The sequence below is a fragment of the Coregonus lavaretus genome (assembly GCF_964263955.1).
Source record: "Coregonus lavaretus genome assembly, chromosome: 34".
Taxonomy (NCBI): domain Eukaryota; kingdom Metazoa; phylum Chordata; class Actinopteri; order Salmoniformes; family Salmonidae; genus Coregonus; species Coregonus lavaretus.
In genome coordinates this window covers 35,472,941-35,545,029 of record NC_140021.1, presented here as the reverse complement: position 1 = coordinate 35,545,029, position 72,089 = coordinate 35,472,941, and the positions used below count along the sequence as shown (strand labels likewise).

At 41.9% G+C, this 72,089-nt stretch overlaps 2 protein-coding genes and 2 pseudogenes across 4 annotated transcripts in view; all 4 read left to right on the top strand.

Annotated features, from left to right (window-relative positions):
• LOC311108988 (DNA endonuclease RBBP8-like) overlaps positions 1-13,756 on the top strand; it is a 16,689-nt gene extending 2,933 nt beyond the window's left edge. The window contains exons 2-17 of the mRNA XM_084151768.1: positions 4,880-5,067; positions 5,176-5,218; positions 5,511-5,606; positions 5,729-5,841; positions 6,397-6,469; positions 6,670-6,827; positions 8,806-8,901; positions 9,025-9,527; positions 10,074-10,200; positions 11,398-11,486; positions 11,586-11,679; positions 11,899-12,075; positions 12,276-12,333; positions 12,428-12,518; positions 12,719-12,860; positions 13,511-13,756. Coding sequence (XP_084007894.1) covers positions 4,947-5,067; positions 5,176-5,218; positions 5,511-5,606; positions 5,729-5,841; positions 6,397-6,469; positions 6,670-6,827; positions 8,806-8,901; positions 9,025-9,527; positions 10,074-10,200; positions 11,398-11,486; positions 11,586-11,679; positions 11,899-12,075; positions 12,276-12,333; positions 12,428-12,518; positions 12,719-12,860; positions 13,511-13,626 — 2,097 coding nt within the window. The 5' untranslated portion in view covers positions 4,880-4,946 and the 3' untranslated portion in view covers positions 13,627-13,756. The remainder of the gene's footprint in view (positions 1-4,879; positions 5,068-5,175; positions 5,219-5,510; positions 5,607-5,728; positions 5,842-6,396; positions 6,470-6,669; positions 6,828-8,805; positions 8,902-9,024; positions 9,528-10,073; positions 10,201-11,397; positions 11,487-11,585; positions 11,680-11,898; positions 12,076-12,275; positions 12,334-12,427; positions 12,519-12,718; positions 12,861-13,510) is intronic.
• A 15,824-nt stretch (positions 13,757-29,580) lies between these two features.
• LOC311109090 (proenkephalin-A-like) lies at positions 29,581-35,752 on the top strand (annotated as a pseudogene). Its single transcript has 2 exons — positions 29,581-29,713; positions 35,269-35,752. The product of its transcript is annotated as a proenkephalin-A-like (transcript).
• A 5,644-nt stretch (positions 35,753-41,396) lies between these two features.
• On the top strand, positions 41,397-48,356 carry LOC311108929 (epidermal retinol dehydrogenase 2-like; annotated as a pseudogene). The gene is made up of 5 exons: positions 41,397-41,683; positions 46,186-46,318; positions 46,648-46,718; positions 46,803-46,989; positions 48,237-48,356. The product of its transcript is annotated as an epidermal retinol dehydrogenase 2-like (transcript).
• Positions 48,357-63,195: 14,839 nt separating this feature from the next.
• Positions 63,196-70,981, top strand: LOC311109124 (zinc finger protein PLAG1-like). The gene is made up of 3 exons (XM_084151935.1): positions 63,196-63,262; positions 67,718-68,080; positions 68,592-70,981. The coding sequence occupies exons 2-3, from the start codon at positions 67,830-67,832 to the stop codon at positions 69,802-69,804; spliced, it is 1,464 nt and encodes a 487-aa protein (XP_084008061.1). The 5' UTR covers positions 63,196-63,262; positions 67,718-67,829; the 3' UTR covers positions 69,805-70,981.
• The last annotated feature ends 1,108 nt before the right edge of the window (positions 70,982-72,089 follow it).

Below are 72,089 nucleotides of genomic sequence, written 5' to 3'. Positions count from 1 at the left end.
AGTCCTGCTCCTTGAACGCAGCAGCTCTACCCTTTAGCTCAGTGCGGATGTTGCCTGTAATCCATGGCTTCTGGTTGGGGTATGTACGTATGGTCACTGTGGGGACAACATCATGAATGCATTTATTGATGAAGCCAGTGACTGATTTGGTGTGCTCCTCAATGCCATCGGAAGAATCCCGGAACATATTCCAGTCTGTGCTAGCAAAACAGTCCTGTAGCATAGTATCTGCGTCATCTGACCACTTCCGTATTGAGCGAGTCACTGGTACTTCCTGCTTTAGTTTTTGCTTATAAGCAGGAATCAGGTTGATAGAGTTATGGTCAGATTTGCCAAATGGAGGGCGAGGGAGAGCATTGTATGCGTCTCTGTGTGGAGTAAAGGTGGTCTAGAGATTTTTTTTTCTCTGGTTGCACATGTAACATGCTGGTAGAAATTAGGTAAAACAGATTTAAGTTTCCCTGCATTAAAGTCCCCGGCCACTAGGAGCGCCGCCTCTGGATGAGCATTTTCTTGTTTGCTTATGTCCTTATACAGCTCGCTGAGTGCGGTCTTAGTGCCAGCATCAGTTTGTGGTGGTAAATAGACAGCTACGAAAAATATAGATCAAAACTCTCTTGGTAAATAGTGTTGTCTACAGCTTATCATGAGATACTCTACCTCAGGCGAGCAAAACCTTGAGACTTCATTGATATTTGATTTGGTGCACCAGCTGTTATTGTCAAATAGACACAGACCGCCACCCCTTGTCTTACCGGAGGCAGCTGTTCTATCTTGCCAATGTACGGAAAACCCAACCAGCTGTATGTTATCCATGTCGTCGTTCAGCCACGACTCGGTGAAACATAAGATATTACAGTTTTTGATGTCTCGTTGGTAGGATAGTCTTGACCATAGATCATAGTTTGTTTTCCAGTGATTGTACGTTGGCCAATAGAACTGATGGTAATGGCGATTTACTCACTCGCCTACGAATCCTAACAAGGCACCCCGACCTTCTCCCTCTGTATCTCAGAGCAGTATATCCTTCGCGTCGGACTCATTAAAGAAAACATCTTCGTCCAGTTCGAAGTGGGTAATCGCTGTTCTGATGTCCAGAAGCTCTTTTCGGTCATAAGAGACGGTAGCAGCAACTTTATGTACAAAATAAGTTACAAACAATGCGGAAAAACTAACAAAATAGCACAGTTGGTTAGGAGCCCGTAAAACGGCAGCCATCCCCTCCGGCGCCATTGTATTCCATTATTAAAGTGACCAGTGATTCCATGTCTATGTATATGGGGCAGCAGCCTCTAAGGTGAAGGGTTGAGTAATCGGGTGGTATCCGGCTAGTGATGGCTATTTAACAGTCTGATGGCCTTAAGATAGAAGCTGTTTTTCAGTCTCTTGGTCCCAGCTTTGATGCACCTGTACTGACCTCGCCTTCTGGATGGTAGCGGGGAGAACAGGCCGTGGCTCGGGTAGTTGATGTCCTTTTTGGCCTTCCTGTGACATCGGGTGCTGTAGGTGTCCGGGAGGGCAGGCAGTGCGCCCCCGGTGATGCGTTGGGCAGACCGCACCACCCTCTGGAGAGCCCTGCGTTTGCCGTACCAGGCGGTGATACAGCCCAACAGGATGCTCTCAATTGTGCATCTGTAAAAGTTTGTGAGGGTCTTAAGGGCCAAGCTGAATTTCTTCAGCCTCCTGAGGGTGGGCCATTTCAGATTGTCAGTGATCTGCAGACAACCGAAGAAATTGGTGATATTGATATATTGTTGTCAATTGTTGAGAAAGATATTATTTTCACATTATTACAATTTCCCTGTGACACAAATCTCATTTAAATTGAGTATTTCTAAAAGAATGGCATAATTTTCATCTGAATTCTGAATTTACCCCACTGCATTGGAGTTTATCATCATTCATTGGGCCTGGATAGTTGTGAGTTGCGACAATTAACTATTAGCCTATACTAAACCCTCTAGATATCAGGCCAAGTGTAATTATTTAGGATATCCTTAGCCTTGTACAAAAGGATGCTTTACATTCAGCTGTTTTGGAGAAAACCATAAAGACCTGACTGTTATACAGTAAGGGAAAAAAGTATTTGATCCCCTGCTGTTTTTGTACGTTTGCCCACTGACAAAGACATGATCAGTCTATAATTTTAATGGTAGGTTTATTTGAACAGTGAGAGACAGAATAACAACAACAAAATCCTGAAAAACGCATGTCAAAATTTTTATACATTGATTTATACAGGTAACGAGCTGAGATTAGGAGCACACTCTTAAAGGGAGTGCTCCTAATCTCAGTTTGTTACCTGTATAAAAGACACCTGTCCACAGAAGCAATCAATCAATCAGATTCCAAACTCTCCACCATGGCCAAGACCAAAGAGCTCTCCAAGGATGGGACAAGATTGTAGACCTACACAAGGCTGGAATGGGCTACAAGACTATCGCCAAGCAGCTTGGTGAGAAGGTGACAACAGTTGGTGCGATTATTCGCAAATGGAAGAAACACAAAATAACTGTCAATCTCCCTCTGCCTGGGGCTCCATGCAAGATCTCCCCTTGTGGAGTTGCAATGATCATGAGAATGGTGAGGAATCAGCCCAGAACTACACGGGAGGATCTTGTCAATGATCTCAAGGCAGCTGGGACCATAGTCACCAAGAAAACAATTGGTAACACACTATGCCGTGAAGGACTGAAATCCTGCATCGCCCACAAGGTCCCCCTGCTCAAGAAAGCACATATACATGCCTGTCTGAAGTTTGCCAATGAACATCTGAATGATTCAGAGGAGAACTGGGTGAAAGTGCTGTGGTCAGATGAGACCATAATGGAGCTCTTTGGCATCAACTCAACTCGCCTTGTTTGGAGGAGGAGGAATGCTGCCTATGACCCCAAGAACACCATTCCCACCGTCAAACATGGAGGTGTAAACATTATGCTTTGGGGGCGTTTTTCTGCTAAGGGGACAGGACAACTTCACTGCATCAAAGGGACGATGGACAGGGCCATTACCGTCAAGTCTTGGGTGAGAACCTCCTTCCCTCAGCCAGGGCATTGAAAATGGGTCGTGGATGGGTATTCCAGCATGATAATGACCCAAAACACACGGCCAAGGCAACAAAGGAGTGGCTCAAGAAGAAGCACATTAAGGTCCTGGAGTGGCCTAGCCAGTCTCCAGACCTTAATCCCATAGAAAATCTGTGGAGGGAGCTGAAGGTTCGAGTTGCCAAACGTCAGCCTCAACCTTAATGACTTGGAGAAGATCTGCAAAGAGGAGTGGGACAAAATCCCTCCTGAGATGTGTGCAAACCTGGTGGCCAACTACAAGAAACGTCTGACCTCTGATTGCCAACAAGGGTTTTGCCACTAAGTACTGTCAACATACAAAATCAGCAGGGGATCAAATACTTTTTTCCCTCACTGTATGTGCCTCGGCTCCTGGGTATGGCATGGGAGTGGAGTTAAAGATCTTAATAGCTGCAGGCTACAACATTTGCCTTGTCCCTGCAAAGGCAGGTAGGAGTGTGTCTGCGTGCGAAAGTGTTTGTGCGTGTGTATGGGTGTGTACGTGTGTGTGTGCTCCTATCAGTCTGACTGTGTGTGTGTAGGCTACAGGTATAGGGATAGTGTTGCTATTCCTCTGAGCCAGCTGCTACACATCCCCCGCTCGCTCCCTTCTGTTTTCTGGCAAGACCAGTTTATATTTGATCTGGAAAACCAGCTCTTCCAGTTGTCCATGCCAACAAATTGTGGTCTGATCCCAGCCAGGTCCCTGGGAATGCTCAAAACCTGCCTGGCCAGTTTCCATGAAAGGCATATTGGTTTGTCATTGGTGATGGTTCAGTTTGTGTAGCGTTGAGCACTGGAGCAGCATACTACTAGTATAGCCCAATGTGGAAGCAGCAGTTCTCTGGTTTCCTCCTCTCTATGAAGTTTGGATCTGTTGGGTGGCTTTTCTATGCATTGAGGACAATGACTGACAGTTCGATCTAATGGGGTGAGTGAACAAGGCTCTTTCATTCAGTTTGATACAGGAGGAAATTGCGCATGGTGAATGTCAATGACCATTTTACTTGTCAGTCATTCATTTTTGCTAAATCCTCAGCTAGCCTATCCCAGACAGTTGAAATGTAGCCTAAGTCACCAATAGCATAATGCTGTAAAAAAAAAAAAAAAAAAAAAACTAATTAATGAACTGTGAGTAATTATATGAAGTAGGTTAGGATTACAGAGTGAAATTGGCTAGTTTGTCATGTCTGTGCTCAATAATGGGTGAAAATGGATTATTTGGCTTTAGTGATTGGATGACTTAATGATTATTAACCAATGGTGATTGAGCCAATCTGACTGTACCAGTATGGGAAGAGAGAGGAAAGAGTAGTGAAGGCAAGCTTCAACTAGTGTATGTGCTGGCTAGCTACCTTGCTACCTTGCCTTCAAACCCTGATTTACATTTTTGTTTAGGCCTAGGCTATATTTGACTGCCCGCTGGGAAAAAAAACGTGCCTTTTAGGATTGGAAATGGTGAAAATGGGACTATACGAGCGTGCCCTGGAATGCAGTCACTTCTTAGTGCGTACATAAGTAAAATACTGGATTTATTACCGGTACCATATTTTACTGGTATTGTAGTGGCCTTTCAGTGCATTCTTTTCCCAGAGAATGCTAAATGAGAACTTGTTCTCAACTGGCTTACCTGGTTAAATAAAAGGTGAAATAAAATAAAATAAAAAAACTGGCAACATGTTTGCACTAGCAGCAGTAAAGATGCACTCTGCAACAGTTTCCTCTAGGGGCGCATCTTTGAGTAAAGGAGGTTCCTCTCTTGACACATCGTACTCTGTTTCCTCTGTCTCTTTTGCGCTCTCTTCCTCTGTCAGATTTTCAGGTTTGGTGCTGAATGGAGTTGTATTGGCTGAGTGAAGCTACCAACCAGTAAGTGAGTGGATGATGAGCAGTCCTGTGTTAAGCGGGAGCAGCCCGGGCTCCAGCGGGGCTTCGGAATCCACTGACCTCTTCAGGGACCTCTGGGGTCGACTCAAAGACTGTCACGATAGTGCACTGCAAGGTAGGCCTACTGTCTACATGGTAGGAAATCTCCACCGAAACAACCAAGACTAGGTGCCAGTATTAAAATAAATCATTCAACAATCCCCTTTTTTGATCCTGTGTTTAGGTTTGCAAACCAAAGTGAACAAGCTGAAGAAGGAGCGATATTTGTGAGTACAGTCATTTGAATTGACCGTTGTGTTGATGATCAATGAACAGAATCTGAAACTGAATCTATTCTGACATTCAACATGTCATTCCAAAGTGTGATTATTGTTTTGTGACCCCACTTAAGTTGAGACTGTTTCTCATTGATTCCCCGTCAGTGTCTCAGGTTTCAAATGTCACTGAGCAAGTCGGTCTCAGAAAGGCCTCTTTCACACTCATTATTCAGTAGGACAGCATAGGGTTTACCAGGGTTCTGTGATAAGTCCAAAAATATATAAGTCCCTCACCCTGTAGAGATGCCCAGAGACTGGAGGAGTTCTACAGCAGACACCAGCAGCTGAGGGAGCAGCACAAAACCCTTCAGGACACCGTCACAATTCTGGAGGACAGGTACCGCATCTGTCCTTTCTGTCTCTCTCCATCTGTCTCTGTGTTGAACACAGGAAAAGTGCTGAAGGTGTCGGGAAATCCATCAACTCATGAGTCCCCTTTCTGTCTATCTCTCTGTGCAGGCTGCGGGCAGGCCTGTGTGATCGCTGTTCCGTCACAGAGGAGCACATGAGGAAGAAGCAGGTGGAGTTTGAGAAAGGCCGTCAGCAGAACATGCGCCTCATCGCAGAGCTTAGTGAGTTCTACATCATTCCCTCTCTCTTACACATACCCTACATTCTGTATCTGAGATTCATTCACCTCCATACTGGTCTCTCTTTTACAAAGTACATACAGCTCCTACGCTTTTGGCTACAGTAGGACATGATTATGGCTAAGGTTGGGGGCCATCAGTGCCAGGAAGTTCACAAGGGAACTCTCTCCCTACCACCCCATCTCTCTTTATCTCTGTAACAGGTTCGCTTGTAGCTCTACACATCACACAATATAGCCTTTCTCTTTTTAGCCAGGTCTGTGGGTAGTGGGGTTGGGAGGAGAGTCTCTTTTTACATTGATGGAAATGGCAAACCTGAATGATCTGTTTGTTTCCTATGTTATCGCCCAAACGTTATATTCCTCCGCGCTCACAATAGGGATGCAGTTCTTTCTCTATACCACTAGTGCTCTGCAAAGACCTATCGTTGCTGTAGTAGGACTTAATGATTTAGTTGTTCAGTTAAAATGTCAAGAAAGTGTTCTTTTTCCCCCATTATTTACTCTACTCACCGCTGTGGTTTGTTGTGACTTCCAGTGACTGAAAGGAACACCCTGCAGGATAAGAACAGAAAGCTGAGTCTAGAGCTGGACAGGCTGAAGGGATCTCTGTGAGTTAAAACCATCCCCATCCGCCTCACATAGGCACATTGCAGTACTTTTGTAACCAGGATTGTTGAATCTAAACCAATATTCCTCTTGCACAGCAGGAAAGCATGGTTGAATAAGGGGGTTCTCACTTTGATCTTAATATGGTATATTACACCACAATGCCCATTATAATTCTGTGTTATTTCTGTTTGGTTTCCAGCTCAGCGTCTCCGGAGCCAGAGGAGGGGGTGATCCCAGACTCTCCGCTGCAGCATATCTCCCTGCCTGTTGTGAGCAAGATGAGGAGGAGGAAGGAGACCAACCATGTCCGCTACGCCGAGAAGCCCCTATCCCAATCCCAGAGCTCAGCACTCAACGGTCTGCTTCATACAAATAAATGTACACAGATACAGCACTCAAAGGTCACCCTCGGTATCAAACACACATGCAGGTGTGCGCATACTCAGTCACACACACACTCAATCTTAGGGCTCCCTTTTAACATACCTAACGCAATGGTAAATCTTAGCGCTGATGGTAGCGTTATAGGTTCGGGGGTGTCAGAAATATTTGTGCTATTTTCACAACCGGAATTATGGACGCAGTAGCTGGCTGTGGCGCGAAAGGGCTGGGTTTTGATGAATAAACAAGTTGTGTGTGTTGAGACTTGGCCCCTCACTGGCCAATCAGAACGTGTTCTATGGCTAAATATATGGTTGCTTCTTCTTAAAGTTGTGTATTTACAGTCTTTTATGTATTGCGTTGTCATCAACTCCAATTTGAATGTTAGTCCGTTATAGCCTAGTTCGTTAAATAGCCTGCCCCATATTTGCTAAATATGTTGAACATGTTTGCAGTCCATTGTTCTAATTGCATTGCTTCAATATGGAAATACATTTGTTAGACATAGGCTATAGCATTTGCACTGATATAGGAGCTAGGCCTACTGTAAACTGCAATCTGGACATGCCAAACGTACTCAATAAGCAAGATTAAATTCACTAGGCTATTGAAGGCCTAAAGTGTATCATTCTAATAAAAACGAAACAACTTGTTTTTAAAATGTCTAAATACAGTTACAGGCACCGTAATTGCTCCCCGTGGGCGTACAATACAGACAAGGCAACTTAGACAATGGAGGGTTTTACACACATCCAAACTTTTCACAGGAGCTGGATAAAGATCCAATATAGAGGTGGAATTTCCACTTACCTTTATACTGCTCACAAATGTAATGTTTTATAAACATCATGGAACCATCTTACAGATCATCATATTTGCACTTCTCCAGAAATAGAAGACGAAATTGCATTGCATTCGAGCCATGTACATTCTCACCGTAAACCCATGGACGGTGAATCTTTTTAATAAGTAGAATTTTATTAAAAACCAATCTGTTTTTTAAATCCTATTTCTAAATAGGATCGGTCAGAAGCATGATATCATAATCCTCTTCTCTCATTCCATGGCACTGTGTGCACACGTAGGCCTAAATGTCTTTACACATAACATTCGCAAGTTTATACAAAATACTAGGCCCCTGTCAATTGTGTCATTGCCTATTTGCAAGGCAGATTCTAAAGAAAATCTGTATAGGAGGATTGAATAGTTTGGAGGAGCGTGTCTTTGGAAATTGGACAACGGGCGCTCTTTGAAAATGGGGATGGATAGCCTACTTGAACAAGCGAAATGCAGGTATGTGAATAATGAAAAAGCATGAGGGAAAACCCCTCAAATTTGTCACCGCACTCTCAGTACACCATTTAAAACCCCTTTATTCATAGGCTACTTTTGGCTAATGGGTAAAAGGACGCACCAATGCGATGCATCTAAACCAGCCTTGATTAAGGGGATGGTAGGCTATGCTTGGTTTTTAAAGCAGTCGTTTTTTTAAATGTTTCTAAATATGAGATTCACCAGCAAAAAAGGCACATCTCACCTTCCAAGGGCACTGTGCATCATGGCTGGATACACTGTGCTTCCGCTCTCAAAATCCATGCCATTATCAACTGCGTTACCGTTAAGACCTGCTTTTTGTGGGTCTTACATTTTCCCATTAGTGTGTGGGTCGTGTATTTTCCCATTAGCGCTGCATGAAACGGTCACTTTTGCGCTTGTTTTTAAGGACACACCTCAAATATTGCCACCCCTCCCACCTCAGCACAAGCGAGCTGATGTTTGACAGGTAATTGCCGAACCTGGCAGTAGGCCTGGAAAAATGTGTCCGTTTTTACATGACGAAATTGCGTTTGACACTTGCCCCTCCTTAGCACCTGCCAAAAATAGAGCCCTTAGTTTCTTACAATATCAGCTTCATAGACTTCATTGAAGTTCTATTTTTTTTTTGTAATGGTAGAACCAAGGAAAGGATTGCCCTCCCAAACCTCGGAGAGCCAAGGAAGAGGCATACTGGTGCCTGAAACGTGTTACATGGACGCCACCCAGACCCAACGTAAGGCCTACATTAACTGCCTGATGACATGCAATTGTAATTATGTTGTTGCCTCTAAAATGTCTTTGAGTGTCTTGAAAAGCGCTGTGAAAAATCACAGTATTCTTTTTCTTGTTGATTTAGAGGACAACAGCCAGGGTCATGAAGGTGCTGTGGTAGCAGAGACTTGTTGCCTGGATCTCCCTGATGATCCAGTGCCTAACCCCCAGAGACAGGGCCGCTTCGGCACCACCACCACAGAAAACGTCTCCCCATCCCACCTCCCTGGCCTGAAGCTCAGCCCTGCTGACGGCCTGCAGCGCCACCTGGAGGGGATAGCCCACATCACACCTCTTAGAGCCACCTCCACCCCATGTGGCCTCTCTCACCTGGTCATGAGAGGAGAGCTGGAAAGAGGGAAGAGGAGGAGGAAAAACAGCGAGGAGGAAGATGAGGTGATTGACAAGCCTCTGGACCTGTCCGACTCCCCACAGAAGGCTCTGGTGCCTCCGTTCAATGCCCAGAGAGGTGGCAGCGTCCCTGGGGCAGAGAAGCAGGACAGAGGCCAGCAGCACCACATCCTATTCAAGCAACCCTCCACCCCACCAAGCGATGAACGATCCAAAAATGTGCCACTTAGTGACCAGGTAGTCTTGCTTATTCCCGTATTTTTCTTAACACATTATACAAGAGGTTGTACAGGTAAATGCATCATATTCAAGCCTTGTTATAGATGGGTTAATCTCTGAAACCCAGAACTAAAGTTTTGCGTAATTGGGGGAAGATGTATGAGAAAATATACTAATGAGACTAGCAAGTCTCCACCCCGTAAAGGGAAACTCTCACCCAAAGCCCCCCACCCCCCACCCCTTCGAAAAACGTTCCACTCGAAGTCATTGCTTGAAAGTCCCGCCCCCACTTTGAGCACCACCTTCACCCAATCCTAATGTGTCCAAATAACCAGTGACGGAAAACAAAAGCACCAGAACTACTGTTCCTCGTTCATCTTCGCATCCCACAGTCTTTTGAGAGATGTTAAATACCATTTATGTTACGTGGTCTGTCCATGAGAGATTATAGATATGTAGATCAAGAGCTCTTTTTTTCTTTGAAACGTTCACTCATCTTATGCATCAACATACTGCTGTACCTGAATAGCCAAAGCCACCCCTGCTTTGCTATTTGTCCTTTAGACCCACAATGTCCACGAGCCAATCAGAAAGCGGAGCCGGGAGCGGCCTGAGGATCTGGAGAAGACCTCTGTCCTGCAGGCCAACCCCTGTGCTCGGGTGAAGAGGAGCCCTCCGCGGGACATCAACGGTACTGCATCCACAACACTGCCCTCAGATGCCCCTGAAACACCACTGTGGAGCGATTTCATTGCCAACAGATATTGTATTTAAATTATTTTAAAATTCTAATGAATTAATTGAATTCAGAAATGTAACTTGTATTTAATGATTTGAAACTGAATTGAATAAATATTTCATTCAGTTTAAAAATTCAATTTCAATTTAATTGAATATTCAAATTAAATATTTATATATTCTGTTTCAATGTGGTAGATATTGCATTCATTGTCTGTGTATCAAGTTTACAAACTATAATTTCAAATGTATCAAAGTTTCATATATTCAACTTCTCGGATGCATTCAGATTCAGTTTTCAAATTCAGTTCTCTAAATTCCGATTCAAAACCAGAGACAGCATCCTGGTACTTTGCCAGCAGCTTCTGAACCCAATGTGGCATGTTACATGTATTTTCTTCCTATGAAGGTGGAGGAATGGCTTATAGCCAAAACGGTTCAAACGCTAGAGCCAAATTCATAGGAAGAAAATACATTTAACATGCCACATTGGCTTCATAAACCGCCAGAAGCTACTGTTTACTACAGAGAGCGTTTGATTCTATCTGTTCTCCTCCACCTTTCCTGGCTGGCAAAGTACCAGGATGCTGTCTCTGGTTTTGAATCGGAATTTAGAGAACTGAATTTGAAAACTGAATCTGAATGCATCTGAGAAGTTGAATATATGAAACTTTGATCAATTAAAAATGATATTTTGTCAACTTGATACACGGAGAATGAATGCAATATCTACCATATTGAAACTGAATATATACATATTGAATTTGAATATTGAATTGACATTTTATTTTAAAACTGAATGTAATATTAATTCTATTCAGTTTCAAATCATGAAATACAAGTTCAATTTATGAGTTCAATGATTCTATTTGTGCATTACAAATACAACAAATATTAAATTCAAATGCAATATCCTAATGCAAATTCAAAATTATGGAATTCGAATACAATTTCTGTTGGCACTGAAATCACTCCATACTCCACTGGGAAAAGGTATTGTGTTGTAAATGTACATAATTATCATTGATTGATACAAAGATTATACTTTTATTTCATGAACGGCACATTTCGATTGACTGGCCCTAAGCAGAATCTAAGCAAGCAATTTGAATATAAATGTCATAATGTTTAATTTCCTACCCTTTTTTAGCCAAGCTAATGCCAGCAGAGCAGACGTGTAGCCTGGACCCAGGGGCAGCCCTCTCCCAGTATGATGTAGACACCCCTATTCTAGGAAAGGTAGGACATTCGCCAAATTCATTTGCTACTTTCCTATACCCTCTAGCTGTTTCTGATGTGTATACTTGCAGTTCTTCACGTGTGTGTGTGTGTGTGTAGCCCCACGATGAAGGAGTGACGGTGGATATGGACTGCACCTTTGTCAGCCACAGCCTGCTCCTCCGAGGAGCGCCAAGAACCAGCTCTGATACCGGTACAGCTTACTACTGTTTCACACTACATTTTGATACATTCCCAACCATAGTATTTTATTTCAAATATGGCAAAGAGGAGATAGCCATGCAATGAAATCCTTACTTTTACCTTTCAAGTTGCATTAGATCTGTGATGAGAGGAAAGACGGATAAAAGTATTTGAGCAGGACCCATATAAACGAACCAACCATGTAACCAGCCTTGAACCCTTCTTTTAGGGATTGGCCAGAGGGCCAACGACAGCTTGGCTGAGATATTTGACAAAACAGGCTATGGGGAGTACGAGTCATGTCCTCAGTATGATGGCTCATATCTGCATCAAGAGGAGCCCCATCGTCAGGAGGAGGGGGAGGAAGAGTTTGGTGAAGTGGAGGAGGAAGAAGAGCATGAGGATAGTAAGGATTTTACACTGTATTTTCTCTATTTATTATCTTGGCTACTTGCTTCCTTTATTTTACCAAGCAAATTGGTTGAGAATGACCACAATGACCTGGTCAAGGAGTACAATACTTGAGATGAATTTGTAATTTGAGCATTCATTGTTAAGTATTAATATCAACTTTTTAGTGTCCTCTTTATTTCTCTCCTCAAAAAGCACACATGCCTCAACCTGGAATGCCCAATGGAGAACATACAGAAGAACTTAAAGACAGGTGATATCATAATCATCAGACTAGCAGAGAACAATGTTTGTCATGCTAGGAAAAGTTTCTAAAAGGTTTCTTTCCCTCTCGTTGTGTCCTGTAGTAAAAAATTATCGTTTGCACACGTGGAGGTGGTCCGCAAGAAGGCTGAGAGGAGGAAACTCAAGGGGCACACATGTAAAGAGTGTGAAATCGTGAGTTGACTTGACATGGGGCTGATGTGCCGGTCCATGGTTGTGTTCATTAGGCACCAAAAGGAAGAAAACTGACAAACAGGGACCTGAACTTAAACGCTCATTTTTATTTTCAGTTTCAAAAGAAATTAACACGTTTTGCACTACTGAACACGACCCATGATTTGTGTCATTGAGCTAACATATCTAATCTCACTCAGTACTACGCAGACCTTCCAAAGGAAGAGAGGGTGAAGAAGTTGTCGGCCTGTTCTCGGCACCGATTCCGTTATATTCCTCCATCAACCCCAGAAAACTTTTGGGAAGTCGGCTTCCCTTCAACACAAACCTGTGTGGACAGAGGTATGCTACCCTATTCAATTTGATCCATTCAACAGGCCACATGGTCATCAAAGCCATAGTAGCTGATACTGTAGTCATGTATTAATTCAGCATTTCCCAAAATAGGGGTTGCGATTCCACGTGGGGTAGCCTGATTTGAAAATGGGGTGGCGAGAGAAACTGAAAACATTTGAACAATTTTGTTATTTCTACACAGAAGATAATACACGATTACATGATCTTCCCTGATGTTTCCTGAACTTCCCAATATCTCTCTGATGCATTTCAGTCACGTCAAACCATACCTCCTTTAGTTTGAAATACTGTCAAAAATAGACAGACTGAATTGTAATATACTGACATAGCCCCAAGTAAAAAAGTAAACACTGGCTGTTGATTTTTACTCTTTTTTCACATAGAGTAGTGCAACTTTTTCTGAAATCAAAGTGGGGTTGTGGGCCACAGAAGTTTGGGAACCCATGTATTAATTAATTGTGACTAATCATGTCTAATCACTGAATTTACATATTATTTTTTATCCGAGAAGTGCATTGCTTTTGTACCAGACTTCAATAAGGGGCGTTTTCCCCCTTGCTTCTATTCAGATGTACTAGACGTCCAACTTCACTTAATGAGTTTAACAACATTGTGCTTCTTGTTTGTCCTACTAGGTTATATAAAAGAAGATAATGATCCAGAGCAGCGCTTAAGGAGGAGAAGGCCTTACAATTCCATATTCTCCCCCAAAGGCAAGGAGCAGAAGACCATAACCAGTAGGGGGAAATAAATGCCCAATCAAACGTACTGTAAAACTGTATTTAATTTTCACGGCAACATTGAAACACTACCCCAGTATAGTAATCCTAGTGCCTCAAAGGAATATGTGTGCCTTTTTAGTGCTTGTTGTGTGATATATATATATATATATATATATATATATATCCACCCAGACACATTCTTATAATTTTATAAACAAAATTGAATAGACTCTGTCAGGTCTACAGAGTAATCCAATGTCCTCATGGAGTGAATACAGAATATGCTGCAAAAAACCTCTGCTCAGTTGAAACTAGTATGCACTGTTGACCACTAGTGTCGGTTTATTTTCATTTGGTGTATTTGTAGATAATTCTATAATTTTTTGAAGCATAAATTGTAATAAATAAATGTATGATACAATGAAATAGGTGTGTTACTCAACTTACAGTTAAATTGTAGGAAAAATATAAATGTAAGTTTAAAATATATTTTCATGGAAATATCTCATTTTTATTTTGGTTTACAGCAAGTTGTAGAAAAGTCACAGTAAAAGAAAAATAAGCTCAATTGAATAATAATCTCACTGTGGGAAATGGAATGCAAGTAAACAGTTGCATAATTGCACAAGACCAACAAGTAGGAAGACATTGAGACAACTGCATTGAACTAGTAGACAGCTATTCATATTGCTACGGAAAACAATTTGATCGATTTGTTAAATGATTGGTGGGTTTTATGAAAAAAGTGGGGAAGAAACAGTCCTAAGTACTTACCAGTAGGGTGCGCAGCAAAGGCTAGCAGCAACACACTAGTTTGAGGATTAATTACAATTAGTTGACATTAATTAAATCAGTTGAATGACAAAACTGATTGAAGAGTGCACTACACATACAATGATTGACAACCTTGATAAAGTTGAGCAAAATTGACTGTATAAAATAAATCATACTGCGCTATATTGTCTGCAAGAAAAATGGGGTAATATTATTTTATGCTAATACAATTGCTCAGAGAAAGAGATTTTGTTTAACAAATTCTCAAAGGGTCAAAATTATTGACACTCCTTTTTTCAATACCTCACCTTACGAGGATAACAGCACTGAGTTTTATGAGTTGGAGAACACATTGGGAGGGATCTTAGACCGTTAGTCCATACAGCATCCTTCCAGATTCTTGATCTCCTTCATCTGCTCTAATGGACTGCCACTCTGCCTGCAAACACGCTGGATGATTCAGAATCCATTGAAGAGCTTGAACGATTCATTGACGAGAGATACTTACGAGCTCAAAGAAACATGTCGCTGGTTTCGGAGAATTCAAGCACTGTTAAGGACAACAAACCCAATCAACAAAACAAACCAAAGCCAAGTTGACCAAGCCGTATCAACGATGGCATCAAACCATACCCAAGCAAGAGGGCGCGCGTGGAGAGTGGGGAGAGGTTTACGGATATGGATATTGACTTGTTGAAATCCATCAATGAAAGGCTAGCCAAACTTGATATCTTGGATATACTACGAGAGGACATCAATGCATTATGTGCCAGTCTGGAATTCAGCCAATGTCAGATTGACGATCTAAGGAAAGACGGTGCTGAAAGGTCCTGTAGACTATTGGTGGCAAGGTGGAGGTGGTGCAAAGGGAGAACCAACAACTTAAAGAAACCTTGCTTGATGTACAGTGTCGATCAATGCGGGACAATCTAATCTTTTCAGGGATACCGGAGAATGACAACAGCAGAAGCTATGAGGACACTGTCCGAGACTTTATGTCAACTCAACTGAAACTGCCCACAGCCTCTGGGAATAGGTCACGGGCTGTTAGTGCATGTTTTGAACATTTTAAGCAAAAGGAAATGGCAGGGGTAGAGAACTCAGACACACTGATTTTGGAATGAATGATCACTTCCCCACCGAGATCAATGAAAGGAGCAAAAAAGCTGTATCCCATCATGAAAGAAAAGCGTTGCCTGAATCAACAAGCCTCCTTGGTGATGGATAAACTTTACATCAACGGGCAAATGTATCGGGACTCTAGAGTAACTCCCTGACTATTTGAATCCAATGTTCAAATCTGAGTTTGTATGTTGTAGTGTATTATGACAACTTCAACTATAACGAATACATGCTCTATTGATCTTCACTTGACAAGGAAAGGGCTGCATATAGCTCAGGTTAATAGCCTTCCTAACAAAATACATGAGGTTTTTAACTTGGTCAACATAAATTATATTAATATTTTAGCTTTGACCGAAACGCATTTGGATGCATCTGTAAATGATGGGCAAATTAACATTCATGGATATAGTCTACTTAGAAGGAATAGGAATGGTGGGGGTGTAGCACTGTACATTCAGAATCCTATACCTTTTAAGAGGAGGGATGACCTTAATGTACAGTGGGGGAAAAAATTATTTAGTCAGCCACCAATTGTGCAAGTTCTCCCACTTAAAAAGATGAGAGAGGCCTGTAATTTTCATCATAGGTACACGTCAACTATGACAGACAAATTGAGGAAAAAAAAATCCAGAAAATCACGTTGTAGGTTTTTTAATGAATTGATTTGCAAATTATGGTGGAAAATAAGTATTTGGTCACCTACAAACAAGCAAGATTTCTGGCTCTCACAGACCTTCTTTAAGAGGCTCCTCTGTCCTCTACTCATTACCTGTATTAATGGCACCTGTTTGAACTTGTTATCAGTATAAAAGACACCTGTCCACAACCTCAAACAGTCACACTCCAAACTCCACTATGGCCAAGACCAAAGAGCTGTCAAAGGACACCAGAAACAAAATTGTAGACCTGCACCAGGCTGGGAAGACTGAATCTGCAATAGGTAAGCAGCTTGGTTTGAAGAAATCAACTGTGGGAGCAATTATTAGGAAATGGAAGACATACAAGACCACTGATAATCTCCCTCGACCTGGGGCTCCAAGCAAGATCTCACCCCGTGGGGTCAAAACGATCACAAGAACGGTGAGCAAAAATCCCAGAACCACACGGGGGGACCTAGTGAATGACCTGCAGAGAGCTGGGACCAAAGTAACAAAGCCTACCATCAGTAACACACTACGCCGCCAGGGACTCAAATCCTGCAGTGCCAGACGTGTCCCCCTGCTTAAGCCAGTACATGTCCAGGCCCGTCTGAAGTTTGCTAGAGTGCATTTGGATGATCCAGAAGAGGATTGGGAGAATATCATATGGTCAGATGAAACCAAAATATAACTTTTTGGTAAAAACTAAACTCGTCGTGTTTGGAGGACAAAGAATGCTGAGTTGCATCCAAAGAACACCATACCTACTGTGAAGCATGGGGTGGAAACATCATGCTTTGGGGCTGTTTTTCTGCAAAGGGACCAGGACGACTGATCCGTGTAAAGGAAAGAATGAATGGGGCCATGTATCGTGAGATTTTGAGTGAAAACCTCCTTCCATCAGCAAGGGCATTGAAGATGAAACGTGGCTGGGTCTTTCAGCATGACAATGATCCCAAACACACCGCCCGGGCAACGAAGGAGTGGCTTCGTAAGAAGCATTTCAAGGTCCTGGAGTGGCCTAGCCAGTCTCCAGATCTCAACCCCATAGAAAATCTTTGGAGGGAGTTGAAAGTCCGTGTTGCCCAGCGACAGCCCCAAAACATCACTGCTCTAGAGGAGATCTGCATGGAGGAATGGGCCAAAATACCAGCAACAGTGTGTGAAAACCTTGTGAAGACTTACAGAAAACGTTTGACCTGTGTCATTGCCAACAAAGGGTATATAACAAAGTATTGAGAAACTTTTTTTCTCATTTTGTCTGTCATAGTTGACGTGTACCTATGATGAAAATTACAGGCCTCTCTCATCTTTTTAATTTGGAGAACTTGCACAATTGGTGGCTGACTAAATACTTTTTTTCCCCACTGTATGTCAAATAGAGGCACTATAGGCTCAAGTACATGTGCCTCACCAGGCACCCATATATTGGTAGGATGTGTGTATAGGATCATAATAATTCAAATATAACTAAATTAATGAGATATGTTGAGAGCTGTGGTTTGAAAAAAATTGTTAATGATACTACTAGATCATCAACTAAGTTAGCTCACCGTTCGGACAGTTGCATTGATCTGATCTTCTGTAATATTCCATTTCAATGCTTAAAAACCAGATCAATGCTTGTGGGCCATAATATTGTGACCATAACCATGAACACCAAGGTTCCAAAGAAACCCCCAAGGATTTTGGTCAAGAGAAAATGTAAAACATTTCATCATGAGCTATTTAAAAATGATTTTGCTGCTGTACCCTGGGAGCTGATTTATCTAGAGGATGATTTAAATCACGCTACAGAGGTAATGGACCATCATGCCACAGTAAGAAAGAGTACAGATGGGGCTCATCCATCTCCATGGATTGATGATGAACTGGGTGAGGCATTTTCTCAAAGAATAAGGCAAAAGTCTTAGAAGCCAAATCTAAACTAGAAATTGATTAACATAATTATTGAACACTAAGCAATTATGCAGTTAAATGAAATCGTCAGAATCTTTTTTTTAATAAAAAAGCTTTTATTGATTATAAAAATGATTCAAAAAAGGTATGGAATACAGTTAAGGGCTTACTTGGTACATCTATCTCATCATGTCCATCTAGTGTGGAGGTTGATGGGAGAACTATAACAAAACCAGCTGATATTGCCAATCATTTAGCTGATTTTTTTTTTTTACAAATAAAATTAATTTACTGAGCGATAATGTAAACACCCATTCTTCCAAACAAGCTATTGTCCAATGGATTGATGATCATATTATGAGCAAAAAAATCTGCTCTTTTAGTCTACAAATGGTGTCAGTAGAGGAGGTGTTAAACCTATTGAAGTCATTACCCAATGGTAAATTTACAGGTTATGATCTTAAGGATAATGCTTTACTTCATTATGCTGCTCCCCAGACTCCACTGAAATACATATTTAATTGGTCACTGGAAAAGGGGACATTTCCAAAGGTATGGAAGCATGCTAAACTGTGTCCAATCCCGAAAGACAGCAAAGAACCCATGACTCCTGCCAATAGTCGACCAATTAGTCTACTCCCTTCACTCAGTAAGATATTGGAGGGTATTGTAAGTAGACAAATATGGGAGTACATGGAAAATAATGATCTGATCACAGCCAATCAGCATGCTTACCGCAAAAAAACATTCCACTACCACTGCATTGGTTGAAATGACTGACCAGTGGCTCAATGCTATGATTAATGGCAGGTTTGTGGGTGTACTATTTTTAGATTTTAGTGCATCATTTGATTTAGTGGATCATGAAATAATTTTGACAAAAGTATTGCATTATGGGTTTACGGAGGCAGCATTGAATTGGGTACAGTCATATCTAACTGACAGGAAACGGTCCACCTATATCAATGGGTCATTTTCTTCCCCTCATGCTTTAAACTGTGGAATACTGCAGGACAGCTGCCTTGGGCCACTTCTTTACTTAATATATACCAACGACCTTCCTTATGCCTTATCTGAAACTCAAGCTACTATATTTGCAGATGATACTACAATTTATACAGCAAGACAATCGGTTCAACAGGTACAGCAAGCTCTACAAGTAGATCTGGGAAATATCAGGGAGTGGGTTTGCTGGAACAAACTTGTTTTTAAACATCAAGAAACCCAAGGTTATGTTGGTCTGTTCCACCAGGAAAAGTATGGGGGGAGTACAAATTGAAGAAGTGGCAGAAACCAAACTACTAGGGGTGCAGCTAGACAACTGCTTATCATGGTCGTCTCGAATAACTCAACTATGTAAAAAAAAAAAATATGCATGCATGCATGATCAGAAGGATAGCTAAATATTTACCCGGAAGGATTCTTAAGCAAACAACCCAAGCATTAATTGGGAGTCAGGTGAACTACTGTTCTGTGGTCTGGGGAAATGCATCAGCAAGTGAAATTAGTAGGATGCAGATTGCACAGAACAAAGCAGCAAGGATTGTTTTAAGGTGGAGATATGGTTATTCTGTTGTAGTCATGCACAATGCTCTTGGTTGGTCATCAATCAACAAGATAATTGAAAAAAACATGCACCACTTAAAACGGCCAAACTCCATTCACAACAGTATTCAGTTGGTAAGAGACAGACATTGAATAAATACTAGGAATAGATTGTCCACCATCTATGTGAAATAGGCAAAATAATATTTCCATTCAGAGCAAACCAGAAACCTTTCAATATATAAATTCAAACAATACTTTAGAACATAATAAATAATAAATTGGAAGGTTGTGCAGGACTATGGTAGATAAAGGAATCAATCTATCATTTCAGACTGTTAGAGTATTTATCTGGTCAATATGTCAGTGTATTATGTCTGTTTGTAACAGCGTGTTACAGTTGAAGTCGGAAGTTTACATACACCTTAGCCAAATACATTTAAACTCAGTGTTTCACAATTCCTGACATTTAATCCTAGTACAATTTCCCTGTCTTAGGTCAGTTAGGATCACCACTTTATTTTAAGAATGTGAAATGTCAGTATAATAGTAGAGAGAATTATTTATTTCAGCTTTTATTTTTTTCATCACATTCCCAGTGGGTCAGAAGTTTACATAAACTCAATTAGTATTTGGTAACATTGCCTTTAAATTGTTTAACTTGGGTCAAACGTTTCGGGTAGCCTTCCACAAGCTTCCCACAATAAGTTGGGTGAATTTTGGCCCACTCCTCCTGACAGAGCTGGTGTAACTGAGTCAGGTTTGTAGGCCTCCTTGCTCTCACACGCTTTTTCAGTTCTGCCCACAACTTTTCTATAGGATTGAGGTCAGGGCTTTGTGATGGCCACTCCAATACCTTGACTTTGTTGTCCTTAAACCATTTTGCCACAACTTTGGAAGTATGCTTGGGGTCATTGTCCATTTGGAAGACCCATTTGCGATCAAGCTTTAACTTCCTGACCCTTGAGATGTTGCTTCTATATATCCACATAATTTTCCTTCCTCATGATGCCATCTATTTTGTGAAGTGCACCAGTCCCTCCTGCAGCTAAGCACCCCCACAGCATGATGCTGCCACCCCCGTGCTTCACAGTTGGGATGGTGTTCTTCGGCTTGCAAGCAACCCCCTTTTTCCTTCAAACATAACGATGGTCATTATGGCCAAACAGTTCTATTTTTGTTTCATCAGACCAGAGGACATTTCTCCAAAAAGTACGATCTTTGTCCCCATGTACAGTTGCAAACCGTACTCTGGCTTTTTTATGGCGGTTTTGGAGCAGTGGCTTCTTCCTTGCTGAGCGGCCTTTCAGGTTATGTTGATATATCCAGGCTCTGTCGTAGCCGGCCGCGACCGGGAGACCCATGGGGCGGCGCGCAATTGGCCCACTGTCGTCCAGGGTAGGGGAGGGAGTTGCCGGCAGGGATGTAGCTCAGTTGGTAGAGCATGGTGTTTGCAACGCCAGGGTTGTGGGTTCGATTCCCACGGGGGGCCAGTATGAAAAATAAAAAAATTATGTATGCACTCACTAACTATAAGTCGCTCTGGATAAGAGCGTCTGCTAAATGACTAAAATGTAAAATGTAAATGTAATATAGGACTCGTTTTACTGTGGATATAGATACTTTTGTACCTGTTTCCAAAGTATCTTCATCTCTAGGAGACAGAACGCGTCTCCTTCCTGAGCGGTATGATGGCTGCGTGGTCCCATGGTGTTTATACTTGCGTACTATTGTTTGTACAGATGAATGTGGTACCTTCAGGCGTTTGGAAATTGCTCCCAAGGATGAGCCAGACTTGTGGAGGTCTACTATTTCTTTTCTGAGGTATTGGCTGATTTCTTTTGATTTTCCCATGATGTCAAGCAAAGAGGCACTGAGTTTGAAGGTAGGCCTTGAAATACATCCACAGGTACACCTCCAATTGACTCAAATTATGTCAATTAGCCTATCAGAAGCTTCTAAAGCCATGACATCATTTTCTGGAATTTTCCAAGCTGTTTAAAGGCACAGTCAACTTAGTGTATGTAAACTTCTGACCCACTGGAATTGTGATACAGTGAATTATAAGTCAAATAATCTGTCTGTAAACAATTGTTGGAAAAATGACTTGTGTCATGCACAAAGTAGATGTCCTAAACGACTTGGCAAAATTATAGTTTGTTAACAAGAAATTAGTGGAGTGATTGAAATACAAGTTTTAATGACTCCAACCTAAGTGTATGTAAACTTCCGACTTCAACTGTATATGTGAAAATGTGATCGTATTATAAATTGTATTTTAAGGTTTAAGGACTCTTGGAAGATGAGTGCAAATGAGGACTAAAAGAGATCCTAATAAAATAAAATAAAAATATCTCAGCCAATCATGGCTAGCGGGAAGGTTCCTGTATTTTTCCGTGGCTAAACCAACTTGGCTCGTTATTTAACAATTGTATTTGTATTTACAGACGGCATATAAGTTTGTTATTAAGGCACATGAAAGTTCACATGTTCCAAAAGGCATTTCTGCCCAAAAACAGAAGAAAGAACAAACGTTCAAATGCCTTTCCTGTGAAGTAGTGACGTGCGACATACGCCTAGTTTCTTGAAACGGGTCACATATACCCTAACATTACCATATCTGGGAGAACCTCCAAGTCAAAGCACAACATAACTGCCAGGCTCTCCTCCCTTAAGCCACTTCTGTTACGGCTCAGTTTTCGAGCATCACACACACACCAGGAACTTTCTTCTTCAGTTGCTCAACCTCTACACTTAAAGACACTGTTATCACCCCCTTGAGAGGACTAAAGCATGTTACTTCTCGCGCCCCTAGTCTAACCAAGCGCAATGCTCGATCACACAGGAAGGTAGATGTACATCTTATCATAATAAATCCACCCCTCGCTACTTTGACAGACTACACCTTCCTAGCCTACTCTCTACCCACCCCGACACCTCATCCAGGTCCGCCAAAACCCCATGGTCGACATTTCCAATCAACAACGAATCCTTGTGGACGGGTTTGCAGGTTTTCAATTATTCTTCCTTCCCACCATTCTCAGGCAAAGCAGCCGCTGCACCCTCTGCTATTTATCCACTCTTCGACGACTCACCCTTACTCTCTTCTGCTTTCCAAATCTCCATTTCACTCCCTCCATGATCATTACTATGAGAAGTAGAAGAATCAAGGTAGTCGAGCTCAGTCGTTTTTTTTTTTTATATTCGCGAAAAGCAGGGAGCTATGTAAACCAGAGATGTCTGTAAGTCGCTCTGGATAAGAGCGTCTGCTAAATGACTAAAATGTAAATGTAAATGTCGGTTTTCTTTCTGGAGATCTACCACTGATTTTTTCCACCATCTTTCTTTCTTTGACTTCGCATTTTCGTCGCAATCATTCTTCTTATTCTACTTTTTGATGACGGCTGTTCATGTTGAATACCTGAAGAGAATTCCGGGTGTGGTTGGTGCCCGGTGTCTGACCTGCTGGTTAAATGGAGAAAATAAGAAAGTCTGTTGTTTTTTGATAAAGAGCACCTACCTACGCATGTGAAGCTTGGTTTTGTAAGATTCGCTGTAAGAGCTTTCGTCCCCAAACAACTGCAGTGTAAAAAAAATAACGGATTTGGCCATGTTTCAAGTGTGTGCAGACAGACGGAGTGTACTGAAGAACGGTGTGTAGAAGGGCGACGGTGTTGCTGTTGTGGTGGGGATCATGATCCCAAGTTCCTGGAGTGCCCTGTAAGGGTGAAGGAGATTTGAGGTGGCAAGAGTTAGAGCAGTCAATCGAATCTCCTATGCAGAGGCGATTACAATAGTTGAGAAAACAAGTGAAGATATGGTAGTGGATGCACCACAGCCTGTAGTAAATGTTTGCTGCCAGTCAAAAGATACCCTGTGTGTTAAAAAGGTGGATTTTGTGGCGTTCATTACCACCGTTATAAACTGTACAGCTCAATGTCTAAAAAGTAAAAGAAACATTATTGTGGCTGCGGCAGAAAAGTTTTGGGCACTTCAGGAGTTTACATCGGAAGACTTGCAAGGTTCACTAGGTCCCCCCGTGTGGTTCTGGGATTTTTGCTCACCGTTCTTGTGATCATTTTGACCCCACGGGGTGAGATCTTGCGTGGAGCCCCAGATCGAGGGAGATTATCAGTGGTCTTGTATGTCTTCCATTTCCTAATAATTGCTCCCACAGTTGATTTCTTCAAACCAAGCTGCTTACCTATTGCAGATTCAGTCTTCCCACCCTGGTGCAGGTCTACAATTTTGTTTCTGGTGTCCTTTGACAGCTCTTTGGTCTTGGCCATAGTGGAGTTTGGAGTGTGACTGTTTGAGGTTGTGGACAGGTGTCTTTTATACTGATAACAAGTTCAAACAGGTGCCATTAATACAGGTAATGAGTGGAGGACAGAGGGGTCTCTTAAAGAAGAAGTTACAGGTCTGTGAGAGCCAGAAATCTTGCTTGTTTGTAGGTGACCAAATACTTATTTTCCACCATAATTTGCAAATAAATTCATTAAAAATCCTACAATGTGATTTTCTGGATATTTTTTTCTCAATTTGTCTGTCATAGTTGACGTGTACCTATGATGAAAATTACAGGCCTCTCTCATCTTTTTAAGTGGGAGAACTTGCACAATTGGTGGCTGACTAAATACTTTTTTTCCCCACTGTAGATTGCAAAATAGTTGGGAAGAGATTTTTGACGTACCGATCCCATGGCATAGTGTTTATGAACTGATACGCAAAACGACACCGGATTCAAAACTTTGAATCTTTCAATTTAAATTATTATATAAAATTCTTGCTACCAATAGAATGTTATTTATATGGGGGATACAATCTTCCCAGCTCTGCAGATTTTGCTGCGAAGAGACAGAATCATTAGATCATTTGTTTTGGTACTGTCCATTTGTAGCTTGTTTTTGGACACAGGTCCAGGAATGGCTAAAGGATTGCAATATTTACCTAAGTTTAGTAGCACTGTAATTCATGAATCATATGCTGTCTTCCCTGCTCCTCTGTTCTTACCTCTTTCCCTTTATTACCACTCTCCCCACCTCCTCTTTCTTCCTGTTTTTCTAATGCACACCAGATGTGCATTGAAGTACAGATTGAATTTATAGTTATATTACAATTATAATATTTATAATGCATGTATTATGTATTTATAACACTTGGATAATGAACTTCTTTCAATAAAGCGTTTCACATGTTCTACTGGTTGAAATTAAGTCTCTCATTTAATGAAATACTACACCTATCCTGTGTCCTCAGATCAGTGCCAATGAAGGAAATTAGATATTGAGATGAACCGGTTTTAGAGTATTTACATGATGCATAGGAAGTGTAGTGTACTGTTTTTTAAATTCTGTTTCTGTATATATGAATTACAAATCAGCCTTAAACTAGTTGCATAGTTACAATGTATAACCATTGATGTCCCAGGACCAGGATTGGTAAACACTGTTGAAGTGTATAATTGTAATACATACAGCATCATTCAAAGACTGGTGTTTGACACTCCTGGTATTGGATATGACTGAAAAAGAAAGTCTCACAGACATTTATACCTGAACCACACCTTTATTTGCCAAGGTAGAGTACATGATCAGTGAATATATTCCATGTACAGGCTACAATGTGGAGATCTCATGCTTGGTAATAACTACATGTATATACGACTTGCATCCTTGGCACAAAGTTATATTATATTCTACTCAATCCATAGGCTTCATTAATGCCATTCAGATTGTTTTGAAGTCAATACAACCGGCTATGATAGCTGAGGTTCATAGCTAGGTTCTGAACTAATATTTATACCCAACGTTTTAGGGTCCATACACAGATTGGCTACATAGCTAGATACACATCCATAGGTCATTTTTACACGTGCTCTTTACAACTGTCCAGTGTGCATTTACAGGTGATGTTAATACTCTAACCCAGAGACTCTGTCTAGAGTCTTGACCCAGAGACTGGTTGGGCCGATCCCCGGGGACAGCGGCCGATGACCAGAAGGGGGGGCCAACCCCCCCCCCGCCGCTGACCAAGGCCACTACATCCAGCCAGCTCTCTTCTCCAGGGATATGGGGGGAGAGGGCCATAAAGGGCTGAGGCTAACCCAGGGAGGGGGGCCCGACCCCCGGAGAAGGGTGCCTACCCCCACCCACGGCCCCCAGGGGGCACCAGTACATCCAGCCAGCTCCCTGCACCAGGAAGAGGGAGGCAGAGAGCCAGAGAGGGCTGGGGCCAACTCAGGGAGGGGGGCTGACCTCCGCCCGCGGCCAGCAGGGGACACCACTACATCCAGCCAGCTTCCTGCCCCAGGGAATGGGGGGAGAGGGCCGGAGAGTGACGGGGCCGACCCAGTAAGGGTGGCTAACTCCCGGAAAGGGGGTTCGACCCCCGCCTGTGGCCACCAAGGGGCACCACTAGATCCACCCAGCTCCCTGCACCAGGGAGATGGCCGGAGAGGGGTAGGGCCAACTCAGGGAAGGGGGCCGACCCTCGGAGAGGGTGCCCGATCTCTGCAAGGGGACACCACTCCATCCAGCCTGCTCCCTGCCCCAGCTATAAGCCTCAGCATGCCCTCCACACAACAGAGGTTTGTGGATGGTTTTTGCGACTGCATTGAAGAAACTTTCAAAGTTCTTTAAATGTTCCATATTGACCGACCTTCATGCTTTAAAGTCATGATGGACTGTTGTTTCTCTTTGCTTATTTAAGCTGTTCATGCCATAATATGGACTTGGTCTTTTACCAAATAGGGTTATCTTCTGCATATCCCCCCACCTTGTCACAACACAACTGATTGGCTCAAACGCATTAAGAAGGAAATACATTCCACAAATTAACTTTTAAGAAGGCACACCTGTTAATTGAAATGCATTCCAGGTGACTACCTCATGAAGCTGGTTGAGAGAATGCCAAGAGTGTGCAAAGCTGTCATCAAGGCAAAGGGTGGCTATTTGAAAAATCTCAAATATATTTTGATTTGTTTAACACTTTTTTGGTTACTACATGATTCCATATGTGTTATTTCATAGTCTTCACTATTATTCTACAATATAAAAAAAATGTAAAAAATAAAGAAAAACCCTTGAATGAGTAGGTGTGTCCAAACTTTTGACTGGTAGTGTATGTCTACATAAGGGTGCTAATATTTTTTTTAAATCACAAAAGCTCTGACGAAGGCCTTGAGGCCGATACGTAAAGCTTATTAAAGAGCAGTGATACTAGCAAGAGCAGTGTGCAGGTTTCTTCTTCTAGCAAGAGCAGTGTGCGGGTTTCTTATTTTTTCTCATCTTATTCAACTGTTACCATGCAGCTGCAAAAAAGATAGCTCAGATGTGCGATTGCCTTTTGAATTTTGAACATATGATTATGTTGAAATTAGATTGATGTAACAGCCTGTTAGTCAGGTTAAGTTATTGTATTTGAGTTGCAGTTTTACCCTAATCTCAATGTTTAGAACGCTGGTTGAAATTAGATGAAAACCAAATGTGTTTTCAACGTAGATTCCACATATTAGGTTGACAAATGACATTGAAACAACTTTGCTTCAACCAGTGTGTGCTCAGTGGGATGGAGCTGGTTGGCGGCCATATTGGAAAATGTATACCCTATGATTTAATCAGTAACAGCTAGGCATCATTGTTTAGACTTTCCCTAGCTTCATGTGAAATTTGGTGGACTCCTTATGAAGGCATTTTGTGAAAATGGGTTACCTGTATGACTATGACTGTACCTCTTTGCTGGACGTAGTGCATTCCTCTGGGATTTCATATAGGGTGCAATGTACATGGAATTTCTTAATGTTAACACAAGTTATAGAATCATATTGCATATCATTTTAATCAATAGACATCTGTGAATGCTTTTACATTTTCTAAGTGTTTTAATGTATTTGTAATATAAATTCAGACAGCATTTTATACATATTTCTCCAATTATTCTGGTAATATTTTGCATCTCTGGGACATCATTTAGGATTTTCTTCACTGTAACACACATTTTCAGCCGTTATTGGTCTTATTACATAATTAGTTTTATTCATTTATGGCTTTAAAAAATATTTTCAGTTCCTCCACATTTATATTAATGGCAGCCAACTTTAAAATAGGCTGCTGTGACTGATTTTACACAAAAGCTATGATGACTCTTTGAAATTGTGGGTCTCCTTGTTCTGTGGGAAATTTGGTGTAGTTATCTAGGGTACCATGTGATAATAGAGCACATCTCAATAATTCCCATTCTGTCTCAATATACCCCAAAATGCATAAAGGTATGACCCCCGAGGTGGGCCCACAGAAATTTCATTAACATTACAATTATTTCATACCTTAATTATGTCATCTCAAGTTAATAACATATCAATTGCCTTATTTTGCAAAGATTGTTCCCTTACAAAATTAAATATAATATCCTCAAACCTGTTGGCCCATATAACCAATGCCATTGATAACCACATTTAGATTAGTCACATGCACAGGCTCTCAGATGTAGTTGCAGGGTATAGTGAAATACTTAAGCGCTAAGCTCCAAAAGTGCATGTGAATTTAAAAATAAAAAACATATTTATAAGAAGAAGTTTGTTTAATTTATTTGCACCAAAGAAAATAAGTAATAAACAACAATACAGATAAAAAATATATATTTATATAAAACGGTGTGCAGGTATGGTTGGAAGCCCAAGGGTTTCTATAAAAGCTACACCACAAAAAAACAATATACAATATATAAGCACAAAAATAAATAAAGTTTGTTAAAACATAACAAAACCCACTAATCATGAATGTACAAATGAACCGATCAGCAATCACAATAAATAAATAAACAGCATATGTTATGTTTAAATGTGTGTGTGGATGTGAGTGTGGGAGAGCTGGGCTATGTCGAGGAGATTACAGAGTAGTTTGTTTCATTAGGCTGACCCCCAGTCTTCGCTTGAAGTTATTGAGGTTTTGGCAATGTGAAGATAAGAATTCCAGAGTATGGTACCTCTGTATATGATAGAGAATTGACTATGCGAGGTGCGGCAGTGGGGAGAGTGAAGGTTATCGCAGTGTCTTATGATATATAGGTGGATTTTAGAAATAACCTGAAAGAACCAATTGAAGGGTTTAGGTAAACAGCCTGGGTGGTATGAGTATTTGTAGATTAAAATGCATAATTGGCGTACATTAATGTCATAAATAGACAAGATATTGAGTTTCTTAAACAAAGATGCAGATGGAGCCAGGTAATTAGAGGTTGCTAGGCTTGCATTTTTTTGTATGAGTAATTTGTGTAGGTAGGAGGCATATGTACTGGCCCAGAAAATATTACAGTAAATCAGATATGGGCAAAGAACATGTGTAAAGATTGACACTTTTGACACTAAAAAAAGCAAGTGAAAAATGATAATTACAAGTGTAAAGATGTGTTCACTGGTAAGACGATTTGAACATTTTGGCTTTCCATAGTCCCACCCACTGAAACGGAGCCCATATTCAAACCTTTCAGATGCTGCTATAGTGACTGAAGTGGCAGGTGCTTTCCCTGCTTTCTCTTCCAAGATTCTGACTCGGAATTAAAATTGATTTAGGGCTAGACTACCCACGAAGTTGCTGACTGTAGTTCGCTATATCCAACAGGTTTATTCCACACTACAACTGCAACAGTACAACTTGGAGCGTCTGTCTATTTATTTAGTAGGCTACACAACAAACAAAAGGTAACTTTGATTTCTATTATAGCTGACCTATAAGGGTCTAATAGCCTATTTTGCACTCATACTTACATTAATGTGTATAATTTTGTCTGTCTAATTAGTTAGATACTGTAGGCTGTCTAACAAAACTAGACTACATTTAATTTTTTTTACTCTCCTGTGACTTGGCTGATGCACATGCACTATAAGCATCATTCAATAGATTAATAATGAATGGTTTCATTTTTATTGTACATGCACAAGCCTGATACTATTTGAACAGCATTGATCATTTTGCTCACTGTCTTTCTCATGTTTCACAGCCCATGGCGGTATCTGTGCGTTCCTGCTGGACGCTGGCTGTGACCATGTGCCTTGTGTTGACGGTGAGTGCAGACTGCGGGGCAGACATATTGTATACATCACCTACAACTTCAACAGACAGATATAATCTCTAGCGTAAGTACAACATAATATTTTTTCATAACATAAAGTTTGTATTAAAAGGGGATTACTTAATGTTCGCTCTTTACTTGGCTATCTGCACATGGGTTTCTCTGAACTTTTTTCATAGAGCCGCTCAGATCTCAAAGAGTTTGCTATAGGCCTACCTACACTCTTAGAATTAGTGGTGAGTCGAGGAACCCTGGAGATCCTCAAGGAACGCCTGGAGTTCATGGTTCATATGTGCACCTTCGGTAAGTTGAGGTGTTCTTGGAGGAACCGTTTGGTTCAATGAAGCAACCTGGAGTGGAAGCATGGCTTAGAAGGGGCATGACTTTATGATAGAACGGCTATGGGCTGTTCTTACGCAAGACTCAACGCGGAGTGCCTGGATACAACCCTTAGCAGTGGTATTTTGGCCATATACCACAACCCCCCGAGGTGCCTTATTGCTATTATAAACTGGTTACCAATGTAATTATGGTCAAAACATATAGATTCAATGGTTGTAAAGATGGGGAGAGGTCTGTCCGTAATAAAGAGATGCTCTGCTTTTTTGACACCACACTCCAAAAAGCAAGTTCTGCAGGCTCTAGTTTTGTCTAATCTTGATTATTGTCCAGTTGTGTGGTCCAGTGCTGCAAGGAAAGACCTAGTTAAGCTGCAGCTGGCCCAAAACAGAGTGGCACATCTTGCTCTTCATTGTAATCAGGGGGCTGATATAAATACTATGCATGCCAGTCTCTCTTGGCTAAGATTTGAGGAGAGACTTCTTTTTATAAGAAACATTAATGTGTTGAAAATCCCAAATTGTTTGCATAGTCAACTTACACACAACTCTGACACATACACTTACCCCACCAGACATGCCACCAGGGTCTTTTCACAGTCCCCAAATCCAGAACAAATTCAAGAAAGCGTACAGTATTATATAGAGACATTATTGCATGGAACTCCGTTCCATCTCATATTGCTCAAATAAACAGCAAACCTGGTTTCAAAAAACAGATAAAGCAACACCTCACGGCGCAACGCCTCTCACCTATTTGACCTAGATAGTTTGTGTGTATGTATTGATATGTAGGCTACGTGTGCCACTTAAAATTTTTTATGTAGTTCTGTCCTTGAGCTATTCTTGGCTATTAATGTTCTGTATTATGTAATGTTTCATGTTTTGTGTGGACCCCAGGAAGAGCTAATGGGGATACTAATAAAATACCAAATACCAAATTAGAACACTAAACGCATCATCTTGTGTCATACCAGTGGTATACTGTCTGATATACCACGGCTTTCAACCAATTAGCATTCAGGGATCGAATGACCCGGTTTATAATCTGCATTATGTAATAATGTTGTTTTAAATTCTCCAAAGTAGAATTAAAGCAGGAATCACCAGTGACTTGGTCAATAAAGAAGTGGTCAGATGACGCAGATGCTAAGCTACAGGACAGTTTTGCTAGCACAGACTGGAATATGTTCCGGGATTCTTCCGATGGCATTGAGGAGTACACCACACCAGTCACTGGCTTCATCAATATGTGCATCGATGACGTCATCCCCACAGTGACTGTACGTACATACCCCAACCAGAAGCCATGGATTACAGGCAACAGCCGCACTGAGCTAAAGGGTAGAGCGGGACTCTAACCCGGACGCTTATAAGAAATCCCGGTATGCCCTCCGACGAACCATCAAACAGACAAAGCTTCAATACAGGACTAAGATTCAATCATACTACACCGGCTCCGACGCTTGTCGGATGTGCCAGGGCTTGCAAACTATTACAGACTACAAAAGGGAAGCACAGCCGCGAGCTGCCCAGTGACACGAGCCTACCAGACAAGCTAAATTACCTCTATGCTCGCGTCGAGGCAAGCAACACTGAAGCATGCATGAGAGCATCAGCTGTTCTGGACGACTGTGTGATCACGCTCTCCGTAGCCGATGTGAGTAAGACCTTTAAACAGGTCAACATTCACAAGGCCGCAGGGCGGATTCCCAGGACGTGTACTCCGAGCATGCGCTGACCAAAGTGTCTTCACTGACATTTTCAACCTGTCCCTCACTGAGTCTGTAATACCAACGTGTTTCAAGCAGACCACCATAGTCCCTGTGCCCAAGAACACTAAGATAACCTGCCTAAATGACTACCGACCCGTAGCACTCACATCTGTAGCCATGAAGTGCTTTGAAAGGCTGGTCATGGCTCACATCAACACCATTATCCCAGAAACCTCTAGACCCACTCCAATTTGCATACCGCCCCAACAGATCCACAGATGATGCAATCTATTGCACTCCACACTGCCCTTTCCCACCTGGACAAAAGGAACACCTACGTGAGAATGCTATTCATTGACTACAGCTCAGTGTTCAACACCATAGTGCCCTCAAAGTTCATCACTAAGCTAAGGACCCTGGGACTAAACACCACCCTCTGCAACTGGATCCTGGACTTCCTGACGGGACACCCACAGGTGGTAAGGGTAGGTAACAACACATCTGCCACACTGATCCTCAACACGGGGGCCCTCAGGGGTGCGTGCTTAGTCCCCTCATGTACTCCCTGTTCAACCATGACTGCATGGCCAGGCACAACTCCAACACCATCATTAAGTTTGACGACGACACAACAGTGGTAGGCCTGATCACCGACAACGATGAGACAGCCTATAGAGAGGAGGTCAGAGACCTGGCCATGTGGTGCCAGGATAACAACCTCTCCCTCAACGTGATCAAGACAAAGGAGATGATTGTGGACTACAGGAGAAAGAGGATCACGCACGCCTCCATTCTCATCGACGGGGCTGTAGTGGAGCAGGTTGAGAGCTTCAAGTTCCTTGGTGTCCACATCACCAAAAAAATATCATGGTCCAAACACACCATGGCAGTCGTGAAGAGGGCACGACAAAGCCTATTCCCCCTCAGGAGACTGAAAAGATTTAGCATGGGTCCTCAGATCCTCAAAAAGGTTACATCACTGCCTGGTATGGCAACTGTTCGGCCTCCGACAGCAAGGCACTACAGAGGGTAGTGCGTACGGCCCAGTACATCACTGGGGCCAAGCTTCCTGCCATCCAGGACTTCTATACCAGGCCCTAAAAATTGTCAAAGACTCCAGACACCCTAGTCATAGACTGTTCTCTCTGCTACCGCATGGCAAGCGGTACCAGAGCTCCAAGTCTAGGTCCAAAAGGCCTCTTAACAGTTTCTACCCCCAAGCCATAGGACTCCTGAACAGCTAATCAAATGGCTACCCAGACTATTTGCATTGATCCCCCCCCCCCGCCATTGACTCTGTACCGGTACCTCCTGTATATAGCCTCGCCACTGTTATTTTACTGCAGCTCTTTAATAATTTTTTATTAATTTTTAGTTATCTATTTTTTACTTAACTTATTTTTCTAAAAAATGCATTGTTGGTTAAGGGCTTGTAAGTAAGCATTTCACTGTAAAGTCTACACTGGTTCAATTTGATTTGATTTGATTTGAAAGCATATGAGGTATACTCTCCCCAATTACATCCTACAGCTTTGCCTGAGGCAAGGGAGGGGGTTGATGTCAGAGAGAGACTGAAGAAATGTCACATACCATTAGAGCTGTTTGGATGCTCAGGATTGATTCGCTCTTGCTAAATGTACTCTGTGAATGGTGGAACACTCAATGCACTGTGGTGTTTGTGTGAAGCCCCCAGCCTCCCAACTCCCACGACCAAGGGCACTGTGCTGGGGAATTTAGAGTGACATTTCTCACACAACGGAGAGCACTTCACGTCTGATAGGCTGTGGTCATGGGGTCTCTCTCCATCAAGCGTACTGTAGCTCTACCGTAAACCTGAGCACTGTGTTTTTCAATAATAATGAGATGTATGGGTTATTGGAAAGGAGAACCACAAAGAGACAAATAGATTTCAAGGGTGGACAGTTGATGAAATATTGGATTGAGGAATAACATTGTTTATCATCATATACAGTGCATTCGGAAAGTAATTAGACCCCTTCCCTTTTTCCACATTTTGTTACGTTACAGCCTTATTCTAAAATGGATTGAATGAAAAAAATCTTCATAAATCTACACACAATACCCCATAATGACAAAGCGAAAACAGTTTTTTTTACATTTTCGCAAATGTATGAAGAGTAAAAAACAGAAATACCTTATTTACATAAGTGTTCAGACCCTTTGCTATGAGACTTAAAATTGAGCTCAGGTGTATCCTGTTTCCATTGATAATCGTTGATGTTTCTACAACTTCATTGGAGTCAACCTGTCGTAAATTCAATTGATTGGACATGATTTGGAAAGGCACACAACTGTCTATATAAGGTCCCACAGTTGACAGTGCATGTCAGAGCACAAACCAAGCCATGAGGTCAAAGGAATTGTCCGTAGAGCTCCGAAACAGGATTGTGTCGAGGCACAGATCTGGGGAAGGGTACCAAAACATTTCTGCAGCATTGAAGGTCCGCAAGAACACAGTGGCCTCCGTCATTATTAAACGTAAAAAGTTTTGATCAACCAAGACCAAGACAACCACAACACTGCCCAGGGAGGTGACCAATAACCCGATGGTCACTCCGACAGAGCTCCAGAGTTCATATGTGGAGATTGGAGAACCTTCCAGAAGGACAACCATCTATGCAGCACTCCACCAAGCAGGCCTTTATGGTAGAGTGGTCAGATGGAAGTCATTCCTCAGTAGAAAGCACATGTCAGCCCGCTTGGAGTTTGCCAAAAGGCACCTGAAGGACTCTCAGACCATGAGAAACAAGATTCTCTGGTCTGATGAAACCAAGATTGAACTCTTTGGCCTGAAGGCAAAGCGTCACGTCTGGAGGAAACCTGGCACCATCCCTACGGTGAAGCATTGTGGTGGCAGCATCATGCTTTGGGGATGTTTTTCAGCAGCAGGGACCGGGAGACTAGTCAGGATCGAGGGAAAGATTAACGGAGCAAAGTACATGAAAACCTGCTCCAGAGCGCTCAGGACCTCAGACTGGGGCAAAGGTTCCCCTTCCAACAGGACAATGAGCCTAAGCACACAGCCAAGACAACGCAGGAGTGGCCCAGCCAGAGCCCGGATTTGAACCCGAACTAACATCTCTGGAGAGACCTGCAAATAGCTGTGCAGCAATGCTTCCCATCCAACCTGACAGAGCTTGAGAGGATCTGCAGAGAAGAATAGGAGAAACTCCCCAAATACAGGTGTGCCAAGCTTGTAGCGTCATACCCAAGAAGACTCAAGGCTGTAATCGCTGCCAAAGGTGCTTCAACAAAGTACTGAGTAAAGGGTCTGAGTACTTATGTAAATGTTTTATTTGCGTTTTTTAATTTTTTAATACATTTTCAACAAACCTGTTTAAAAAAAAAAGCTATTTAATCAATTTTAGAATAAGGCTGTAACGTAACAACATTTTGAAAAAGTCAAGGGCTCTGAATACTTTCCGAAAGCACTGTACGTGATCAAGTTTAAATATAAAGCAAAGAGTTTCATAACTGCTAATTTTATTCCCTTATGATTTATTGATTAATTTCATTTGATGTTCTGATCTCGATCTCTCCCCCAGACATGTACGTTAGAGCGTCAAGGAGCTCTCAGACCCAAAAAGTCCTGGGAGCTGTGTGAGGAAGTCTGCAGGCTAGAAATGCTGACAGTCCAACAGAGGGAGACAAGGCTACCACAGAAAGCTCCAAGCTGGACAACAATGACCCACATCAACTAGTAAAGAAGTACGGGGGCTTCATTAAGAAAATGGCCGAACTGTACGGTCCTGTCGACCACAGCAGGGAGACAGCAGGGCGAAGCGCTACGGAAACCTGCTGAGGAGCGCAAGACAAAGCTCTGACTTGGAGAATGGTATCCAACAGCTGCAGAAGCGCTACGGTGGCTTCATGAGGAGGGTGGGAAGGCCAGAGTGGAGGGAGGAGCAGAAACGCTACGGAGGCTTCCTCAACAAGCAAGCATGGAGGGAGGAAGAGGATGAGGAGGAGGAGAAGGAGCGCGTTGAGTTGGAAGACGTTCCTGACGTGGTGGAGAAGAGATACGGATGATTCCTGCTATACTGACTTTCCTAAATACCTACCAGTGCTCAGTCATGCTCTGTTTTCTTGTCTTGCCTGCATTCTTACAGGTTTCTGTACCTGATTGGCGCTAGTAAACATGCTAAAGCCTACATGGTGATTTTAGTGGTGTGATATACTGTAATATTCACTCTCCACCTCTAATAGACTTTCCTAAGCACTTCTCTGAGTGCAGTCGGCTATTTGAGACTCGTTATTTTCTCACATAGAAACACACACACACACACTCAGTGATTCTAGGAATTGGTAAAGCACTAATCTCCTGATATGGGGACCGTTATTATTGTAGAGACTGAGAAACCTAGATGTGCCCAAAATAAAGGTTTCTTGGACGCATCGAACCGAAGAAATACCCTACAGTCAGAATAAGATATTTGCTAGACTGGAATACTGTTTCACACATCTTGCTTTACTGTAGTTAACGGCTGTCCATTTTCTAGATGCATCTATTTATTTCATTTTATTTAAATCCTTGTAACCACCTGCTTATCTGTACATAGAATAATAAATTGCGCTAACTGCAAAATGTTTGTCATTAATAAATCTGTCTTATCACTCTGAATCGGCATCCTATTTTTCTCTTTCTCGCCACAATCATCCACTTAAGTGTATGCAATCATTTAAGTATGCTACACAATAAATTTTTTGCACTGCATATATCTATTATTATTTCTCTAAAGGGTTGGGATAGCGCAAGCTTCTGGCAATTAAGCCCTTTTTCTACTTACCCAGAGTCCAATGATGTCATGGATACCATTTTTATGTCTCTGCGTGCAGTTTGAAGGAAGTTGCTAACTAGTGTTAGCACAATTGCTAATGGCTCGTGATACTACCTCCAACCTCACGCAGAGACATACAAAAATGTATCCTCGAGTTCATCTGATGAACCCCCACACCACTAGAGGGATATCAATAGACCAACAACTTACAAGGCTGAGTATAGCCCACGAAGATCTCCTCCACCGCACAAGCCCGAGGGGGCGGACAGGAAGATCACGTATGTGACTCAACCCACTCAAGTGACGCACCCCTCCTAGGGACGGCATGGAAGAGCACTAGTAAGCCAGTGACTCAGCCCCCGTAGTAGGGTCAGTTGCAGAGAATCCCAGTGGAGAGAGGGGAGCCGGCCAGGCAGAGACAGCAAGGTTGGTTCATCGCTCCAGTGCCTTGCCGTTCACCTTCGCACCCCTGGGCCAGACTACACTCAATCATAGGACCTACTGAAGAGATGAGTCTTCAGTAATGACTTAAAAGGTCGAGACCGAGTCTGCGTCTCTCACATGGATAGGCAGACCATTCCATAAAAATGAAGCTCTATAGGAGAAAGCCCTGCCTCCAGCTTTTTGCTTAGAAATTCTAGGGACAATAAGGAGGCCTGCGTCTTGTGACCGTAGCGTACGTGTAGGTATGTACGGCAGGACCAAATCAGAGAGATAGGTAGGAGCAAGCCCATGTAATGCTTTGTAGGTTAGCAGTAAAACCTTGAAATCAGCCCTAGCCTTAACAGGAAGCCAATGTAGAGCGGCTAGCACTGGAGTAATATGATCAAATTTTTTGGTTCTAGTCAGGATTCTAGCAGCCATGTTTAGCACTAACTGAAGTTTATTTAGTGCTTTATCCGGGTAGCCTGGGAGTAGAGCATTGCAGTAGTCTAATCTAAAAGTGACAAAAGCATGGATTAGCTTTTCTGCATCATTTTTGGACAAAAGGTTTCTGATTTTTGCAATGTTACGAAGATGCAAAAAAACTGTCCTCAAACTATTTTTGATATGTTCGTCAAAAGAGTGATCAGGGTCCAGAGTAATGCCGAGGTCCTTCACAGTATTATTTGAGACGACTGTACAACCATCAAGATTAATTGTCAGATCCAACAGCAGATCTCTCTTAAGATTGAGTGCACTCATTGGGGAGAATGCCGCGTTCACCAAGCCTGTCCATCAAAAGTGCTGTAATGACAGTTTGTTCAGCATACAGCACTGAAACATCTCAGAGCCAAACCACATCAACAACAAAAATGTATCCACGAAAAACAAAGCCCTAATGGAGATGAATACTTTGTGTCAACATTGATGGCAAAGCAGATGGCTTCTTCCACATTTGTCAAAATTGTAACAATGAAAGCTGAAAGGCAAATGCATCTTTATTGAGAAGCCTTTCCCTCCATTCAACTTCCATTGTCCTCCAAGAGTTGTACAGTATGTAAGAGAGTAAACCCACACTCATCTACGTCACTGAACCCTGCCAAGTGCAAGGTCCTATCAGTGACCTTCAAAATAAATCCACCTGTCCCATGCCCTCTCTGGATCGAGGGCCAGGATCTCAAAGTGTGTGATAGTGTGAAGATTTTACGGGTAATGGCACAGAAGGACTAACAATGGGGAAAGCAGGTTGCTACTATGATAACCAAGAGCAACAGAAAACGTTTTCTCCTTCTTCGCCTTAAAAGGTTCCATGTGCCACAGGAGGACCTGGTGAGCATTTACACCGGCTACATATGCCACACGCTGGAGTATGCCGCTCCTGCTTGGCACAGCTCACTGACCCAGGCCCAGTCTGATGACCTGGAGCGTATTCAGAAGAGAGCATGCCACACCAACCTAGGAGGATACTCCAGTTATACTAAGGGCACTTCAGACCCTGTCCCTGTCCCAGCTTCATGAAATATGGACACAACTCTGCTGTCAGCCTCTTGTAATCTCAATTCAGAGACTGGCTACCCCCTGACCAAATCACAGTGACAGGCAGGAACACCTGCAGCCAAAACAAACTGATTGTACCAAAGTCTAGAACTGAATGGTACATGAGGTCACCAATCACATATTTCTACTAATTGTTTAATGATTCGCTTTAAGACCGCATTGATTGGTTGATTGATTGGCCTTTTTTTACTCGTATTTCTTTTATTTTGTTGCTCTAATCCATTAATATGCTGCATGCTCATGGATTTCAGTTTGTATTGACTGCTATATGAGTGTAATAAATTAAACCTGAAAACTTGAAACAATAATTTCCTATTTTAAAAGCAGTATTATTATAATTTTTTACACATTTCTTAACTATGCACTATAAGTTAACAGTTTATAAACTTGTAAACACCTTCATGTAAAGTGTTACCGGGGTGCCCCACTACTCCCTAGCTGAGAAGCCTAAACATCTAGCGCTTGGGAACACAACAGCAAAGCACAAAGAGGCAAGTTTGGCTCACAATTAATCAATAGCTGATCTCACAAAATAACCTCAAACTACACACTAATAAAGCATATTGAAATACACAGAAAATAATAAAGAACAATCCAGCGCTGAGTAACTAGTGGACAGAACACACGTTGGGTTATTTTGACACAGCCAGTTGGGTCACTTAGTTGGGTTGTTTTCTTTGAAGACAGGAGTCGTGGCTTAGTAGGGATGTGGCTTTCAGATAGTTCTTTTTGGCCACCTGTGAGAATAAATGTAATTCCGGTTACTCTGTTCTGTTGTATGGTCATCACATGTTAAGGTTGAGCAAAGACACTTTTGTGGCTTTAATGAGGCTTACACAAGAGTGCACATATATCCGAATGTTTGGATAGTTACCACTATGCTATAATATTTAAATAATAATGTTGTTACCTTTATATCAAAATATATCATGTGCAAAAATATTGAAGATTTGTTATTTTTTTGCAGTGTACAAAGTTAACATGAACAGGAATAAAATTTACTCTCACAGGTGGGCAAAAAGAACTAGCTGAAAGTCACTCCCCCAATAGGCCACGTCTCCTGAAAATAACCTATGGATTGCATTAAAAAAAGACTAACCCAGTATTAAAGGGAATAAAAATGCAACTGATGGATAATTAACCCATGTTTGGGTAATCGTGTTATTTTTGGCCACCCGTGAGAGTAAATGTCATTCCTGTTCATCATATTATGTTTGTACACTGCAAATTTCAGTTTTCCTTCAATATTTTTTGCACAATATATATGCTAATATAAAATGTATAACATTATTATTTAAATATTATAATAATCTGGACATGCATAGGCACTTGAGGAACTCATACTCTGGGGTAAGCGTCACAAACGTGACAGTGCTCAACATACAGATAACAATACAACAGAACAGATTAACCAGAATGACATTTACTCTCACGGGTGGCCAAAAAGAACTATCTGAACGCCACAACCCTAATAAGCCATGCCTCCAATCTTCTGATCAACCCGGTCGATAGCTCAATAACCCAGCATTCATAACCCAACAGCCCAACTGAGTGACCCAACTGGCTGGGTCAAAATAACCAAATGTGTGTTCTGTCCAATATTTACCCGAATTGGGTTGTTTTTAACCCAGCATCATTGTCTTGGGTCTGAGAATACAAATAGATCCTAATTGGCTGGGCAGTGAATTAGTCATGTAAACTGTTCATTAATAATTCAGTTATTCTGTAAATTTAAGATTAAAAAATAAATAATAAGCTGGTAGCATATGAAGTCTACATTACATAATATTATTCATGAGCTGTGATTGATTTGGGCCTATTATCAAAGTAATTTGAATGGTAAAGTGTGTGCGTGCATTGTGTGTGAGAGGTGTGTGGACATGGACTCCAATGTTTGCTACAATGTTACTAGAGTGGACCACAGATTTGAAGTGGACTGAACAGTGGTTACTTTGACGGTAGCTATAAACCAATTACCTAATGCATGAATCATTATTTGTCCTACATCCAGGGCACCATCACAGTTTATCTCACCAATGTGTCGCTTGTAGTAAAATCGACATCTCCCAAAAATGCCTCTTACTAGGTAAAAGTTAAACGGTAGTTGCTGTGCTGATGCTTTCACTGTTCCACACGCAGAACACAGACAGTGCGTTTCATAAAAGGGAACCAATATTTAGCCTATAGATTAAGGTAAGTGGATCTTTAAGTTAAACTGAATGAAAACGGACTAAACGTGCCGTTTCTAAATAAGCTACTTCCATTAGCTCGTCACACAGAGAATGTCGGGCTTTAAATGGTTAATAGGAGACCACGCCCTCTGTATCCTGTGTACCGTTAAAGCCCATAGCCTGCCCTATATTATAGAATTGAACTTTGTCTATAGGTAGGCTAAAAGTGGTGTATGCCCCTACGATCTCCATGTGCAAATGTTAGATAAACACTGTTATAATAATAAGATAACCTAAATAGTTTTTTTGTTACTTTGATGCTCAATATCGGTTTCTGATACTTGGTCCCGTAAGGAAAGGGGTAAGTTAAACGCTGTGTAGTCTTATTTGAAGCTAAACTGAATTACGATGCATATTGTTGACGTGCTATGATTTAAATTTGAATCCTTATTCGTTTTCTTAGTTTAAACCACGATTCGGACATTGAAGATAGGAAGGGAAACAACCAACATGGGGAAGAAAACAATCAATTGTAAAGGTTTGCCTTTGATGCAGAATAAGGCCTATGGAAGCCCATAGCCTTATAACAGGCCTTACAATGATGTGATTTTGAAAGACGAAAGACAGTGTTTTTCGCCTTGAACCAATACCACCAGATATAGCCTATGCATAACGCATGAATTTACATTTTAACCCAACTTTAATCCATGCGATTTGATAGGTCCTCTACTACTAATCTTCAAGATGAACTTCACTCCGGAGACGCTACAGGTGCTGGTCTTGTCTATATACTATAACCTGGAGGCACTTGTAAAACTGTTCGTCCCTTCGCGGAAGAAGAGCGCTGCGGGAGAAACCGTCCTCATCACGGGGGCGGGTAGTGGCATCGGCAGGCTGATGGCCCTTGAGACATTAGACAGGAAGGCAACAAGGAAACTGTTCGACTGGTGAAGGAAAAGGGTGATACCGGGGTCTACTCATACATCTGTGACTGCAGCAACAAGGCAGAGGTGTACTCTGTGGCTGACCAGGTAGGTTTATACAGGTTTTATAGCTGTATGGTATGGATGTTATCAATCATGTTCTACCACTTTGCAGATAATAGTTTGAAGGTCTGTAGTATTTTTCAGAACATGCATACACTGATCTTCATAATGGTAATTTGAGATGCAAATACACTATATGGCCAAAAGTATGTGTACACCCCTTCAAATTAGAGGATTCGGCTATTTCAGCCACACCCGTTGCTGAAAGGTCTATAAAATCGAGCACACACCCATGCAATCTCCATAGACAAACATTGGCAGTAGAATGGCCAGTACTGAAGAGCTCAGTGACTTTCATTGTGGCACCGTCATAGGATGCCACCTTTACAACAAGTCAGTTCATCGAATTTCTGCCCTGCTAGAGCTGCCCCGGTCAACTTTAAGTGCCGTTGTGAAGTGGAAACGTCTAGGAGCAACAACATCTCAGCCGCGAAGTGGTAGGCTACACAAGCTCAGAGAACAGTGTATAGTGCATAAAAATTGTCTGTCCTCGGCAGTGGCGACCTGTCACTCAGGGCAGGTGGGCCAAAGCCCCATCTGTTTTGAGCCCCACCTGGTGGGGCAGCCAGCAAAAAATATGGAGCGTAGGGGTTGGTAATGTTCTCTAGTTGCGCCGTGATTGGCTCAGTGTTCTGTCACTCATGGGTACACTACGTCACCACAAAATCTACGGGGAGAGCTCGAAAAGTCAAGCCCCTTGGGTGCTGCCATAGAGTTACATTAGAAGTGCGCATCCAAGAAGGCTCAAGGTCATTGGCTACAGATAAAATGACGTAAAATCACGTTATATCTACCATAGCTTTGATTGGACAGATCATGTCAACATCATACTTTCAAAATCTTAGCTAGCAAGCTAGACAAGCAGTCATCATCATGAATCACATTGACAATCGACTTGCAAATCCTTTTCAATACTTGTCATATGAAGAGAAATTATAGATATAACGTATCGGTGTTCATCGGCCACTGGACATAAACATGACACAACAACTTGGAAATAGCAAATTCAACAACGAGTGGTTTGGAAGGAATCAGTGGCTAACTGCAAGCATTCCAAAGCAATCACTAGCCTGCTATTCAGTGGAGTGGGTGTGTGGTCCATGTCTGGGTTGAATACATAGGTTGAATACATTGGCCATGCTGTCAATCCAGCATAACTTCTGCCGTGTTCAAAACAACTGGAAACTCGGAAATGGGAAATCTCTGACTTCACTGAGTTCAAGAAAACTGGGAACTCTGGAAAAAATGTGCTCCGACTGGGAAAATACGTTTTGAACGGTCATCCAACTCAGAATTCCAGAGAATGCCAGAGTTTGATGACAAAGTTTGATGACAAAATTTGTCCACAAGAAGGACCGCCGCGCCACCTTCCTGTTCAAGTGAGCACAACAAGGTGAGTCCAAAAATATCTTGTATGCTGCTGCATAAATTATGTAATATGCAAAATATATGTATACAGTAGCTAAGAAAGTAATACTAAGGTATGTTGTGTAGTAAGCTGTTAGTAGCCCATGTGCCTCACCCTAATAATTTGGCCCCTTTCCCCCTCATAACTTAGTTTACTGTTCTGACTTGGTGGTGCACATAGCCTATACATAGCCTATAGCCTGTTTTAGAGAAATGTAATCATCAAATATTGTAAGAGCTTTCATTGTCTGCTTATATGCCCCCTTTATTTATCCTACAGTTCTGACTTGGTGTAGAGGGAGAATACTGTAAGAACGGCCCATGTTCTGAATTCTGTCGCTGTACATTTTAAAAGTGAACAAATAGTTACATTGACTACGTCCGTCCTAGCTCGCTCATTAATGTCTTAATCGAAATTACGGATTGCCTCTTATCCGCTCATCTCAATTGCCAGTAGAAACCACATTTGTTTAAGCAAGTCAGCCATATTAGCTAGTAAATTAGGCTGAATGAACTGTTTCGCTGCCAGACAAGGCTCCGCTGATAGCCAGGTGTAGCAGTGGTAAGGATTCACTCCACGGTGCTGAAAAGAAAGCTCTGCTGTTGGGACAGCTTTATGTAGGGCCTAACAGTTTGTGGGCACCGTTTGTCACCGTTTTAGTGCAATTAATGTATTGTTTAGTGTTGTGTTGTGTAGTGGCTTTGCTGGCATGGATCTCCCCCCAAAATGTTGAGTTGCCACACCAAGATGTACATGCTAAAATCGCTACTTGTCCTCGGTTGCAACACTCATTACCGTGTTCCAAACTGCCTCTGGAAGCAACATCAGCAAAATAACTGGTCATCGGGAGCTTCATGAAATGGAGCCGTACACAAGCCTAAGATCACCATGCGCAATGCCAAGCGTCGGCTGGAGTGGTGTAAAGCTCGCCGCCATTGGACTATGGAGCAGTGGAAACGCGTTCTCTAGTGATGAATCACGCTTCACCATCTGGCAGTCCGAAGACAAATCTGCGTTTGGCGGATGCCAGGAGAATGCTACCAGCCCGAATGCATAGTGCCAACTGTAAAGTTGGTCTCGGGCTGTTTTTCATGGTTCGGGCTAGGCCCCTTAGTTACAGTGAAGGGAAATCTTAACGCTACAGCATACAATGACATTCTAGATGATTCTGTGCTTCCAACTTTGTGGCAACAGTTTGGGGAAGGCCCTTTCCTGTTTCAGCATGACAATGCCCCTGTGCACAAAGCAAGGTCCATACAGAAATGGTTTGTCGAGATCGGTGTTGAAGAACTTGACTGGCCTGCACAGAGCCCTGACCTCAACCCCATCGAACACCTTTGGGATGAATTGGAACGCTGACTGCGATCCAGGCCTAAAAGCTCAACATCAGTGCCCGACCTCACTAATGCTCTTGTGGCTGAATGGACGCTAGTCCACGCAGCAATGTTCAAACATCTAGTGGAAAGCCTTCCCAGAAGAGTAGAGGCTGTTATAGCAGCAAAGGGGGGACCAACTTCATATTAATGCCCATGATTTTGGAATGAGATGTTCGACGAGCAGTTGTCCACATACTTTTGGCCATGTAGTGTATATAGCAAAGCTTCTTCCTGAAACCATCCAAATGTATGTGAGAGGGAAGATTCATATTTACATAACTGAATGATCAACCCAATGTATATTCTACTGTACAATAACTCAAAGGGCCTCCATGCTTTGGGGAGAAATGTTATGTTACAGCCTTATTCTAAAATGGATTAAATAAAAAATAATCCTCATCAATCTACACACAATAGCCCAGAATGATGAAGCAAAAACAGGTTTTTAGAAATTCTTGCAAATCCTTCATGAAAACCTGCTCCTGATTGCTCAGGACCTCAGACTGGGGCGAAGGTTCACCTTCCAACAGGACAACGACCCTAAGCACACAGCCAAGACAACACAGGAGTGGCTTCGGGACAAGTATCTGAATGTCCTTGAGTGGCCCAGTCAGAGCCCGGACTTGAAAACTATCTAACATCTCCGGAGAGACCTGAAAATAGCTGTGCAGCGACGCTCCCCATCCAACCTGACAGATTTTGAGAGGATCTGCAGAGAAGAATGGGAGAAACTCACCAAATACAGGTGTGCCAAGCTTGTAGCGTCATACCCAAGAACATTCAAGGCTGTAATCGCTGCCAAAGTGCTTCAACAAAGTACTGAGTAAACGGTCTGAATACTTATGTAAATGTGATATCAGTTTTTTATTTTTAATAAATGTGCAAAAATGTCTAAAAACTTGCTTTTGTTTTGTCATCATGGGGTATTGTGTGTAGATTGATGTGGGGAAAAATCTATGTAATTAAATTTTCGAATAAGGTTGTAACATAATAAAATGCGGAAAAAGCCAAGGGGTCTGAATCCTTTCCGAATGCACTGTATATGCTCTGTTCAGGCAAGCCTCTAGCCTTTTGGGGGCCCTAAGCGAGATTTGGTTGGCACAATTTAAAGCAAATTTCCTTAAATTCTACACATCTTGCCATGACTTTGCTATGTTAATGATATCTGAGTGACTAACAAAAGGCTCCCTGGAGGTCAGGGACCCTGGGCACGTGCCCTGCGTGACCGGTCGGTACTCGGCCATGATTACTACAAGTTTAGATAGCTGGCTAGACTAATTTACCAATTAAAAAATTGTTAGCTGACATGACTAATTGAGTGACTGTCAGTGACTGACATCACAAAATACAAATTGCTGATGCACAACCAAATGTCGAACTTGCACCTTGTGTATTCCACTATTCTAACTCTCAACAGTAAGTCGAGACCCCGAATGAGTTCCTCTTATATCGCCCTTTGTTCAAGTCCACTTCATGACTACAGCTCAGATCCCACAATATTCACATTTCTGGGATCCAGTGCATGGGTATTGGTTAGATATGGGAAATCACAGTCATACTCTGCCAGAGGGCCTGCAGAGATTAGTGGTCATCATGACCAGCATGTGACCAATCTGTGTACCTTGTAGATTTAGGCTCGGTTCCATTTCTGTTCTTAGCCTCTTACATCCATACAACATGCTATATTATGTGTTGATTGACAGGTGAAAAAGGGAAGTGGGCGATTTGACAATCCTTATAAACAATGCAGGCATTGTGACGGGGAGGAAGATCATGGATGCTCCCGACAGCCTGATTGAGAAGTCTATGGAGGTGAACTCCAATGCTCACTTATGGGTGAGTTGGAATGTGTCATACTTTATCATCAACAGTTTGGCTTTTCCCACGACAAGTCTCAGAGTAAAAGAGCAGCAGTTGACATAGGATGTGTCCATGGAAATAACTCTTAGCGTAACACAACATGCTTATATCAATATCCTGTAGGTGTAAAGATAAACACAGAAGACTTAAAACAAATACTGGGACAAGGAGACAAAGGATATGTTCAAAATAACAAAATAATCTAATATCATAGTGCCCATGGGGTATTTCTACTTCCACTGTGATGAAGATATGCATATTGACAGCAAAGTAATGCTCAACCATGATCATCTGTTTTTCCCCAGACTTACAAAGCGTTTCTCCCGGCAATGATAACCAGTAACCATGGTCACGTGGTCAGAGATGCAAGAGGAATGTAATGTAAAGTGTGACCAATTTGTATTTGTATGATGTCCGTTTGGGGCAGGCAATTCATTGATTCTCTGCTGTGAACACTCAGAGTAATCCATTCCCATTCCTGTACTCTCTGTCTGTGCTCAGATTACTGTGCCAGTAAATTTGCAGCTGTGGGCCTCGCTGAGTCTGTGGCGCTGGAGCTGCGAGCGACAAAGACAGACGGAGTGAAGACCACCATCGTGTGTCCCTTTCTTCATCAACACAGGGATGTTTGACGGCGCTAACACCAAGTGGGTTCACCGTACTGCAACACACACACACGTTCTACTACCTTAAGCTTTGTATGGCAGAGGAAGTGTTGCCACGGTAGGAGACATTGTGGAAATGTGTACAATGTTGCACTGTGCTATATGTAGCAGCTAGACAATAGAAATGTATGCTCTGCTTCACTTTGCTTGACGGTGAAATTGTACTTTGTCATTATGTTTGGAGCAACAATAGAAATATTATCTAGACCAGGTTTCTTAAATGGAAGCAAACGGAACGAAACGTGGATAAACATACCTGAATTTGTCCAATAGAAACTCTCGTTTACAACTGTTGGACTAAAGACTAGACCCTATATCAGCTAGATGCAGGCAAGATTGTGCAAGGCGGTATTGAATGTGTCAATATCTGTCATCTTGATTACTCAAATTTCTCTCTACCTGTTCACCTACGTTATAAACTTTCATTCATAGTCTAGGTTGTAGAGTTTCATGTAGTAAGTAGTCTAAACCTTTCGATGTTACATTGAGCTGGGTGAACGGAATATGAATGATTGTCATCCAACATGCTGTAATAGAAATAAGGCCATGCTCATTAAAAATATAATCATCCTCCCTCATCTTAAACGAAACCGACCGCCACTGATGCACACACATTTATACTTACTCTACACACACACTCACTCACATATAATCATCGTTTACGCTGCTGCTACTCTGTTTATCATATATCCTGATGCCTAGTCCCCTTACCCCTATACATATCTACCTCCATCACTCCAGTATCCCTGCACATTGTAAATATGGTACTGGAACTAACCCTGTATATAGCTTCTTACTTTCTTATTTTTGTTCTACTTTATGTTATTTTTAGTGCTACATTGAAATTGATTACTACATTGTTGGGTTTGGAGCTTGCAAGAAAGGCATTTCACTATACTTGTGCACGTGACATTAAAACTTGAAACTAAACACAATTGATGGGTTCCTTTGCGAAAGTAACAGCCCTTGTTCTCCAAACAGATATTTGTTTTCCAAAGTTTATGGGTTTTATATCTTTAAAGGAACAGAATGAAGGCAGAAACTGATTACTGAGTCCAATGTTCATGGTGGCATAACATTTTAAGGATTTGATCCATGAAGTGAAATTAAAAAGGGAAGTGTGCAGTGCGTTTTTAGATGTAGATTCACACTAGAGTGTGCCAGCCCATTCCTTTGAACTGTTGATCAGTGAGAGAAATGTTTGTTTTTGTTTTGGGTGCTTCCTGCAGATGGCCCACTCTCATGCCCATTCTGGAACCTGACTATGTGGCCAAAAGGATCCTCCGTGCTATCCAAAACAAGTGTACCTGTGTATGCCTCGGAGCCTCTACCTCGTCCTCAAGAAGTGAGTACTGTACCAAACACCATACATTAATTCCAAAATTGACCCCAGGCCCCTACCTCCCCAGCCCCAGTCGTCATTTAGGTTTAAATGTAATTAAAACGGTTTTGCCTATATTTATGCATTATCTTTGTTTACAAAATCACAGCAGTCAAGTGTCATATTTTTTTTCAATAGAAGCATCTACCTGTGAAGGGGGTCTACCTGCTACTAGTACCCAAAAGCATTCTGCAATTGTGTTTGACTACATTATATGCTACTTTAAATATACTTATTGAGGACTCAGAAGGAAAGTAAAACTATTTGTATTTATTAAGTTATTATTATACAGGGAATTGATCCACCCAACACTGCTCCAGCCTCTCCAACCTAATGTGTGTTTGTGTATATGTGTGTGTGTTTGTATATCGGAGGGGTTCGGGGGGAAAAAAGCACAATACACATTCCCATCACATATGGACTTACAAAGTATATATATACACTACCGTTCAAAAGTTTGGGGTCACTTAGAAATGTCCTTGTTTTCGAAAGAAAATCACTTTTTTTTGCCCATTAAAATAACATCAAATTGATCAGAAATACAGTGTAGACATTGTTAATGATGTAAATGGCTATTGTAGCTGGAAACGGCTGATTTATTATGGAATATCTACATAGGCGTACAGAGGCCCATTATCAGCAACCATTAGTCCTGTGTTCCAATGGCACGTTGTGTTTGCTAAGTTTATCATTTTAAAAAGGCTAGTTGATCATTAGAAAACACTTTTGGATGGAAACCTGGTTACTGTGGACCGAGATGGGCATTGTTGTAATACTAGGTCAAGATATAGGGGCTCAATTCAACCAAATCCACATTGCAGTATTTTCACAGCAACATAGAAACATAGGGCCCACGTGGTTAAATAAGACAGCAGAATGGTTTAGGGACCTACATATGTGTGCGCCGAGGTGGGAGTTGTGTAACTAAAGCCACTGCATAAATATTGTTGTTTGTCCCTAAATATGGACAGACACCAACCAGATTGATCTGGTACTAATGCAGGTGAGCCTTCATTGTGTCAAATGTTGTGGGGGCTGTAAGCACAGGAGTGAGAGCGATTGAGAGCTGGAATATGTTGTTTGTGGTGGTGCTAGAGACTGCGCCAGAGCTCCGAGTGACTAATATGGGCCCGCCACAGAGGATACTTGACTTGACAGCCTAGGTGGAGAGGCGCGAGTGTAAACAAAGAGTGGAGGGGCGATTGGTGAGGGACAGAGAGTAGCAGGTGGGTTGTAAGCACAACACACACATATTTAGAGTACACACATGTACACTTTCCTGACATGTACATGAACTCGTATACACCCACCCACGTGTAGTCATTTCACAAAAACAAGGTGATATACACCACAAAATAAATACAAATAAATAAATAAAAATGTTCAATGTACCTGTAGCTGTTATGTCATGTTTATTTAGTGTTTATGGATGTGTTACGAATTCTTTGGATGGTAGTTCATGTTAATACTTTATATCACAAACACTATAAACTCACAGGCATTGGCTTCAGAGTTGGTGCGAAAATGTCATTAACAGTATGATTACAGCACAGCCTAGACAGGAACTGGGAATGTAGACATTTTCTCTACCACAGACTCTGCTTCTGCTTCTCTACTGTAACACTGGGACAGAGTTTCACTTGTTAATAGGACTATGACCACACTGCAAGGAGGAGAATAATATTGCAACACACACACACAGACTTGCTAATCTGAGAACACTGCTTCATCTAAGGATTCAGTGACTTTAATTCTAAACTGCGTCTGAGCCCTTCAGTACCTTCATACAGGCCTAAAACTCCCACTCTTAAAGCTGCATTTTGAAAGAAATCCTATTGCTAATTACTAATTGCAACTAATTTAATGAAAAGGTATTCCTTGAATTTGATTGAAGTGCCAAAAATGCATAAATTGGAGAGATGATTAACTCACAAAAGAGAACCTGGATTCTAAGGTGGACATTTAGTCAGTTGAGATTTAGCTGGAAGAATGAGAAAGCAACTCAGAGAAAGAGAGAGAGACATGATAGATAGATATAGTGCCTTTAGAAAGTATTCATACCCCTTTACTTATTCCACATTTTGTTGTGTTGCAGCCTGAATTCATGTAGAAGTGTTTAGAAACATATTATATTCTTATTTACAATATAAGTGACTCCAAAATGACACAATACATTATTTACAATTCATTTGTATTGGGCACAAAATAATCTGAAACAAACAGCAAATGCATCCAACAAATGTGTAAAGTCACAAGCTTGATGTAGTCATTGCGTGCTATGAATAGGGGACCAAATACTTAACTTTTTACTACTTTAATACACATAAAAGTGAATTTGTCCCAATACTTTTGGTCCCCTAAAATGGTGTGACTATGTACAAAAAGTGCTGTAATTTCTAAATGGTTCAACCGATATGAATTAAAATACCCTCAAATTAAAGCTGACAGTCTGCACTTTAACCTCAGTCATTGTATCATTTCAAATCCAAAGTGCTGGAGTAGAGCCAAAACAACTAAAAAATGGTCACTGTCACAATACATTTGGAGCTCACTGTAGATAGATAGATGACTCACCTATTGCTCCTGTATCAATTGTAATCAAGCTCTACCTCCTGATGGAAATCTGTATGGAAATCTGCACACTGCCACAAAGCCTTTGATGGTTCCTATTGAACTTTATGAGTCCCTAGCATTTCTGTCAGTCATAAAGGCATTTTGTTTGATTATTGAAATTTGAAGTGCATCAGCTGTTTACAGCATGGCTTTACTGCACATACAGTACAGTGGGGAAAAATAGTATTTAGTCAGCCACCAATTGTGCAAGTTCTTCCACTTAAAAAGATGAGAGAGGCCTGTAATTTTCATCATAGGTACACGTCAACTATGACAGACAAATTGAGAAAAAAATATCCAGAAAATCACATTGTAGGATTTTTAATGAATTTATTTGCATATTATGGTGGAAAATAAGTATTTGGTCACCTACAAACAAGCAAGAGTTCTGGCTCTCACAGACCTGTAAGTTCTTCTTTAAAAGGCTCATCTGTCCTCCACTCGTTACCTGTATTAATGGCACCTGTTTGAACTTGTTATCAGTATAAAAGACACCTGTCCACAACCTCAAACAGTCACACTCCAAACTCCACTATGGCCAAGACCAAAGAGCTGTCAAAGGACACCAGAAACAAAATTGTAGACCTGCACCAGGCTGGGAAGACTGAATCAGCAATAGGTAAGCAGCTTGGTTTGAAGAAATCAACTGTGGGAGCAATTATTAGGAAATGGAAGACATACAAGACCACTGATAATCTCCCTCGATCTGGGGCTCCACGCAAGATCTCACCCCGTGGGATCAAAATGATCACAAGAACGGTGAGCAAAAATCCCAGAACCACACGGGGGACCTAGTGAATGACCTGCAGAGAGCTGGGACCAAAGTAACAAAGCCTACCATCAGTAACACACTACGCCGCCAGGGACTCAAATCCTGCAGTGCCAGACGTGTCCCCCTGCTTAAGCCAGTACATGTCCAGGCCCGTCTGAAGTTTGCTAGAGTGCATTTGGATGATCCAGAAGAGGATTGGGAGAATGTCATATGGTCAGATGAAACCAAAATATAACTTTTTGGTAAAAACTCAACTCGTCGTGTTTGGAGGACAAAGAATGCTGAGTTGCATCCAAAGAACACCATACCTACTGTGAAGCATGGGGGTGGAAACATCATGCTTTGGGGCTGTTTTTCTGCAAAGGGACCAGGACGACTGATCCGTGTAAAGGAAAGAATGAATGGGGCCATGTATCATGAGATTTTGAGTGAAAACCTCCTTCCATCAGCAAGGGCATTGAAGATGAAACGTGGCTGGGTCTTTCAGCATGACAATGATCCCAAACACACCGGAGTGGCTTCGTAAGAAGCATTTCAAGGTCCTGGAGTGGCCTTGCCAGTCTCCAGATCTCAACCCCATAGAAAATCTTTGAAGGGAGTTGAAAGTCCGTGTTTTCCAGCGACAGCCCCAAAACATCACTGCTCTAGAGGAGATCTGCATGGAGGAATGGGCCAAAATACCAGCAACAGTGTGTGAAAACCTTGTGAAGACTTACAGAAAACGTTTGACCTGTGTCATTGTCAACAAAGGGTATATAACAAAGTATTGAGAAACTTTTGTTATTGACCAAATACTTATTTTCCACCATAATTTGCAAATAAATTCATAAAAAATCCTACAATGTGATTTTCTGGATTTTTTTTCTCATTTTGTCTGTCATAGTTGACGTGTACCTATGATGAAAATTACAGGCCTCTCTCATCTTTTTAAGTGGGAGAACTTGCACAATTGGTGGCTGACTAAATACTTTTTTCCCCCACTATATATATATATATATATATATATATATATATATATATATATACACACACAGTGAGGGAAAAAAGTATTTGATCCCCTGCTGATTTTGTACGTTTGCCCACTGACAAAGAAATTATCAGTCTATAATTTTAATGGTAGGTTTATTTGAACAGTGAGAGACAGAATAACAACAAAAAAATCCAGAAAAATGCATGTAAAAAAAATTATAAATTGGTTTGCATTTTAATGAGGGAAATAAGTATTTGACCCCTCTGCAAAACATTACTTAGTACTTGGTGGCAAAACCCTTGTTGGCAATCACAGAGGTCAGACGTTTCTTGTAGTTGGCCACCAGGTTTGCACACATCTCAGGAGGGATTTTGTCCCACTCCTCTTTGCAGATCTTCTCCAAGTCATTAAGGTTTCGAGGCTGACGTTTGGCAACTCGAACCTTCAGCTCCCTCCACAGATGTTCAATGGGATTAAGGTCTGGAGCCTGGCTAGGCCACTCCAGGACCTTAATGTGCTTCTTCTTGAGCCACTCCTTTGTTGCCTTGGCCGTGTGTTTTGGGTTATTGTCATACTGGAATACCCATCCACGGCCCATTTTCAATGCCCTGGCTGAGGGAAGGAGGTTCTCACCCAAGATTTGACGGTACATGGCCCCGTCCATCATCCCTTTGATGCGGTGAAGTTTTCCTGTCCCCTTAGAAGAAAAACACCCCCAAAGCATAATGTTTCCACCTCCATGTTTGACGGTGGGGATGGTGTTCTTGGGGTAATAGGCTGCATTCCTCCTCCTCCAAACACGGCGAGTTGAGTTGATGCCAAAGAGCTCCATTTTGGTCTCATCTGACCACAACACATTCACCCAGTTCTCCTCTGAATCATTCAGATGTTCATTGGCAAACTTCAGACGGGCATGTATATGTGCTTTCTTGAGCAGGGGGACCTTGCGGGCGCTGCAGGATTTCAGTCCTTCACGGCATAGTGTGTTAACAATTGTTTTCTTGGTGACGATGGTCCCTGCTGCTTTGAGATCATTGACAAGATCCCCCCGTGTAGTTTTGGGCTGATTCCTCACCGTTCTCATGATCATTGCAACTCCACGAGGTGAGATCTTGCATGGAGCCCCAGGCCGAGGGAGATTGACAGTTCTTTTGTGTTTCTTCCATTTGCGAATAATCGCACCAACTGTTGTCACCTTCTCACCAAGCTGCTTGGCGATGGTCCTGTAGCCCATTCCAGCCTTGTGTAGGTCTACAATCTTGTCCCTGACATTCTTGGAGAGCTCTTTGGTCTTGGCCATGGTGGAGAGTTTGGAATCTGATTGATTGATTGCTTCTGTGGACAGGTGTCTTTTATACAGGTAACAAGCTGAGATTAGGAGCACTCCGTTTAAGAGTGTGCTCCTAATCTCAGCTCGTTACCTGTATAAAAGACACCTGGGAGCCAGAAATCTTTCTGATTGAGAGGGGGTCAAATACTTATTTCCCTCATTAAAATGCAAATCAATTCATAACATTTTGTTGTTGTTATTCTTTCTCTCACTATTCAAATAAACCTACCATTAAAATTATAGACTGATAATTTCTTTGTCAGTGGGCAAACGTACAAAATCAGCAGGGGATCAAATACTTTTTTTCCCTCACTGTATATATATATATATACATACACACACACACAGTGGGGAGAACAAGTATTTGATACACTGCCGATTTTGCAGGTTTTCCTACTTACAAAGCATGTAGAGGTCTGTAATTTTTATCATAGGTACACTTCAACTGTGAGAGACGGAATCTAAAACAAAAATCCAGAAAATCACATTGTATGATTTTTAAGTAATTAATTTGCATTTTATTGCATGACATAAGTATTTGATACATCAGAAAAGCAGAACTTAATATTTGGTACAGAAACCTTTGTTTGCAATTACAGAGATCATACGTTTCCTGTAGGTCTTGACCAGGTTTGCACACACTGCAGCAGAGATTTTGGCCCACTCCTCCATACAGACCTTCTCCAGATCCTTCAGGTTTCGGGGCTGTCGCTGGGCAATACGGACTTTCAGCTCCCTCCAAAGATTTTCTATTGGGTTCAGGTCTGGAGACTGGCTAGGCCACTCCAGGACCTTGAGATGCTTCTTACGGAGCCACTCCTTAGTTGCCCTGGCTGTGTGTTTCGGGTCGTTGTCATGCTGGAAGACCCAGTCACGACCCATCTTCAATGCTCATACTGAGGGAAGGAGGTTGTTGGCAAAGATCTCGCGATACATGGCCCCATCCATCCTCCCCTCAATACGGTGTAGTCGTCCTGTCCCCTTTGCAGAAAAGCATCCCCAAAGAATGATGTTTCCACCTCCATGCTTCACGGTTGGGATGGTGTTCTTGGGGTTGTACTCATCCTTCTTCTTCCTCCAACACGGCGAGTGGAGTTTAGACCAAAAAGCTCTATTTTTGTCTCATCAGACCACATGACCTTCTCCCATTCCTCCTCTGGATCATCCAGATGGTAATTGGCAAACTTCAGACGGGCCTGGACATGCGCTGGCTTGAGCAGGGGGACCTTGCGTGCGCTGCAGGATTTTAATCCATGACGGCGTAGTGTGTTACTAATGGTTTTCTTTGAGACTGTGGTCCCAGCTCTCTTCAGGTCATTGACCAGGTCCTGCCGTGTAGTTCTGGGCTGATCCCTCACCTTCCTCATGATCATTGATGCCCCATGAGGTGAGATCTTGCATGGAGCCCCAGACCGAGGGTGAATGACCAGCCTTGTGCAGGTCTACAATTTTATCCCTGATGTCCTTACACAGCTCTCTGGTCTTGGCCATTGTGGAGAGGTTGGAGTCTGTTTGATTGAGTGTGTGGACAGGTGTCTTTTATACAGGTAACGAGTTCAAACAGGTGCAGTTAATACAGGTAATGAGTGGAGAACAGGAGGGCTTCTTAAAGAAAAACTAACAGGTCTGTGAGAGCCGGAATTCTTACTGGTTGGTAGGTGATCAAATACTTATGTCATGCAATAAAATGCAAATTAATTACTTAAAAATCATACAATGTGATTTTCTGGATTTTTGTTTTAGATTCCGTCTCTCACAGTTGAAGTGTACCTATGATAAAAAATTACAGACCTCTACATGCTTTGTAAGTAGGAAAACCTGCAAAATCGACAGTTTATCAAATACTTGTTCTCCCCACTGTACATACATATACACACACATATATACACACACACACACATATACATATATATACACATATATACACGTGTTTGTTTTGGGCTTCGTCCCCGTCGTTTTCCATGACGTACCTTATGTTGGGTAGAGTAATAAAAAAAACTGTTACGCATTCCTGCACCTGTCTTCTATCAGTATACAACGTGACACATTGAGGAGGAGGTGTTATGGTGTGGGCGTGCTTTGCTGGTGACACTGTCTGTGATTTATTTAGAATTCAAGGCACACTTAACCAGCATGGCTACCTCAGCACTCTGCAGCGATACGCCATCCCATCTGGTTTGGGCTTAGTGGGAGTATAATTAGTTTTTCAACAGGACAATGACCCAACACACCTCCAGGCTATGTAAGGGCTATTTTACCAAGAAGGAGAGTGATGGAGTGCTGCATCAGATGACCTCCAAAAAAATAAAAATCCCCTGACCTCAACCAAATTGAGATAGTTTGGGATGAGTCGGACCACAGAGTGAAGGAAAAGCAGCCAACAGGTGCTCAGCATATGTGGGAACTCCTTCAAGACTTTTGGAAAAGCATTCCAGGTGAAGCTGGTTGAGAGAATGCCAATTGTGCAAAGCTGTCATCAAGGCAAAGGGTGGCTATTTGAAAAATCTCAAGTATAACATATATTTGGATTTGTTTAACACTTTTTTGGTTACTACATGATTCCATGTGTGTTATTTCATAGTTTTGATGTCTTCACTATTATTCTACAATGTAGAAAATAGTAAAAATAAAGAAAACCCTTGAATGAGTTGGTGATCTAAAACTTTTGACCGGTAGTGTATCCTACATTTTAAAACACTTTTCCGGCTATTATAATGGAAGTAATATTTCAGTTTTTTTTTATGGAAGTAATGTATATCCTACATACCTGTACATTAAATACATTGTAGTATTTGATTGTTAATGTGCAAATAATTATTGCATACGAAGGATGTACAAAAGAGCCATTAACAGTATGCTTGTATGAAACTCTGCTGACTAATTCTGCCATATATGTTGCTTCCTCTTGTGTTTTACTATTGTGTGGGAAAATGAAGTAAATGTGTGCTCTTACGCCATTGGATATTCACGTCCAATGAGATTTCTCTTCTGGAGAGTCACTTGAAATGTATTAATTATTTACAAAAGCTGGTAGCTTAAAGCGGTTGTTGAATGATTTCTTTCTCTTATGTATTTGATTTGAAGTATATGTATTTTTAGCCTTAATTATGTTGTCTTATTATGTAGATATTTCATCAGTATCCGCATCAAAAATGTATTTAAAAAAAAAAAGTTGTAATACATTGCCATGGAAATAAAGCTGCTAAGAAACTTTAATAATTTTATAATATGCCAAAGTACACTTTGAAGGTTGCTGTTGTTCTTTTAACTTATGTGATAGTGTGAAATGATGGCACATATCATCATTATTCATTTGCAGCCATGGTTATCATTTCAGATTATCCCAATCGTTCATCATGTCTTAATGATTTACCATGCCTCATATTAATATGGAAAGTTGTGCATGTTTGGAAAGCCTTAAATGTGTTTCTTTGTGCCATTCAAAAAAAGTAGGACATCTGTTGCAAGTGATAGGTTGGCACTGATTAAGAGACATTGTTAACTTGATTGCTTGTTTGACTATTATTGCAACTCTTAATCTGTGCTCTGAGAGCCACAATGTTGTAGTGCACACCTATTGTATGCAGGAGGTTGTTGATAATAGGTATAATCTCAACATTTGCCATGGAAAAACACGCAATGAATCAGCAAAGCGGGAGCATCCTCACAGTATTAGTGGTCAGTCACCCTTAAGACATTTAACAACCCTCCTTATCAGTCCCTGATTAGAGGGGAACAATGAAAACCAACCTTGCTGCAGACCTCTATACCCAGATTTCAGAAAGCAGGGTAATGTGTGGGTGAGTCTGTAATTAAAGCACCCCCAGTGTGAGTGGCTCTGGAACAGTAATGCAAAAGCAATAGCTCAGTCTGCTGGCATAAAACCGAAACTACATTACATGATAAAAATATATACAGTGCCTTCAGAAAGTATTCACACCTCTTGACTTTTTCCATATTTTGTTGTGTTACAGCCTGAATTGAAAATGGATTAAATTGAGATTTTTTGTCACTGGCCTACACACACACACACACACACACAATACCCCATAATGTCAAAGTGGAATTTTGTTTTTCATAATGTTTACAAATTAATAAAAAATGAAAAGCTGAAATGCCTTGAGTCAAGTATTCAACCCTTTTGTTATGACAAGCCTAAATAAGTTCAGGAGTAGAAATGTGCTTAACAAGTCACATGACAAGTTGCATGGACATGTGCAATAGTGTTTAACATGATTTTTGAATGAATACCTCATCTCTGTACCCCACATATACAATTATCTGTCAGGTCCCTCAGTCGAGCAGTGAATTTCAAACACAGATTCAACCACAAAGACCAGAGAGGTTTTCCAATGCCTCACAAAAAAATGGCACCTATTGGTAGATGGGTATAAAAAAAAGCTGACATTGAATATCCCTTTGAGCATGATGAAGTTGATATTACACTTTGGATGGTGTATCAATACACCCAGTCACTACAAAGTCACAGGAGTCCTCCTAACTCAGTTGCCGGAGAAGAAGGAAACCACTCAGGTATTTCCCTGTAAGGACAAAGGTGACTTTAAAACAGTTACAGAGTTTAATGGCTGTGATAGGAGAAAACTGAGGATGGATCAACAACATTGTAGTTACTCCACAATGACAGAGTGAAAAGGAAGCCTGTACAGAATAGAAATATCCCCAAACATGCATCCTGTTCACAATAAGGCACTAAAGTAAAACTACAAAAAAATGTGGCAAACAAATTAACCTTTTGTCCTGAATAAAAAGCGTTATGTTTGGGGCAAATCCAATACAACACATTACGGAGTACCACTCTCCAAATTTTCAAGCATAGTGGTAGCTGCATCATGTTATGTGTATGCAGAGTTTTTCAGGATAAAACAGAAACGTAATGGAGCTAAGCACAGGCAAAATCCTGGAGGAAAACCTGGTTCAGTCTGGTGGAAAGCAGACTGAACCAGGTTTTCCTCTAGGACAATGCAAATAGTGTGGGTAGCCATGATTAGCTGTTCAGGAGTCTTATGGCTTGGGGGTTGAAGCTGTTAAGAAGCCTTTTGGACCTAGACTTAGCGCTCCGGTACTGCATGCCGTGCGGTAGCAGAGAGAACAGTCTATGACTAGGGTGGTTGGAGTCTTTGACAATTTTTAGGGCCTTCCTCTGACACCGCCTGGTATAGAGTTCTTGGATGGCAGGAAGCTTGAACCCAGTGATGTACTGGGCCGTACGCACTACCCTGTGTAGTACCTTGCGGTCGGAGGCCAAGCAGTTGCCATACCAGGCGGTGATGCAACCAGTCAGGATGCTCTCAATGGTGCAGCTGTAGAACTTTTTGAGGATCTGAGGACCCATGCCAAATCTTTTCATTCTCCTAAGGGGAAATAGGTTTTGTCGTGCCCTCTTTACGACTGTCTTGGTGTGTTTGGACCATGATAGTTTGTTGGTGATGTGGACACCAAGCAACTTGAAGCTCTCAACCTGTTCCACTACAGCCCCATCGATGAGAATGGGGGCGTGCTCAGTCCTCTTTTTTCCCCCTGTAGTCCACAATCATCTCCTTTGTCTTGATCACGTTGAGGGAGAGGTTGTTATCCTGGCACCACACGGCCAGGTCTCTCTCCCTTCGTTGTCGGTGATCAGGCCTACCACTGTTGTGTCATCGGCAAACTTAATGATGGTGTTGGCATCGTGCCTGGCCATGCAGTCATGGGTGAACAGGGAGTACAGGAGGGGACTGAGCACGCACCCCTGAGGGGCCCCCGTGTTGAGGATCAGCGTGGCAGATGTGTTGTTACCTACCCTTACCACCTGGGGGCGGCCCATCAGGAAGTCCAGGATCCAGTTGCAGAGGGAGGTGTTTAGTCCCAGGGTCCTTAGCTTAGTGATGAGCTTTGAGGGCACTATGGTGTTGAACGCTGAGCTGTAGTCAATGAATAGCGTTCCACAGGGACGCTGGCCCATGTTGATTCCAATGCTTCCCACAGTTGTGTCAAGTTGGCTGGATGTTCTTCGGGTGGTGGACCATTCTTGATACACACAATACATTTTTGAGCGTGAAAAACCCAGCAGCGTCGCAGTTCTTGACACAAACCGGTGTACCTGCCACCTACTACCATACCCCTTTCAAAGGCACTTAATTATTTTGTCTTGCCCATTCACCCACTGAACGGCACATATACACAATCCATGACTCAATTATCTCCTTCCCTTCATCTACATTGATTGAAGTGGATTTAACAAGTAACATCAATAAGGGATCACAGCTTTCACCTGGATTCACCCGGTCAGTCTATGTCATGGAAAGAGCAGGTGTTCATAATGTTTTGTACACTCAGTGTATGTGATGGTGTAAACACTGTGGTAGCATGGATGTATTGAATTTGAAAAAGGCCCACGCTACTTCTTGTGGTCATTATTTTAAGAGTGTCCAACAGAATAGACGTTTACAATGCAACAAAGTCAGACTGTACAGCAGAACAGCGAGTCATAGATGTTGGCTAAAGCACAGAGATCTGGGACCAGGCTAGGTGCCAATATGTTAATAAATAAAATCACTTTTCACAAATACACATTCATTTTATTTTAGAGATACTGGCAAGTCTTTTCAGTTCTTTCTTAAAAAAATATTAACACACTTGATTCATTAAGGCAACTTGCATCTTACAGAGCTCCATATATCTCCACACATACTAACCAACTATGCACATCACAGGAGGTTGGTGGCACCTTAATTGGGGAGGACGGGCTTGTGGTAATGGCTGAAGCGGAATAGGTGGAATGGTATCAAATGCATCAAACGCATGATTTCCATGTGTTTGATTCCAATACCATTAGCGTCGTTCCAGACATTATTATGAGCCGTCCTCCCCTCAGCAGTGATACACATTCATAGCCAGAAAGTGGCATTAGGCATACTCAGGAATGTAGTGCTGCCGGAGCATAAGACCCTTCTACATTAATGTGGATGCTACCATGATAAGGATAGTCCTGAATGAATCGTGAATAAACAAATGTCCAAACTGCATGCCAATCATTTGATCTCAATCAATCAAAAAAAGAAGCTCCCGCACCTAATGAAATAGCACTACACCACTGGGCATACTGTAGTGTTTTAAAATTGATATCGGTGCTTGACAGGTTTCAGTGCCATCATCAGCCTGCAGAGGCACCTCTTGGGGTACGGTCGGCTTTCATAATGGTGAGGTGTGTGGAGGAGCGCTCAGATCTTCATAAAGAAAGTGTCTGTCCCAGAGCTTTACTGGAAAGGGTGATCCACACACCGCTCCAGTGTTTTCTTCTGCATGGTCTTTCCACTGCCTCAGAAGGGCTTACCTCCAATAGCAGCTAGTGTCTCCTGGCTCTCCTCAGCGGTGGGCATGTCAGGCTTCACACCTTCTCATCTCCTATTCACCATGATGTTGTGCTGAAAGATAAACAGAAGAAGCAGCGGTGACTCCTGTGTTAAGTCCATAGGACCTGTGAGTGGCAATTGTTTGGGACCGCTGGGGATGGCAGGTAGCCTAGCGCAACCGGAAGGGCTGCCGGTTCAAATCCCGGGGGGGGGGGGGGGGGGCGGCATCATCCTAGATACCATCGCCTGCCATTGTGCCCTTGAGCAAGGCACTTAACCCCTTACTATTGCTCCAGGGGCTCTGCACTGAACTGTAACTCAGTAAAATATTTGAAATTGCATGTTGTGCTTATATTTTTGTTCAGTGTAGATTCAGCCGTGGATGGTAGGGGGCCCGGAACATAATTACAAATATGACCGCAAAATTCCCAAACAGATATAATATTTGACTAAAACATCATTTCTAACCTTGCTTACATTTTTTATACGATCACGTGTCTTTCTATTATGCGTGGGACTACTTGGGAACAGATTTCCATAATTAAAATCACTTGGAGCTGATTTCCTGGTGTGTTTTTTTTTTTTTGTTGGTCAATTTCTTGCTGTCTGTGTGAAAAAGATGTGCATTACATTTGTTCAGTCGATACATTGTCTCGTGCAGCTACTAAACAATTTATCAAAACATCACATCACGTTTGATGGCTACAATGAAACATACAAGGTCAGGGATGGACCCAATGATATATGATTCTCAAGTGTGGCAACATCAATGACTGACTAGGCCTAAATATCAGATGTGTGAAACTTCCAATTAATAATTTCAGGAACTGCAAGCTAATAATTGCAACTTGCGACATTGTTGGAATTTGCAACAGCTCAAACTACAAAATGTAATTGACCTTCGAATGAGTGCGAGGCAGTAAGCTATGGCAACTATATCAGCTATATAGTAAAAAAGCCAGCAAGAGGGCTAACGAGGCTCTCTGATAACTGATGTGACAAAAAGTGACACTGCAAAGTCAAAAGTTTACCTCGACAATTTGTATGGCTTTCCCCCAAATTGGCTATGATAGTGCTGCAGCTAACTTAGCATATCTAAGTTAGCTAGCTAGACATGAAGTCGAATCGTTTGGTAATGATGTTATCCAACACGCGACAGCTAACCTTACACAAATCAATGTGCGCTTCGAGTTTGCCATTGTGTCGACTGCCATCGTCATGCTTAGGTAAAATCTAAATGACTACTCAGCGTGTGCCACACTTACTTTTCTTGATGTTATGGAAACATCTTGAATACGTGTGTATCTATTCCCTAATGTCACTCCGAACGTAATTTAACAACATCGCACTACGATCATCACGTTTGCAACAAATTGACAGCAAAACTGACCAACACAACATAATACAGAACCGACGACCGTGTACTTTTCAGTTAACTGACAGTTCAATTAGCCAATAGGACGATTCTAATGACATATTTAGCCCACCTATTGTTATAAATAAAACTAAATCTAAGTCAATGCGATTGACAGTATCACTAGCGAGTCCGAAAATTGAGCTTTATTAAAAGGGACTATCAAGGACGCTGAATAATGAAAGTGACAGTACGTTACACAAATCAAAAATAAGAGTTGGGAGGGATATTGAGTGGGCGTGGCCAAAATGTATGTTTGGTTGCATCGCAGCGCATACACAATGGCTGCTGGAAAGAGGGGAAAGCAAACAATTTTCAGGGCCGCCGCGTCTAGCAAAAAATATGATAAAAAAATTGTTAAAAATTCGGAAAATAGTTGAAAGTCAAGAAAAACTCAGCAGAAAGGATGTTAAAGCTCCTGGGGTGAGTTTGGCGTGATTTAAGTAAATTGTTACGGGGTTCTTGAATTAAAATATCGGGGTTATTCAAATTATGAGAGAGGGGTGAGCTGGGGGGGGAGTTTGGTTAATCAGCACCCAGTTTGGGACCTCAGAGGAAACCAAAGGAAGACATAGCTTAAATATTAAGAAAAGTTATATAAATTGTGTCATTAGTGCTAGTCATGACTACGTTGCATGCTAATGAATGTCAACAACGATTAAATAGTTGAGTTGAGAAAAGTTTTAAAAAGCTTTGCCATTTTGGTTAGTTTTATTTATTCTTCTGAATATATCATCAACAGTGCTGCGAGCACAGCCGACGGGAACACACGCGCACTTAGCCTATATCAACATTATAACAAATGCATACTGTGCGCATTCCGTTTTTATTTTACTCACATGTACACCTGAAACCACTGTAAACATACCCTGATCGATAGAAGCATATTTGTATCGCTGAAACATGCATTAAACACGAAATGTAATATGTGTATTGCGATTGAATTATCTCTGTATTAACTATGTTTTCATCCAGAATGTATAGACCAAACGCGTATTTGACTAAAATCTGAGATGACAGTGCAACTTTGAGTTAGTTTACATAGACAAGTATCGAAGAGAAGAAGTTGCTTGTCAATACCATAAACAACCAAAATGGAGGGAGAACTGCGGGCAAACTAATTAGGAGATGCTAAACATTTTATTGTTTATGTCCGTCTATTTTGTACAGAAAGAGTTATACTAAGCCATTTCGCTGTACTTGTGCACGTGACATTTAAACGTGTTTAACAACAGGCGTTGGATGCTGTTACGCTGCTCTACTGTGTTATCATATAAAAATCACGTCCCATTGACTTTGATTCGACTATTTAAAATGTTTATATTTGCAGGTTGCTTATATATCATATTCAGATTGGACATGATGATTAGTAGCATTGCATGTATAATGCACTGATACAGTAGGCTACCTGTTTTTTGTGTCATGTAGAAAACTATTCCCAGGTTATTGTTAGCCATAGCAATTAGCCCCTGCTATCTGAATGTTGCTTCTCATGGCTATAGGATGCACGAGGAGCCCATAGCAACATGGCAAAACCTGTAGCCTACAAGTGAACTCGAGATGGGTTCACACACAGCTGTTTGGCTTGGGGTTTAGTCATGTCTGTTTTGGGAAGGTTTCTTTTGAATGGCACAGTTGCGCTATGGATATCATATTGTGCATGTTCAGCCAATATGTTGACGTTGTCTTCTATGTAATAAATATTTGGCTCATATGGTGAATGGCAAGATGTGTAAACCCTGCTTTTGAAGTGGATGCTTTGCTTTGCTAAATTGGTTTTCTCACATGGAGAAAACGTTTTCAATTAAAGAGAGGCTTTCCCTTGCCTTTCGTTTCATCGTTTATAAACCGGTTTGATCGTCATTTATATAATGCATATAGATGCTGGCATGCAGCAACAACAAAAAACGTTTCATTAAATGCTAAATATAGTTTTACGTAATGTCACAGTGTGTGCAAATCATTGCATTCTTTTACCTATCATAATATAATAACTTGACTATATGCATGGAGTTTTTGGTTTATTGTATTGTATTAAATATAAGCCTTTTGTTTGTCTTTGATTTGATATAATTTATAATATAATAATTATAATAATATAATATAATAATATAATTTAATAAAGTTTGTATTTTAGAAGACTTTGCACCAGATGATGAGAAAAAAAAGTAACTTTGTTTCTCTGACATTCATTATGTGGAATTGAGACAAATCACTTGTTTTCATGCAACATATATCTTAGATGGTGAGATAAGTTACATTAAACAAATTAGGTTACATTTTCTTGTTGCTGTAAGGTAGAATCAAATCTTCAATTGGCTCCAAAGTTGTGATATTGATAGAGCATTTGACATACTTAATATCTTTACATTATTGATGTAATGTCTATTTCATCTGCTCAAATCAGAAGACATGCTATTGACCTAAAAAATACACATTTTAATTTACCTATTCCAGTGAGCCAGTATATTTTTGAATCCTGTCAAGGCAGATGGCCTCTGTTGATGTGCTTTAAATTGGAGTACTCAATTGGGGCTTGAGCTCCACTTGTCTCTCTGAGATTATGTATTTTCTGATTTTTTTTCAGTGTATGAATATTGAGAGAATGGTGTCAGAAATATTAGTACAACCCAATGATTCAGTTCTACATAGTTTACTTTTTTTTGGGGGGGCATTTAGCAGACGCTCTTATCCAGAGCGACTTACAGGAGCAATTAGGGTTAAGTGCCTTGCTCAAGGGCACATCAACAGATTTTTCACCTAGTCGGCGATTAGAACCAGCGACCTTTCGGTTACTAACACACCGCTCTTAACCACTAAGCTACCTGCCGCCCTTATCTAATGTCAATGGTCTAATATGTCTATAAAGTAATGTTCTTAGACAGATATTGAGAAAGAGAAAAAAAGTATGTTTAATGTTACATTAAGAAAGAGGTTTAGTCTTAATAAGAAGCATGGTAATTTAGAGATGATTTGCCAACCTCATTATCACAAAACTTATCGGAGACAGAACACTAACTTCTAATCAATCAAAACATCTTCAGACACTAAAATATGTAAACCCTGTTGAAATTCTAAATACCTGTTTTTAAGTGCTTTAATTTGGACGTTTTTAGACGTGCATTGTGAATACAGATCACCAGAAAGGGTTATGATAATCATTTGATTAATCAGAAAGGGTTATTTTTGATTTCATAACATTTTAAAGATGTTAACGGCTGTGGTCCTCTGTAGCTCAGCTGGTAGAGCACGGCGCTTGTAACACCAAGGTAGTGGGTTTGATCCCCGGGACCACCCATACGCAAAAATGTATGCACACATGACTGTAAGTCGCTTTGGATAAAAGCGTCTGCTAAATGGCATATTATTAGAACACCTCCATTATTTTTCACTAGCATTCTAATAAATTTTTATGAATTATGCATCTATGACTAATTGTATCACAACCATTGTATTTTGTTGTTGGTTAATGAATAGAACTGTCTTTTTTCAGCATGATTTGCTCACCACATCTTTAATTGTATAAGACTGCTCTGATTGTTCATCCTACAAATATGGGTTAAAATGTGCAGCCTCACAGGTCCTCAACTGGCAGCTTCATTAAATAGTACCCGCAAAACACCGGTCTCAACATCAACAGTGAAGAGGCGACTCCGGGATGCTGACCTTCTAGGCAGAGTTGCAAAGGAAAAGCCATATCTCAGACTGGCCAATAAAAAGAAAAGATTAAGATGGGCAGTCTGAGATATGGCTTTTCTTTGCAACTCTGCCTAGAAGGTCAGCATCCCGGAGACGCCTCTTCACTGTTGACTTTGAGACTGGTGTTTTGCGGGTACTATTTAATGAAGCTGCCAGTTGAGGACCTGTGAGGCGCCTGTTTCTCAAACTAGACATTCTAATGTATTTATCCTCTTGCTCAGTTGTGCACTGGGGCCTCCCACTCCTCTTTCTATTCTGGTTAGAACCAGTTTGCGCTATTCTGTGAAAGGAGTAGTACACAGCGTTGTACGAGATCTTCAGTTTCTTGGCAATTGCTCGCATGGAATAGCCTTCATTTCTCAGAACAAGGATAGACTGACGAGTTTCAGAAGAAAGTTATTTGTTTCTGGCCATTTTGATCCTGTAATCGAACCCACAATTGCTGATGCTCCAGAAACTCAACTAGTCTCAAGAAGGCCAGTTTTATTGCTTCTTTAATCAGCACAACAGTTTTCAGCTGTGCTAACATAATTGCAAAAGGGTTTTCTAATGTTCAATTAGCCTTTTAAAATAATAAACTTGGATTAGCAAACACAACGTGCCATTGGAACACAGGACTGATGGTTCCTGATAATGGGCCTCTGTACGCCTATGTAGATTTTTTATTTTTTTTAATCAGCCGTTTCCAGCTACAATAGCCATTTACAACATTAACAATGTCTACACTGTATTTCTGATCAATTTTATGTTCTTTTAATGGACAAATTGCTTTTCTTTCGAAAACAAGGCCATTTCTAAGTGACCCCAAACTTTTGAACGGTAGTGTACATCTCTCTACTTTCATTGAATTTGATATACCTTCAGCCTCATCTGTGAAATATTTGGAAACTGGAAATAATACAAATAACAAATGTATTCCCCTACTTGTAGAATGCTATGGAATTGCAGTAGAACTTCTTACACTTTTCCCCTGTAGCTCAGTTGGTAGAGCATGGCGCTTGCAACGCCAGGGTTGTGGGTTCGTTTCCCACGGGGGGCCAGTATGAAAATGTATGCACTCACTAACTGTAAGTTGCTCTGGATAAGAGCGTCTGCTAAATGACTAAAAAGTAAATGTAACATTGACTTTTCTCTCTCTCACTCTCTCTCTCTCTCACACACACACACACACATCATCAGGCCCCTGAGTCCTGGCGGTGTTGAGCACATAAAACTGGATAGAGAACAAGCGTCGTCGACACTAGGTGGGATCCGCGTCCCTGTCCAGCCAGCCGCGCTGCCCTAGGGTGCCATGGCCACGGGAACCCAGGGGCACCTTGACCACATTCCAGATAAAGCCAGGCTCGCGGAGGCCACAGGGAGGTGCAAGAGAGCGGAAGGGAGCAAGCCCAGGAAGAACTTTCCCTGTCAGCTGTGTGAGAAGGCCTTCAACAGCGTGGAGAAACTAAAGGTGCACTCGTACTCACACACGGGAGATAGACCGTACCGGTGCTCCCACCAGGACTGCACCAAAGCCTTTGTCTCCAAATACAAGCTGCTACGGTAACAGAACAGGCGCCCGTTATCTTCTAGTAGGCCATTCTGTATTGATCTGTATGTACAACACTTACTGTAATATGTAGTTGTTATCTTTAGTAGTCTATCATTGTATACATTCATGGATTATTGAAGTTTTAAGATCATACATATGTGTCCTGACTAGCATGCCTACATAAGCACTAGGGCTGTGACGATACCAGTATCTCAATATTTTTTCCATGGCAAAAATGAAAACATGAAGCAGATCAAACTCTTTGGTCCTTTAAAAACCTGCTGTAAAATATTGTGTGCTATAGCTTGGATTTTTTTTTTATGTGACTCTGGAGGACTACATAATGATGTTTGTTTCCAACATTAGGGCTGTTTTCCTAAAGAAGTGAATACCGCTTCGTGTTTTGTTTCCTTGCCACGATACTGACGAGTATCGCGATACTGGTATCGTCCTGGCCCTAATAAGCAGAAATAATTATTGGTGAAATATTAAGTGTTGATTGAATGTCATCTGTGTTCAAAGGCATATGGCGACACACTCTCCGGAGAAAACCCACAAGTGTACGTACTGTGAGAAAATGTTCCACCGCAAGGATCACTTAAAGAACCACCTGCACACTCACGACCCCAACAAGGAGGCCTTCGCCTGCCAGGAATGCAGCAAGAGCTACAACACCAAGCTGGGCTTCAAGCGCCACCTGGCCCTGCATGCGGCCAACAGCGGAGACCTCACCTGCCAGGTGTGCCTGCAGCCATTCGCAAACACAGGCCTGCTCCTGGAGCACCTCAAGACCCACGCCGGCAAGTCCTCGGCTGGCACCAAAGAGAAGAAGCACAGGTGCGAGCATTGCGAGCGCCGCTTCATCACACGCAAGGACGTGCGGCGCCACATGGTGGTGCACACAGGCCGCAAGGACTTCCTGTGCCAGTACTGCGCCCAGAGATTCGGCCGGAAGGACCACCTGACGCGCCATGTGAAAAAGAGCCACGCCCGCGAGCTGCTGAGGGTCAAGATGGAGCCGGACGATTCGCTGGACTCCTCCTTCTCCTGCGGGATGGCTGGAGGTGTCAAGGGCGAGCTGGCCACCATGTCGGCGCCGCACAGGCAGCTCCAGCTCAACCTCTACGACGGCCCTCTCCTGCCCCAGCACCACTGCCCCACCATGCCCCCCCTGGACATAGAGCCCAATACCCCACACCCCTTCTCCCTAAAGTACCAGCTGGGCTCCAACCTTACCTCATACTCCATCTCCACCCTGGAGAGGGAGCAGAATCTAAAGGGAGAACTGGAGACGTATCTGATGGAACTGCAGAGCGGCATGCCTTCCTGGGCTGAGGGGGCTCAGCTATCCTCCGCCTCCAAACTGGAGTTGGACTCACAGGTGGTCTCGTTGGATGAGACCTCGCCCGACGAGGTGTCTCTGTCCAAAATCGTGGCAGTGAGCGAGTCGCTGGCCTCCTCGTCGTTGCTCGACTTCTCACAGCTCTTCAACTTCCTGCCTTTGAATGGCCCCCCGTATGGGCACCAGGCGGCAGCCGGCGGGGGTTTAGGAAGAGTCCCCTACCAGCCAGAGGAGGCGCTGTCTGTCGTCCAGCTGCCGCCCCAGCCCCCGGATTCCCACGAGGCAGCGGGAAGCGGGGGGGGTATCAGCCCCCTCCACAGCCACTCCTCCTCTTATACCTCAAACCTGAGTACAACAACCACGCTGCCCCGCTTCCACCAGGCCTTCCAGTGACATGACAACACAAAAACAGACACGCATACCCATTACCCATGCATGCACACACTTACACACATACAGTACACACACACACACAGGTTGATTAAAAAAAAGAAGCTAATTTCTATTTTTATGGCAGTAACACATTTTTGAATGTGTCTGCACAGAACTACGCCATAATTGCACTTCTGTTCAACAATTATGGGATTCTTTAAATACAGATATACAAGTGGTTTGGCTCAACCACGTAGCTCAAGCCATGGGATAATGGTTGACATTTCATTTGGTTAGTGTCAACAATGCTATATCACTTGCAAATTTACCATTATAATGCTGATGACCGACATAGTCCATTTTAGTACACACAACAACATCCAAACATAACTAGGGTTTTGGAGTTTTCCATAGATTAATTTATGTAGGAATGGGATTGCAGTGATGTATTTCTATCTTAAACCCCCTTGCCTTGGAATAGCTTTAACTTAGTGTGTCGATTTAACCATATTTTCATATAGCACTTTGTACTTTTGTGTGATGTTCAATGTCATCACCGCTAACTGTTTTAAAATGTCTTTGTTATCTGTTTTTGTTTTAGGATTTCAAGCAATTGCAGTCATACGTTTTTAGACATAAGGTACTGAAAAAGCCCCTTATGGAAGGTAGTGTGAGAACCATCCCTGTTCCCCCATCAAAACCAAAGTCAACCAAATATGAACTGAATTGCCAGGCAGAATAGTGTCATGCTGTCGCTGATGGTTGTAAACGTTGCTGCTGCATAGTTGTTCCCTTATAGACACTTGGAATAACTCAGCTAGAAGTAGACTAAGTTGTTCTTCCTCATTTCATTTGATTTCATATAAAAGGTGACAAGATAATATAACTTTTTAAGGCAAGAGTATTAACATAGGTCCGGTACCATTTCAGCACCTAGGCTCTTGCTGCTACCTACCCCTTTGTTTTATGGACTGGATTGGAAAGCAAAATTGCAAAAGCTCCACTTGGATTGAGCTTGTTGAGCCATCATCTATGCTTCCACCTATCCAGTCCTTTCATAACTGTGGTTATCGAAGGCCAGGAGCTAGTGGAAGGGACTAAGGACCGAAATGGAACCAGACAGTAGAAACAACAATAAAGAACTGCCACATAACTGGGGTTAATACCGGATATGAGGTTAGAAATAGTTTGGGGAACTATAACCCAATCATGCATACAATCAAGGATAATGGTTGCAATATTTCAACAGCAGGAAACAGTGAAGTTGAGCCACCAGTTACAAAGAAAAATATATCCAATGTGCAGTTTGAATGAAAATATATCCAGTGTGCTGGTTGGGTGTCTGTCACAGGTGGCTAGTGGCACCTTAATTGGTGAGGACTGGCTCATAGTAATGGCTGGAGCTGAATAAATGGAATGGTATCCATTTTATTCACTCCATTCAAGCCAGTATTATGAGCCTTACTCCCCTCACCAGCCTCCTGTGGGATCTGTAAACATATCTGGACACCTTGAATGTGTATGTGCAGGTTTGTGTGAGCCTACATCACGTGTTTGTGTTTCCAGTCAAGGGCTATTAAGTGATTGCAGAAGAGAGGACCCTCACATAGACAATCTGGGAGACTATAGAGGGCTCAGAACAGAACAGTCTGTTACAACTCCTCAAGGGGGTGGGATGGATTAGTCATGTCTGAATGTGTGAAGGGGATATTTTTCCCTCACATATGCAGACATTCAGAGAAATGAATGCAAAAGCACTTTTAATGTCATATGTGACACGTTGTTCATTTACTCAGAGCGAAGTGATGTCCGAACTTTGCATTTCAAGTCAGGATCCAGTAATCCAAGATTATTTTCAAGGCCCATAATAATACAATGACAATATTTTGGTTTTTATTTTGTGACAATGACATACGCTTGCATCCGTATGACATAAGCTATCTTTAGAGTTTTAACTACAAAAGTTGTCAGTTTGTCAGGTGAAGACAGAACAAACATTTTATTAACAGGTAGTGAATGTAAATACAATATTACAGCCAGCCAGGAATGACATTGCTCTTGTTATACTGTACCATTCACAAATAAGGATCCCTCAAATATAAGTATATCGACCAATGGCAGCCAGCATATCAATCGTCCTCTGCTCAGTACAGAAAATGCTTCCCCACAAATGCGGTTTCAATAAGACCGATACATAGCTACTTTAGCTTACCGGTCCCTGAAGTAGCCAATTAGCACCAACTTAGATAGCAGTTGTTTTGACATTGTAGGTTTAGATAAAGTGCTGGATTGCACACCTCTGCATG

What these genes read in the sequence shown, in the direction of transcription:
- LOC311109124 (XM_084151935.1), top strand. Translation starts at nt 67,830, where the DNA reads ATGGCCACGGGAACCCAGGGGCACCTTGACCACATTCCAGATAAAGCC. An exon ending in TCCAAATACAAGCTGCTACG is followed by an intron (nt 68,081 to 68,591) that starts GTAACAGAACAG and finishes CTGTGTTCAAAG; the next exon opens with GCATATGGCGACACACTCTC.